The sequence below is a fragment of the Bos grunniens genome, chromosome 5 (assembly GCF_055505025.1).
Source record: "Bos grunniens cultivar Pamir isolate PY7600 chromosome 5, Bosgru_T2T1.0, whole genome shotgun sequence".
NCBI classification, from domain to species: domain Eukaryota; kingdom Metazoa; phylum Chordata; class Mammalia; order Artiodactyla; family Bovidae; genus Bos; species Bos grunniens.
This window is the reverse complement of record NC_141169.1, coordinates 58,939,104-59,011,192: the sequence shown is the minus strand read 5'-3', so window position 1 is coordinate 59,011,192 and position 72,089 is coordinate 58,939,104. Positions and strand designations below refer to the sequence as shown.

The 72,089-nt window shown below is 37.2% G+C and overlaps 2 pseudogenes; both read left to right on the top strand.

Annotated features, from left to right (window-relative positions):
• The first annotated feature begins 14,909 nt into the window (after positions 1–14,909).
• On the top strand, positions 14,910–17,257 carry LOC147372115 (olfactory receptor 6C2-like; annotated as a pseudogene).
• Positions 17,258–44,397: 27,140 nt separating this feature from the next.
• On the top strand, positions 44,398–65,298 carry LOC147372114 (olfactory receptor 6C76-like; annotated as a pseudogene).
• The last annotated feature ends 6,791 nt before the right edge of the window (positions 65,299–72,089 follow it).

The window sequence follows — 72,089 nt, the reverse complement described above, 5'->3', positions numbered from 1 at the left end:
GTAGGCTAGAAACTTAGCTCCCAAATATTTTGGACCTCGAAATATGCTAAAATGTACGTTTTATATTGTAGTTCAGTGTATGGACACACAAACAAAGCACACATATATATACAAACATATATCTACAACAAAAATTTCAATATCAATCTGAACATGCCTTGATCTCTGAGGTTTTCTATAAAATCTCTAAAAATATTGAATCTTTATGCTGTGTGTGTCAAACTAACATAATAGTGTAAATCAAATATACATCAACTTTAAAATAAACAAAAAATACCAATATCACAAAATTGATTTTATAGCATGCTAAATGGTAATAACCTGTACTTATAAAACACATTTCATTTTTTAGGGGCTTGTTAAATCATATTGTCTAAGTAAAACATATTTTAAAACATCTTTAAAAGTATGTCATGCTTTTACTTTCTATTTTGGAACTGATTTTTCTCATAACAAACTTGTTCCCTAGGATCAATAAAATCATGAACTTTAGAATATCCTGTTTTCTAAGAATTTTTCTTTTATCACTAATTGAAATTTTGCACAGGTTAATTATCTGGTTGAAGCTCCCTTTTTTGATACATTAAAAACATTTAAGTGTTTCTTTATCCATTTGCAAAAGCATTTGAGGACTCTGTTCCACTGCCATGACAAAACCTATACTTAATCTACAGAGGAGAGTTCCTGTAATGAAAATTCTTTCCTAGACCTTTACCGTGAATTTCTCCAAATGAACTTTCATCATTAGCTTTAGTATAACTGCATCCAATTTCCAATCTATTCCTCAACTACTTCCAATATGGTTTCTGAACACAGCACTCCACTGAAACTGTTATTTGTAGCAATTATTTCTTGCAGTTGTAGCTGTTATGTTTCAACGAAGTGTAGATCATATTCTTTGCAAGTTTTGTTGTAATTTGTCACTGTCAATCACTTCTTCTACTTAGATTGCTATAAACACATTGTCTGCACAATATCCATACTCCTGGTTTTTGTTCTGCCCTTTCGGTTTCTCCTTTATAACAACCTTTTCCACTACTCATCTTTATAACATTGATATTTCTCACACTTCACCCCTACATCATCTTCTGCTTATCTATGACTTTTTTGTGGAAATTGTGAAATATCTTGACTTCAATCTATCACTTAAAATTTGGTAATTTAAAAATGTTTCATATTTGATATGATCTGTTTCAATGCTTCCCTTGTAGCTCAGTGGATAAAGAATCTGCCTGCAGTGCAGGAGACCCAGGACTGATCCCTGGGTTGGGAAGATCCCCTGGAGAAGGAAATGGCAACCCACTCCAGTATCCTTGCCTGGAAAATCTCACGGACAGAGGAGCCTAGTGGGCTACAGTCCATGGGGTCACAAAGAATTGGGCATGACTGAGCAACTAACACACTTTAACACACACTTTCAATGCTAAACATCATCACCTGGCAATTTCACACTCATTCAAAGCACACATGTTTAAAATGGAATGCCATCTCCACTACCTCTGTTCACTCTCTGCCTTATTCCATGTTTGGTGTTCAGTTCAGTTCAGTTGCTCAGTCGTGCCCGACTCTTTGCAACCCCATAGACTGCAGCACGCCAGGCTTCCCTATCACCAACTTCTGGAGCTTGCTCAAACTCAAGTCCATCAAGTCGGTGATGCCATCCAACCATCTCATCCTCTGTCATCCCCTTCTCCTCCTGCTTTCAATATTGCCCAGCATCAGGGTCTTTTCCAATGAGTCAGTTCTTTGCATCAGGTGGCCAAAATATTGTAGTTTCACCTTCAGCATCAGTACTTCAGTGAATATTCAGGACTGATTTCCTTTATGATTGACTGGTTTGATCTCCATGCAAGGGACTCTCAAGAGTCTTCTCCAACACGACAGATCAAACACATCAATTCTTTAGTGCCCAGCTTTCTTTATAGTCCAACTCTCACATCCATACATGACTACTGGAAAAACCATAGCTTTGACTAGATGGACTTTTGTTGGCAAAGTATTGTCTCTGCTTTTGATATGCTGTCTAGGTTGATCATAGCTTTTCTTCCAAGGAGCAAGCATCTTTCAATTTCATGGCTGCAGTCACCACCTGCAGTGATTTTGAAGCCCCCCAAAATAAAATCTCTCACTGTTTCCACTGTTTCCCCATCTATTTGCCATGAAGTGATGGAACCAGATGCCCTCATCTTAGTTTTTTAAATGTTGAGTTTTAAATCAGTTTTTTCCACTCTCCTCTTTTACTTTCAAAGCAGCTATTTAGTTCCTTTTCACCTTCTGCCATAATGGTGGTCATATGCATACCTGAGGTTATTAATCCTTGTTTGCTGTACTAAAACCAAAATTTAGTGTTGACTGACCTATATTAACAACTGAGATCAAGCTAGAATTTTCTTAGTATAACCCTATCTTGAAAGTCTATCAACATTGCAAGTATTTTCATTTAATTATGTTTTTTCCCTGATTCATACAGAGGAAGCTCTATCTGGTCTTGGGGAAGTTTGCTGGTCTTGGAGTAATGGAGAGTGGCTCTAGAAGCACACCATCCTGAGAGTCAGGTATTGTAGTCATCTTAGGTGGGCTACTGTCCAGAAAGTAGTTTTCCCTAACCATTTGTTCCCTTCCACTCCTCATGATTCTACTTGTTTGCTGCTCCCAATCTATAACTGGCATTTAGTGACTTGTTCCTCTTTGTTCTGTTTAGACTCCTCTAAGCAGTCTCCTAAACTCTCAAGCCAGTTTAAGACCTATGGGTTTTGTCACACTTTATATCACATCCTATTCAAAAATCTCATTTTATGTAATAACCACAGAACTGACAGATTCTGAGATATAGAATTAATTCAAGATAATATTTACCCTTAGACATAGATCAGTTTATATTGTATAATATATGGAATCAATTTAATAACTACTCTGACACTTCTAACTTTTTACATATCTCTGACTCTAATTCCAAGGATTCTTGTTGGTTTTTACATTTGTTGATGAAATGTTCTAGGTGAGTTTTATTTTATTTATTTTGTTATCTGTTTATATACTTTATTATTTTTATTTTCATTTTTGACTGTGATTTGTCTTCCTTGTTTTGTGTATACTTCTATATGCAGTGAATGAGAGCTATACACTAGTTGCAATTTTGGGATTTTCTTCATGGTGGCTTCTCATTGCAGAGTGTGGGCTCTAGATCATGGACTCTGAAGTTTGGTGAATGGGCTTAGCTGACTGGTGGCATGTGGGATCTCCCCAGACCAGGGATGGAACATGTGTCCCTTCATCGCCAGAACTCATAACCAGTGGACCACCAGGGAAGTCCATTAGGTGGCTCTTAAATGGCACTATAACCTCTCCACTCAGCACATAAAAAACACTTGCATCAAGGCCGAAAGGCAAACACTGTTTGGCAAAGAAATAGCTTCCCTTTTATGCCTTCAATTCATGCTTCTTCAAAACACCTGACACTAAAATAACAATACCAGAGATTCAGGAATACAGTTGTGGATTTGGACCAACAACTGCTCTGTGGTTGTTCCTCAGCCAACACCAACTCAATACACTAACATCTACTGAAATGATTTTGCTCCCCAAATTTTGACCAAGGCCATCAGTAAATTTTTTAAAGATAAAAACATAATTTCTGCTAGAAGTTCCAATTACCTGGATTGTGACAGCATCACTTGATTGCTTTAATATATTCCTTTCCTGCAAAAGTGAGAGCTACTCATGTGCCCATTTCCCCTAGTAAACCTCCCAGAGTTTATAGATTCCATTAAAGAGGGGGAGGGCAGACTGTCTAAAAACATATTTTAGGATGAGCCAGGGTCTCTTCCAAATATGTGAGCATCACATATATAACAATAAACTAAACAAATATAAACAACAGATTAAATCATCAGGATAATTAAAGAGAATAACAGACTCAGATTACAAAAAAGGATTGCAGGTACAACCCACCTATCTCTTTTTTTCTTCAGTCTTGAGACATTTATTTGGTGACTTTCACAACTCTGGAAATTTCAGACTCTGTCCTTGCTCATAAATATCTTGAAAAATAAATTATCACTATTGTTTGATGGATGCCTCTTTACTTGTCTTGCCTTTTAGAGAACAGAATGTTTTAAAGAGTGCAAAGATCTTAATCATATCAGCAAATAATGTCCAATTCAAGACTGCTTCTAGAAGTCCTTCATTGCACCTATTTTTAAGTTGCCTGATATTTGTTAGTTCAAACCCCAGTCTCATCAGTATCCTCGATCAATTCAAAATTATGAAATCAGGTTTCTTTTAATCAAAATTTAATTAATTATTTATTTGTGTGATGTGTGTGTGTTAGTCACTCAGGCGTGTCCGACTCTTTGAGACGCAACGAACCAGGCTCCTCTGTCCATGGAATTCTCCAGTCAAGAATACTGGAGTGGGTTGCCATTCCCTTCCCCAGGGGGTCTTCTAAACCCTGGGATTGAACCCAGGTCTCTTGCATTGCTGGCAGATTCTTTGCCAGCTGAGCCACCAGGGAATGCCCTATTAACTATTTAATCTCTCTAATTGCTGAGACACAAAAGAAGACTCTATACATGGACATCATCAGATGGCCAACACTGAAATCAGATTGATTATATTCTTTGCAGCCAAAGATGGAGAAGTTCTATACAGTCAGCAAAAACAAGACCAGGAGCTGACTGTGGCTCAGATCATGAACTTATTGCCAAATTCAGACTTAAATTGAAGAAAGTAGGGAAAACCACTAGACCATTCAGGTATGACCTAAATCAAATCCCTTATGATTATACAGTGGAAGTAAGAAACAGATTTAAGAGCCTAGATCTGATAGATAGAGTGCCTGATGAACTATGGAATGAGGTTCAGGACATTGTACAGGGGACAGGGATCAAGACCATTCCCATAGAAAAGAAATGCAAAAAACCAAAATGGCTATCTGGAGAGGCCTTACAAATAGCTGCAAAAAGAAGAGAAATGAAAAACAAAGGAGAAAAGGAAAGATATAAACATCTGAATGCAGAGTTCCAAAGAATAGCAAGAAGAGATAAGAAAGCCTTCTTCAGCGATCAATGCAAAGAAATAGAGGAAAACAACAGAATGGGAAAGACTAGGGATCTCTTCAAGAAAATCAGAGATACCAAAGGAACATTTCATGCAAAGATGAGCTCGATAAAGGACAGAAATGGTATGGACGTAACAGAAGCAGAAGATATTAAGAAGAGATGGCAAGAATACACAGAAGAACTGTACAAAAAGATCTTCACGACCCAGATAATCACGATGGTGTGATCACTGACCTAGAGCCAGACATCCTGGAATGTGAAGTCAAGTGGGCCTTAGAAAGCATCACTAAGAACAAAGCTAGTGGAGGAGATGGAATTCCAGTTGAGCTATTCCAAATCCTGAAAGATGATGCTGTGAAAGTGCTACACTCAATATGCCAGCAAATTTGGAAAATTCAGCAGTGGCCACAGGACTGGAAAAGGTCAGTTTTCATTCCAATGCCAAAGAAAGGCAATGCCAAAGAATGCTCAAACTACTGCACAATTGCACTCATATCACATGCTAGTAAAGTAATGCTCAAAATTCTCCAAGCCAGGCTTCAGCAATATGTGAACCGTGAACTTCCTGATGTTCAAGCTGGTTTTAGAAAAGGCAGAGGAACCAGAGATCAAATGGCCAACATCCACTGGATCATAGAAAAAGCAAGAGAGTTCCAGAAAAACATCTATTTCTGCTTTATTGACTATGCCAAAGCCTTTGACTGTGTGGATCACAATAAACTGGAAAATTCTGAAAGAGATGGGAGTACCAGACCACCTGATCTGCCTCTTGAGAAATTTGTATGCAGGTCAGGAATCAACAGTTACAACTGGACATGGAACAACAGACTGGTTCAAAATAGGAAAAGGAGTTCATCAAGGCTGTATATTGTCACCCTGTTTATTTAACTTATATGCAGAGTACATCATGAGAAATGCTGGACTGGAAGAAACACAAGCTGGAATCAAGATTGCCAGGAGAAATATCAGTAACCTCAGATACACAGACGACACCACCCTTATGGCAGAAAGTGAAGAGGAACTCAAAAGCCTCTTGATGAAAGTGAAAATGGAGAGTGAAAAAGTTGGCTTAAAGCTCAACATTCAGAAAACAAAGATCTGGCATCTGGTCCCACCACTTCATGGGAAATAGATGGGGAAACAATGGAAATAGTGTCTGACTTTATTTTTCTGGGCTCCAAAATCACTACAGATGGTGACTGCAGCCATGAAATTAAAAGATGCTTACTCCTTGGAAGGAAAGCTATGACCAACCTAGACAGCATATTCAAAAGCAGAGACATTACTTTGCCAACAAAGGTTCCTCTAGTCAAGGCTATGGTTTGTCCTGTGGTCATATATGGATGTGAGAGTGGGACTGTGAAGAAGGCTGAGCACCGAAGAATTGATGCTTTTGAACTGTGGTGTTGGAGAAGACTCTTGAGAGTCCCTTGGACTGCAAGGAGATCCAAGCAGTCCATTCTGAAGGAGATCAGCCCTGGGATCTCTTTGGAAGGAATGATGCTGAAGCTGAAACTCCAGTACTTTGGCCACCTCATGCGAAGAGTTGACTCATTGGAAAAGACTCTGAGGCTGGGAGGGATTGGGGGCAGGAGGAGAAGGGGACGACAGAGGTTGAGATGGCTGGATGGCATCACTGACTCGATGGACGTGAGTCTGAGTGAACTCCGGGAGTTGGTGATGGACAGGGAGGCCTGGCGTACTGCGATTCATGGGGTTGCGAAGAGTCGGACACGACTGAGCGACTGATCTAATCTGATCTGATCTGATTAAACTGTTTATAAGAGATAATAATTTTCTGTCTCTCAAAGACCAGAAATGTTGTGGTTTCAGTTGGCTATTTATCCCTGGACATCCTGGGATAAAGAAAAACATTTTTTGTAAACTTTTACCTGGACATCTGGTCACTCTTACTCATGGACCCACACTTACCTCATAGGCAGTGAGATGACTCTAATTTATCCAATCCTATCATTTCTAACATGTTGCTAAGGCTTTCCTGCCATAGCATTTGTGTTTCTTTGAAAGGTATTTGCTACCCCAGCGTTGGGAGGAATATCAGGAACTCTCCAGTTTGGATAGATATGATATTCAAACTTCCTGGCAAACTTAGAATTTCTGACCATAACAAGATTCATATTTGTTTTATGTGCCAAACAGGAAACCAAGTAAACACACATGAGTCCTAGGTGAATTAGGTTTAAAGTTAATTATGAATCTCTAGTGTGATCTTCTGGGGAAAATTTTGAAATGTGCAACCTGGGGCCAGTGTCCTCAGAGAACTGAAGATTTCACAGTGATATTCAACACAGAACTCTTACATAAAATAAAAATAAAATGATAAAGTGCAAGCCTACCTTTTCTTCCTCTTGTCCAATAATAACATCTACAGCTGCTAATAGCTGCTCACAGAATACACTTACCCCTTGCTCCTTTTAACTTAAAATTACCCTAATTGTTATTTATTATAAACTAGATATGGATTTTGTTTTATTTCTTGCTATTCTCAGTATATTTCTCTTGGTTTTCTTTATACTTTCTCATGTTATTTTTCTTAATTTTGTAAATTACATATAACATAAAATTTACCATCTCAACTACCTAAAAGGTACAATTCAGTAGTATTAAGTACATTCCTATCATTGCAGAAGGGAGTGGAAAACCCACTCCAGTATCCTTGCCTGAAGAATTCAGTAGACAGAGGAGCTGATGGGGTTGCAAAGAGTCAGACAAGACTGAACAACTAACACTTTCTCTTTTCACTTTACCATTATGTATTATCCTTAACATTTTAACACATATATCTAACTCTGCTTATTTTTTATAATATATAGTAATATATTACTATTTATTAAAAATTATAAAGTTTTCACTAATTATTATCTAAAATTGATATTTAATATATAATAAATTAATAAAATAGAAAAGTTAAACTTCAATATGAAAACCAATCTTAATATCTCACATTACAACATTCCAGATATCTCCTATATACATATATTTTTATTAATTGGTTATTTCAAAATGTAAACTTTATTTACAAGTTGCTTTTCAAACTACTTAATAAAAAGTTTTAAATAAACTACTTGTTACCTTAATAATTATAAATTTACATTATCATTTGGGAAACTATGTAATATTCCTCTTGGGGCATTCCATCATAAATTGAAATCAGTTCTAACAATTGAATCTTTGTTATTTCTAAAAAAAAATTTTGCTATTACAAAAATGACCTCAAGTTGATATTGTTATATAATTCTACAATTTTTAATAAATGTATCTCATTTATTTCTAAATAAATTATCAACTGTGATGCAAAAATCATTTTGTGCAAATAACTTTCAGTTTTCTATATTCCCTAAAAGTCAGCATTATTGCTATTACTTCTGTGTATATTGACATATTGTCTGTTGTGTGGATTGTAACTATTTTCCCCAGCTTTTTACTGGTCTTCAACTTGTTTGTGGATTTTCCTGAAATAGAATCTCATGTTACATTTCAGAAAAAAATTCATATTTTTCTGATCATGACATTTTTCATGTCTATATTTATATGCTATACTTTTAAATAAGATTATATATCTTACTATTTATTTTTGCTTATTAATACAGTTAAATATTTTCATTTTCATAGTTTTCTTTCAAAATTGCTCATTCTTTTGACATCTTCTGAAAATAATTTACCTGTGTTTGTATTATGTGTGATTACACTCAATACAAATTTGTTTTCCTTATATTATTTTTTATAACTTTGACTAAATGCATATAAAATAAAATTTCCTATCTCAGCTTGTTTAAAGGAGTATTAAGTACATTTTTATTGCTGCGTATTACCCTTAATATGTTAACACACATATTCAGTGTTGTGTTTTTCTTTTAATGTCCACAAATAACTGATTTCTAGAGCATAGTTTCAAACAAGACTGTAACTTAGCCTGATTTTTGTCTTTTTCTTGTTTTGGACTAATTTGAAGGATACTATTGATCGTGTCTTATGCTGAATGCTGATGCCTTCTTTATATTATCAGCATTAGTTCAGATTTTTTTTTATTTTATTTTATTTTTAAACTTTACAATATTGTATTAGTTTTGCCAAATATCAAAATGAATCCATCACAGGTATACATGTGCTCCTCATCCTGAACCCTCCTCCCTCCTCCCTCCCCATACCATCCCTCTGGGTCGTCCCAGTGCTCTAGCCCCAAGCATCCAGTATTGTGCATCGAACCTGGACTGGCAACTCTTTTCATACATGATATTTTACATGTTTCAATGCCATTCTCCCAAGTCTTCCCACCCTCTCCCTCTCCCACATAGTCCATTTATTTATTTTTGTTTTATTGTAATTTTTATTATTTGAGGAGATGGGTCAAAAATGATCTTTTGTGATTTATGCCAAAGAGTGTTCTGCCTCTGATTACCTCTAAGAATTTTATAGTGCCTGGCCTTCCATCTAGGTCTTTGGTCCATTTTGATTACACAAGTCTCTTATCCTTATCCATCTGAGAGCAGACAGAATGGAAGCCACAATATATCAGTGTAATACAGAACAATGGAAATGTACTTAATGTTGCTGAAATGTACCCTTAATTGAATTGAATTGGTAAACTTTATGTTATATGTATTTTGTCAAAATTATAAAAAGAAAAATGAAAAAGCATAAACAAAACCAAAAAATATTTGCTGAGAGTAACCACAAATAAAATAAGCTTGTATCTAGTTTGTAATAAGTAACAATTACTTAAGATAAAATTAGGGCATCCCTGGTGGCTCAGTGGTAAATAATCCACTGGCCAATGCAGGGTTCAGTCCCTGGGTTGGGAAGATTTCCCTGAAGAAGTAAATGGCAACCCATTCCAATATTCTTGCCTGGGTAATCCCATGGACAGAGGAGCCTGATTGGCTACAGTCCATGAAGCCCCAAAAGTGTTGTACATGACTTATTGACTAAACAACAGCAACAATGGTAAAATTAAGTTAGAAGGATCAAGGGATAATTGTATTCTGAGAGCAGCACTTAAAAACTATAGATGTTATTAAACAAGATGAAGGAAAGATAGGCTTGAGCTTTATCACTTTATTTTTATTTTATGTGAAAGTTCTCTGTTAAATGTCATTGTAGATTCTTCACTTATCTGAGGAAACTGTCCCTACTGCTGTTTGTTTCAGGATCTTTGCCAGAAGAATACACAAAACATTCATAAGTGACTTTAAAACCTAATTCACCTAGGACTTGTGTTTATTCACTTGCTTCCTGTTTGGCACAGAAAAACAAATATCAGTCTAATACTGTCAGAAATTCTCACTTTGTCTAGAAAGATTTGAATATCATGACTATCCAAAATAGTGTAAGTACCTAGGTCTAGGGTAAATATTATCTAGAATTAATTCTCTTTCTCAGACCCTTTCTGTTCTGTGGTTATTACATTCAATGAGCTTTTTTTTTTTAATTTTATTTTATTTTTAAACTTTACAATATTGTATTAGTTTTGCCAAATATCAAAAAAAATCTGCCACAGGTATACCTGTGTTCCCCATCCTGAACCCTCCTCCCTCCTTCCCCCCCATACCCCCACTCTGCGTCGTCCCAGTGCACCAGCCCCAAGGATCCAGTATTGTGCATCAAACCTGGACTGGTGACTCATTTCATACATGATATTATACATGTTTCAATGCCATTCTCCCAAATCTCCCCACCCTCTCCCTTTCCCACAGAGTCCATAAGACTGATCTATACATCAGTGTCTCTTTTGCTGTCTCGTACACAGGGTTATTGTTACCATCTTTAAGTGTAAGCATAGCATGTGTCAAAACACCTAGGTCTTACTGTGGTTTGAGAAGTTAAGAGATTCCTTGAAAGAACCTGAACAGAAAACAGAGGAACAAGTCACTAAATGCCAGATATAGGTCAGAAGGAACAAACAGATGGAGTCGTGAGGAGGGGAAAACCATAAATGGTTAGATAAAACCACTTTCCAAACAGGTAGTCTACCTAAGATGACAACAATACCCGACTCTCACTATGGTGTGTTTCTAGAGCCACTCTCCATTACTGAAGGCTGCCAAACAAATAGAACTTCCTGTGTTTAAGTCAGGGAAACAGCATAATTAAGTGAAAATACCTGCAGAGTCAAAGAGTTTCAAGTTAGTGTTTTTCTGAGAAAACTCTAGCTTGATCTCAGTTACTAATATAGGGCAATCCATGTTGGATTTTTGTTTTAGTACAGGAAACAGGAAGTAAAGCAAGGAGTGAACAGAGATGCAGTTGAGGAGGTATTCCATTGTGAACCTGTGTGCTTTCAGGGAGTGTGAAATTATCAGGTGAAAATGTTTAAACTTGAAAGAGATCATATCAAATATGCAATTTTGGATAATTATCAAATTTTAAATGATAAATTGACATCATGGTTTCATCAATTTCCAAAGAAAAGGCAAAATAAGCAGAGAAGATGATGTACAGGTGAAGTGAGAAATAGATGAATAGGAGAAGAGGTTCTAATGAAGGAGAAACAAGAAAGGCAGACAAAAACCAGAAGTGTAGATATTGTACAAACAATGTGTCTAGAACAACATAAGAAGAGGGAGTGATTGACAGTGCCAGATACAATAAAAAGTGCAAGTAAAATAGGCCACATTTCATTGAAACTTACAGAAACAACAGCTAAAATTGCCAAGTGTCATTTCAGTAGAGTGGTATCTTCAGATACCATATCAGAAGTAGTTGAGAGAGGCGGTCCTAAGATGGCAGAGGAATAGGACGGGGAGAACACTTTCTCACCCACAACATCAAAAGAACATTTAAACTCTGAGTAAATTCCACAAAACAACTTCTGAATGCCGGCAGAGGACATCAGGCACCCAGAAAAGCAGCCCATTGTCTTCAAAAGGAGGTAGGAAAAAATATAAAAGACAAAAAGAGAGACAAAAGAGGTAGGGATGGAGCTCCATCCGGGGAAAGGGGTCTTAAAAAAAGAGAAGTTTCCAAACACCAGGAAACACTCTCACTTCCGAGTCTGTGGCAAGCCTTGGAACCACAAAGGGCAACATAACTGGGAGGAAAAATAAATAAATAATTAAAACCCACAAATTACATGTCCAGCGGTAACTCCCCCAGCGGAGAAGCAGCGCAGAGGCCTGCACCCGCCACTAGCAAGTGGGGGTTAGGCAGGGAGGCGCAGGCTGCATTGCTTAGAGTAAGGACTGGGCCTGAATGCCCCAAGCACAATCTGAGGGAACTAAGTTGGGCTAGCAAGCCAGACTGTGGGATAGTACCACGTGAAAAGCCCTAACCTAAGATACCGTCAGGCCCGCTCACAGAACAAAGGACTGAACAAAGCTATCCCGCTGCAGACCATCCCCCTCTAGTGACAGGCAGCCAGAGCCAGAACGGGGCAATCGCAGCCCCAGAGAGGCATTATCTACCTAACTGCAAGCAGGCTTCTTTGCTAACAAAGGCTTCTGAGGGTTCTGGACAGTCAACATCCACCTGAGAAGGCGTGCCAGTTGTACACCCAGAAAACCAAGCGGCAGGGATGAGGGAGGCGATAAGTTGCAGCAACTGCGCTCGCCAAACACCTCATCACCTGAGCTGCTCGGACCTGGGAGGGGCACAAAATGCAGGCCCAACAGAATCTGCACCTCTGAGGACTACCCAAGTGCCTGAACCTGAGTGGCTTAGACCTAGGAGGTGCATGCAGCCCAGGGCCGGCCTCGGATGGTTACCGGTGGAGCAACCTAGAGCCTGAGCAGTGTGGGCAGGGAGGGCACATGTGCCATGAGCGGGGACAGGCCCAGTGTGGCTGAGACACTGTGAGCACACGCCAGTGTTATTTGTTTGCAGCGTCCCTCCCTCCCCACAGCGCGACTGAACAAGTGAGGCTTAAAAAGCGACCACCACCACCCCCTTTGTGTCAGGGTGGAAATCAGACACTGAAGAGACCAGCAAACAGAAGAAGCTAAAACCGAGGGAACCGTCTTGGAAGTGACAGGTGCAATAGATTAAAACCCTGTAGTTAGTACTGACTACATGGCAAGGAGCCTATAGATCTTGAGAAATATAAGCCAGACCAAGGAACTATCCAAAAATGAACTGATCCCACACTGCCCACAACAACACCAGAGAAAGTCCTAGATATATTTTTACTATTTTTACTATCATTTTTTAATTTTTTTAAATTTTAAGTCCTCTATTACTCCTTTAATTTTTATCTTTATAACCTACTATTATTTTGCAAAAGAAATTTTTGCAAAATAAAAAGAGAAAGACCCTATTTTTAAATCAAACTTCATATATATATATTTTGTAATTTTTGTGACTTTGTTTTTTTTTTCTTTTTTCTCTTTTCTTTAATATTGTATTATTGAAAATCCAACCTCTACTCTAGATTTTTAATCTTTGATTTTTGGTATTTGTTATCAATTTTGTACCTTTAAGAACCCAATCTTCAGTACCCATTTTTACTTGGGAGCAAGATTACTGGCTTGACTTCTCTCTCCCCCTTTGGACTCTCATTTTTCTCCACCAGGTCACCTCTATCTCCTCCCTCCCCCATATCTTCTCTACCCAACGCTGTGACTCTCTTTGTGTGTTCCACATGGTGGAGAACACTTAGGGAACTGATTACTGGCTGGATCTGTCTCTCTCCTTTTGATTCCCCCCCTTTATCCTCCTGGCCACCTCTGTCTCCTTCCTCCCTCTTTTCTTCTCTGTATAACTCCGTGAACATCTCTGAGCGGTCCAGACTGTGGAGCGCACATAATGAAGTGATTACTGGCTAGCTTGCTCCCTCCTCTTTTGATTCCACCTCCTCTTTTTCGGGTCGCCTCTAACTCCCTCCTCCCTCTTCTCTTCTCCATGTAACTCTGTGAAACTCTCCGGGTGTCCCCCACTGTGGAGAAACTTTTCATCTTTAACCTAGATGTTTTATCAATGGTGCTGTATAGATGGAGTAGTCTTGAGACTACTGTAAAAATAAGACTGAAAACCAGAAGCAAAAGGCTTAAGTCCAAATCCTGAGAACACCAGAGAACTCCTGACTCCAGGGAATATTAATCAACAGGAGCTCATCAAATGCCTCCATACCAACACTGAAACCAAGCACCATCCAAGGGCCAACAAGTTCCAGAGCAAGACATACCACACAAATTCTCTAGCAACACAGGAACACAGCCCTGAGCTTCAATATACAGGCTGCCCAAAGTCACTCCAAACCCACTGACATCTTATAACTCATTACTGGACACTTCATTGCACTCCAGAGAGAAGAAATCCAGCTCCACCCACCAGAACACCGAGGCAAACTTCTCTAACCAAGAAACCTTGACAAACTACCCATACAATCCCACCCACAGCGAGGAAACTCCACAATAAAGAAAACTTCACAAACTGCCAGAATACAGAAAGGCCACCCAAAACACAGCAATATAAACAGGATGAAGAGACAGAGGAATATCCAGCAGGTAAAGGAACAGGATAAATACCCACCAAACCAAACAAAAGAGGGAGAGATAGGGAATCTACCTGATAAAGAATTCCGAATAATGATAGTGAAAATGATCAAAAATCTTGAAATCAAAATGGAATCACAGATAAATAGCCTGGAGACAAGGATTGAGAAGATGCAAGAAAGGTTTAACAAGGGCCTAGAAGAAATAAAAAAGAGTCAATATATAATGAATAATGCAATAAATGAGATCAACAACACTCTGGAGGGAACAAATAGTAGAATAATGGAGGCAGAAGATAGGATTAGTGAAGTAGAAGATACAATAGTAGAAACAAATGAATCAGAGAGGAAAAAAGAAAAATGAATTAAAAGAAATGAGGACAATCTCAGAGACCTCCAGGACAATGTTAAATGCCCCAGAAGTAGTTGTGGAGTATGTTGGAAGTCTGGAGCTAGAGACAATTATTAGAAGCTAAGGATAGAAGACAGACTGGAGAAAACATTTAATACTTATAGAGCTGACTATAACATCAATGACTTGCTAAAAAAATGTCAGAGTGTATCATACAAATACATATCAGATTGAAAGATAAACAAGACTTCCCAGGTGTCTTGGTGGTAAAGAATCTACCTGCCAATGCAGGGGACACAAGAGACACGGGTTTGACTCCTGGGTCAGGGATATAACCTGGAGTAGGAAATGGAAACCCACCCCAGTATTCTTGTCTGTAAAATTCCATGGACAGGGGAGCCTAGCGGACTACAGTCCAGGCAGTCACAGAGTCAGACACTATTTTGTGGCTGAGCACACAAGAATAATATCCTTCAGCTGTTATAAAACATTCTTTCACATAATGAATTCCATAAATGTCAAATGCTCTCTATGTTTTGCACCACAGTGGGAAATCAGTGACAGCCACGTAAAGGCATAAACAGTTGCAGAAAGTCATGGGAAAGACCTGGGAAAGGAATTTTTAATACAGGAACTGTCTTTTGTAGAGTAAGTCTAGATTCACTCATGGCAATGAAACAGCGTCCTCAACTTTTTTCAACTTATCCAGGAACAAAAACCTTCAAGCAGATAATTAAACTTTGTAAATTTTCAGTTATTGATATGGGAAAAATTCTTAGAAAAAGTGATATCCCAAAGTTCATGATATTAATGCTCCTAGGGTACAAGAGTGCTATGAAAAAAAAAATCTATTCCAAAGTATAAATTAACAGAATAGTGTATATTTTTAAAAGTTTTGAAAAGGGCATATTACTTGGACAATGTTATTTAAAGAATCCCTTAAAAAATGAAGTTGTTTTTTTTTTTTAATACAGTTTATGACCATTGGGCAGATTATAAAACTGAGGTGATTTTTTGTATTTATTTTAAAAATTGAAGTATACTTGATTTACAGCATTATGTTAGCTTTACATTTACAGCATTGTGGTTAATATTTTTATATACTATATAGAAAACATCAGAGAGCAGGGCACATAAGAGTTAGTTATTATTGAAATTCTTATAAATACATGGAAATATATATATTTGTGTATGCATGTGTGTGCATGTACAGTAAACTACAATATAAAATGTATATCTCACATGTTTTTTGATCAGAAATATTTGAAAGCCAAGTTTATAACCTATCAAGTGATATGTCAAAAGAGCTAACAGCATGAATTAGTTAAAAATGCTCATTACTGAGTAAAAGAAGGTACATATAAAATACATTGTTTTGCTTTTCTAAACAACAACTATTATAAAACATTTTATCATCTTCTCAGATCTTACTTCCCTCAGTATTATAGGCAGATTGTGCAGAAATAAGGACCCAGAAATTAGAAACCACACGCCAGTAGTCACATTCATCCTCCTAGGATTAACAGATGACCTACAAATACAAATGTTTATTTTTACATTTCTTCTCATCACCTACATGTTGAGTATAATTGGAAATCTGGTCATAATCATCCTCATATTACTGGGTTCTCATCTTAAAACTGCAATGTACTTTTTTCCCCAAAATTTTTCACTTATTCATCTTATTTTCATCTTATTCATCTTATTCACTTCTGCCTGCATTCCTAGATTCTTATACAGTATATCAACAGGAGACAGGACCATTACCTACAATGCTTGTCTATCCCAAATATTTTTTTACATATGTGTTTGCAGGAACAGAATTTTTTCTGCTGGCCACCATGTCCTATGATCACTATGTAGCCATCTGCAAACCCCTACATTACATGACCATCATGAACCACAGGTTCTGCAAAATGCTTGTCTTCTGCTGTTGGATGACCACTTTCTCCATCAATATTCCAACATTTCACTTGGGATTGGACCTGGAATTCTGTGACTCTGCCATTGACCATTTTTTCTATGTGATGGTAATCCACTTCTGAAGATATCATGGTCAGATCCATGTATCATCAAATAAATGACCATTGTTGGCTGTGTTTGATATTTATCATGTTTCTTACATGTGTTGTTTTGTCCTACATGTATATCATCACAACAATTCTAAGATTCCCCACTGCCCAGCAAAGTACAAAAGCCTTTCCCACCTGTTCTTCCCACTTTATTATGGTTTTGATCACCTATGACAGCTGCATCTTAGTCTATATCAAACCATCATTAAAAGATGAAATTACCATTAATAAAGGAGTATATATACTTAATAATTCCATTTCTCCCATGTTAAACCCCTTTATTTATACACTGAGGAACAAACAAATGAGTTCACTTCAGTTCAGTTGAGTCGCTCAGTCATGTCCGACTCTTTGCGACCCCATGAATCGCAGCACGACAGGCCTCCCTGTCCCTCACCAACTCCTGGAGTTCACTCAAACTCATGTCTATCGAGTCAGTGATGCCATCCAGCCATCTCATCCTCTGTTGTCCCCTTCTTCTCCTGCTCCCAATCCCTCCCAGCATCAGAGTCTTTTCCAATGAGTCAACTCTTCGCATGAGGTGGCCAAAGTACTGGAGTTTCAGCTTTAGCATCATTCCTTCCAAAGAAATCCCAGGGCTGATCTCCTTCAGAATGGACTGGTTGGGTCTCCTTGCAGTCCAAGGGACTCTCAAGAGTCTTCTCCAACACCACAGTTCAAAAGCATCAATTCTTCAGCGCTCAGCCTTCTTCAGAGTCCAACTCTTACATCCATATATGACCACTGGAAAAACCATAGCCTTGACTAGATGGACCTTTGTTGGCAAAGTAATGTCTCTGCTTTTGAATATGCTATCTAGGTTGGTCATAACTTTCCTTTCAAGGAGTAAGCGTCTTTTAATTTCATGGCTGCAGTCACCATCTACAGTGAATTTGGAGCCCAAAAAGGTAAAGTCTAACACTGTTTCCACTGTTTCCCCATCTATTTCCCATGAAGTGATGGGACTGGATGCCATGATCTTCGTTTTCTAAATGTTGAGCTTTAAGCTAACTTTTTCACTCTCCACTTTCACTTTCATCAAGAGGCTTTTTAGTTCCTCTTCACTTTCTGCCATAAGGGTGGTGTCATCAGCATATCTGAGGTCATTGATATTTCTCCCGGCAATCTTGACTCCAGCTTGTGTTTCTTCCAGTCCGCATTTCTCATGATGTACTCTGCATATAAGTTAAATAAGCAGGGTGACAATATACAGCCTTGACGTACTCCTTTTCCTATTTGGAACCAGTCTGTTGTTCCATGTCCAGTTCTAAATGGTGCTTCCTGACCTGCATATAGGTTTCTCAAGAGGCAGGTCAGGTGGTCTGGTATTCCCACCTCTTTCAGAATTTTCCATAGTTTATTGTGATCCACACAGTCAAAGGCTATGGCATAGTCAATAAAGCAGAAATAGATGTTTTTCTGGAAATCTCATCTTTTTCGATGATCCAGTGGATGTTGGCAATTCGATCTCTGGTTCCTCTGCCTTTTCAAAAACTGGCTTGAACATCAGGAAGTTCACGGTTCACATATTGCTAAAGCCTGGCTTGGAGAATTTTGAGCATTACTTTACTAGCATGTGAGATGAGTGCAATTGTGCAGTAGTTTGAGCTTTCTTTGGCATTGCCTTTCTTTGGGATTGGAATAAAAACTGACCTTTTCCAGTTCTGTGGCCACTGCTGAGTTTTCCAGATTTGCTGGCATATTGAGTGCAGCACTTTCACAGCATCATCTTTCAGGACTTGAAATAGCTCAACTGGAATTCTATCACCTCCACTAGTTTTGTTCGTAGTGATGCTTTCTAAGACCCACTTGACTTCACATTCCAGGATGTCTGGCTTCAGGTCAGTGATCACACCATCATGATTATCTGGGTTGTGAAGTTCCTTTTTGTGCAGTTCTTCTGTGTATTCTTGCCACCTCTTCTTAATATCTTCTGCTTCTGTTAGGTCTGTACCATTTCTGTCCTTTATCAAGCTCATCTTTGCATGAAATGTTCCCTTGGTATCTCTAATTTTCTTGAAGAGATCTCTAGTCTTTCTCATTCTGTTGTTTTCCTCTGTTTCTTTGCGTTGATTGCTGAGGAAGGCTTTCTTATCTCTTCTTGCTATTCTTTGGAACTCTGCATTCAGATGCTTATATCTTTCCTTTTCTCCTTTGCTTTTCACCTCTCTTCTTTTCACAGCTATTTGTAAGGCCTCCTAAGACAGCCATTTTGCTTTTTTGCATTTCTTTTCCATGGGGATGGTCTTGATCCCTGTCCTGTGCAATGTAATGAACTTCATTCCATAGTTCATCAGGCACTCTATCTATCAGATCTAGGCCCTTAAATCTGTTTCTTACTTCCACTGTATAATCATAAGGGATTTGATTTAGGTCATACCTGAATGGTCTAGTGGTTTTCCCTACTTTCTTCAGTTTCAGTCTGAATTTGGCAATAAGGAGTTCATGATCTGAGCCACAGTCAGCTCCTGGTCTTGTTTTTGCTGACTGTATAGAGCTTCTCCATCTTTGGCTGCAAAGAATATAATCAATCTGATGTCCGTGTTGACCATCTGGTGATGTCCATGTGTAGAGTCTTCTCTTGTGTTGTTGGAAGAGAGTGTTTGTTATGACCAGTGCATTTTTTTGGCAAAACTCTATTAGTCTTTGCCCTGCTTCATTCTGTATACCAAGGCCAAATTTGCCTGTTACTCCAGGTGTTTCTTGACTTCCTACTTTTGTATTCCAGTCCCTTATAATGAAAAGGACATCTTTTTTTGGATGTTAGTTCTAAAAGGTCTTGTAGGTCTTCATAGAACCATTCAATTTCAGCTTCTTCAGCATTACTGGTTGGGGCATAGACTTGGATTACTGTGATATTGAATGGTTTGCCTTGGAAACAAAGAGATCATTCTGTCATTTTTGTGATTGCATCCAAGTACTGCATTTCGACAAGCCTTTTATGACTTAGTCAAAAGAATTCTATTGGTCTCAAAGAATTAGGAGCATGTTGAAGTCAGGATTCATAAACAATTTTCTTATTTATAAACAATTTATAATTTTCTTATTTCTTATTCATAAATAATTTTATAAACTATTTTGTTTCTTCCAAATTTAGATTTGATCTTCCCTTCTGTACTGACTTAATCAAGCTACCTGTACAGTCTTCTTATAAAGAAAATTCCTTGAAAGTCACACAATATATTTTTAAAAAATAAAAGCTGTTTTTTCAGGAAATCTAAGCATTACTACATTATCAACCATTCTTTCCCAGTGCATAAAAGATTGTACATCATTTTTCCAAAAAATTTACTCAAATGAGGTATCTCCGAGCCCTCTGGGATAATATTAAACATTGTATTAATTGTATTATATAATATCTATAGCATATATTTTATATATAATTATATTAATGTTTTTACTGTTTGCAATGCTTTTATTGGTATAAATTGCTTATACTTTTTAAGTTTTCTATGTTTTGTTTTTCCTCAAAATCGAATTGCAGCATGTATTTCTTTTCTTTTATGCCACCTTATTTTTTATTTGAAGGATAATTGCTTTACAGAGTTTTGTTGTTTATTGTCAAACATCAACAAGAATCAGCCATAGGTACACCCATTTCCCCTCCCTCCCAAAATTCCCTCTCATCTCCTTCCACATCCCACCTTTCTAGATTGTCACACAGCCCCCGTTTGAGTTCCCTGAATCATACAGCAAATTCCCATTGGTCATCTATTTTACATATGGTATTGTAAGTTTCCATATTACTCTCTCCATACATCTCACCCTCTCCTTCGCCCCCTCCCTCTGGGTCCATAAGCCTATTATTCTCTATGTCTTTTTTGAATGCTGCCCTAAAAATAAATTTATCAGTAACATCATTATAGATTCCATATATATGTGTCAGTATATGCTATTTATATTTCTCTTTCTGACTAATTTCACTCTGTGTAATAGGCTCTAGGTTCAACCACCTCATTAGAACTAACTCAAATGTGTTCCTTTTGATGGCTGAGTAATATTCCATTGTATATATGTACCACTACTTCTTTATCCATGCATCTGTCAATGGGCATCTAGGTTGCTTCCATGTTCTAGCTATGGTAAATAGTGCTGCAGTGAACACTGGGGTATGTGTCTTTTTCAGTTTTGATTTCCTCAGGGTATATACCTAGGAGTGGGATTGCTGGGTCATGTGGTGGTTTTATTTCTAGTTCTTAAGGAATCTCCATACCATCTTCCATAGTGGATGTATCAACTTACATTCCCATCAACAGTGCAAGAACGTTCCCTTTTCTCCACACCCTCTCCAGCATTTATTGTTTGTAGCCTTTTTTGATGATGGCCATTCTGACTGGTAGGAGTTGGTATCACACTGTAGTTTTGATTTGCATTTCTGTAATAATGAGTGATGTTGAGCATCTTTTCATGTGTTTTTTAGGCATCATGTGTTTGTGGCTTCTTTGAAGAAATGTCTGTTTAGGTCTTTTTCCCACTTCCTGATTGGGTTATTTGTTTTTCTATTATTGCGTTGTATGAGCTACTAGTATATTTTGGAAATTAATTCTTTGTCAGTTGTTTCATTTGCTATTATTTTCTCCTATTCTGAGGGTTATCTTTTCACCCTGTTTGTAATTTCCTTTGCTGTGCAAAAGCTTTTAAGTTTAAATAGGTCCCACTTGTTTATTTTTGGTTTTATTTCCATTTCTCTAAGAACTGGGTGATAGAAGATCTTCTCTTGATTGATGTCATTAAGTGTTCTGCCTATGTTTTCCTCTTAAGAGTTTTATAGTTTCTGGTCTTACTAAACGCTGGACTGGAAGAAGCACAAGCTGGAATCAAGATTGCCGGGAGAAATATCAATAACCTCAGATATGCAAATGACACCACCCTTATGGCAGAAAGTGAGGAGGATGAAAGTGAAAGTGAGAGTGGACAGTGAAAAAGTTGGCTTAGAGCTCAACATTCAGAAAACGAAGATCATGGCATCCAGTCCCATCACTTCATGGGAAATAGATGGAGAAACAGTGGAAACAGTGTCAGACTTTATTTTTCTAGGCTCCAAAATCACTACAGATGGTGACTGCAGCCATGAAATTAAAAGACGCTTACTCCTTGGAAGGAAAGTTATGACCAACCTAGATAGCATATTCAAAAGCAGAGACATTACTTTGCCAACAAAGGTCCATCTAGTCAAGGCTATGGTTTTTCCTGTGGTCATGTATGGATGTGAGAGTTGGACTGTGATGAAGGCTGAGCACCGAAGAATTGATGCTTTTGAACTGTGGTGTTGGAGAAGACTCTTGAGAGTCCCTTGGACTGCAAGGAGACCCAACCAGTCCATTCTGAAGGAGATCAGCCCTGGGATTTCTTTGGAAGGAATAATGCTAAAGCTGAAACTCCAGTACTTTGGCCACCTCATGCGAAGAGTTGACTCGTTGGAAAAGACTCTGATGCTGGGAGGGATTGGGGGCAGGAGGAGAAGGGGACGACAGAGGATGAGATGGCTGGATGGCATCACTGACTCGATGGATGTGAGTCTGAGTGAACTCCAGGAGTTGGTGAGGGACAGGGAGGCCTGGCGTGCTGCGACTCATGGGGTCGCAAAGAGTCGGACTCGACTGAGCGACTGAACTGACTGGTCTTACTTTTAAGTCTTTAATCCATTTTGAACTTATCTTTGTGTATGGCATTAGGAAGTATTCTAATTTCATTCTTTTGCATATACCTGTCCAGTTTCCCAATACCACTTATTGAAGAGGTTATCTTTGCCCCATTGTATATTCTTACTTCCTTTGTCAAAAATAAGGTACCCATGGATGTATGGGTTTTTCTCTGGGCTCACTATCTTGTTCCATTGGTCTATATTTCTGTTTTTGTGCCAATACCATACTGTTTTGATGACTGTAACTTTGTAGTATAGTCTGAAGTCAGGCAGGTTGATTCCTCCAGCTCCATCTTTCTTTCTCAAGACTGCTTTGGCTATTCAGGGTCTTTTGTGTTTCCATATGAATTGTAAAATTTTTGTTCTAGTTCTGTGAAAAATGCCATTGGTAATTTGATAGGGATCACATTGAATCTAGACTTTTTGGTAGCATAGTCATTTTCACAATATTGATTCTTCCTTTCCATACACATGGAATTTCTGTCCATCTGTTCATGTTGTCTTTGATTTCTTTCATCAGTGTCATAATTTTTTGTATAGAGTTCTTTTGTCTCCTTAAGTAGGTTTATTCCTAGATGTTTTATTCTTTTTGTTGCAGTGGTGAATGGGATTAATTCCTTAATTTCTCTTTCAGACTTTTCATTGTTAGTATATAGAAATACAATTGATCTGTGTATACGTTGTATCCCATGACTTTGCTGAATTCACTGATTGCTGCTGCTGCTGCTGCTAAGTCACTTCAGTCATGTCCGACTCTGTGCAACCCCATAGATGACAGCCCACCAGGTCCCCCCATACCTGGGATTCTCCAGGCAAGAACACTGGAGTGGGTTGCCATTTCCTTTTCCAATGAATTCACTGATTAGCTCTAACAATTTTCTGATAGTTTCTTTTGGGTTTTCTATGTATAGTATCATTTCACCCGCAAACAGTTTTACTTCTTTTCTGATATGGATTCCTTTTATTTCTTTTTCTTCTCTAATTCCTTTTTCTTATCTAAACCACAGCCAGGACTTCCAAAACTACATTGAATAATTGTGGTGAGAGTAGACACCCTTGCCTTTTTCTTGATCTTAGAGGGAATGCTTTTAATTTTTCACCATTGAGAATAATGTTTGACATGGGCTTATATATGGCCTTTACTATGTTGATGTAGGTTATTTCTATGCTCATTTTTTAAAGCATTTTTAACATCAATGGGTGCTGAATTTTGTCAAAGGCTTTTTCTGCATTTACTGAGATACTCATGGTTTTCATCTTTCAATTTGTCAATATGGTGTATCACACTGATTGATTTACGCTTATTGAAGAATCCTTGCATCCCTGAAATAAATCCATCTTGATCATGGTGTATGAGCTTTTTAATGTGCTGTTGAATTCTTTTTGTCAGAATTTTGTTGGTTTTTTTGGCATCTATGTTCATAAGTGATATTGGCCTGTAATTTGTGTGTGTGTGTTGTCTTTGCCTGGTTTTGGTATGGGGTGGGGGTGGGGGATTGTGGTCTTGCATATGAGTTTGGAAGTGTTCCTTCTGCAATTTTTTGGAAGAGTTTAAGAAAAATAGGCATTAACCTCTTTTTTAAATGCTAGATAGAAATTCCATGTGAAACCATCTGGCCCTGTGACTTTGATTTTTGAGAGATTTTTTATCACAGTTTAGATTTTAGTGTTTGTAATTGTCATGTTCATAATTCCTACTTTTTCCTGGCTCAGTCTTGGGAAGATGAGCTTTTCTAACACTCTGTCCATTTCCTCTAGGTTGTCCATTTTATTAGCATACAATTACTCATAATATTCTTTTATGGTCCTTTGTATTTCTGTGTTGTCTATTGTAACCTCTCCTTTTTTATTTCTAATTTTGTTATTTTGATTTCTCTCCCTTTTTTCCTTGATGAGTCTGGCTAGTGCTTTGTCAATTTTATCTTCTCAAAGAACCAGCTTTTAGTTTTATTAATCTTTGTTATTGGTTCCTTTTTAAAAATTTTTTATTTTATTTTTAAACTTTACAAATTGTATTAGTTTTGCCAAATATCAAAATGAATCTGCCACAGGTATTTCTTTTTCATTTTTTCTGCTCTGATCTTTATAATTTCTTTCCTTCTCCTAACCAGGGTTTGTCTTTGTTGTTGTTCCTCTTCTTTTTCCAGCTGCTTCAGATGTAGAGTTAGGTTGTCTGTTTAATGCTTTTCTTGTTTCTTGAAGTAGCATTGTATTCCTATAAACTTACCTATTAGAACGGCTTTACTGAATCCCATAGGTTTGGGATCGTCATGATTTGTTGTCATTTGTTTCTTGGAATCTATTTTTTTTAATTTTATTTTATTTTAACTTTACATAATTGTATTATTTTTGCCAAATATCAAAATGAATCTGCCACAGGTATACATGTGTTCCCCATCCTGAACCCTCCTCCCTGCTCCTTCCCCATACCATCCCTCTGGGTCGTTTCAGTGCACTAGCCCCAAGCATCCAGTATCCTGCTTCGAACCTGGAATGGCAACTCGTTTCTTACATGATATTTTACATGTTTAAATGTCATTCTCCCAAATCTTCCCACCCTCTCCCTCTCCCACAGAGTCCATAAGACTGTTCTATACATCAGTGTCTCTTTTGCTGTCTCGTACACTGGGTTATTGTTACCATCTTTCTAAATTCCATATATATGCGTTAGTATACTGTATTGGTGTTTTTCTTTCTGGCTTACTTCACTCTGTATAATAGGCTCCAGTTTCATCCACCTCATTAGAACTGATTCAAATGTATTCTTTTTAATGGCTGAGTAATACTCCATTGTGTATATGTACCACAGCTTTCTTATCCATTCATCTGTGATGGACATCTAGGTTGCTTCCATGTCCTGGCTATTATAAACAGTGCTGCGATGAACATTGGGGTACACGTGTCTCTTTCCATTCTGGTTTCCTCAGTGTGTATGCCCAGCAGTGGGATTGCTGGATCATAAGGCAGTTCTATTTCCAGTTTTTTAAGGAATCTCCACACTGTTCTCCATAGTGGCTGTACTAGTTTGCATTCCCACCAACAGTGTAAGAGGGTTCCCTTTTCTCCACACCCTCTCCAGCATTTATTATTTGCAGATTTTTGGATAGCAGCCATTCTGACTGGTGTGAGATGGTTCCTCACTATGGTTTTGATTTGCATTTCTCTGATAATGAGTGATGTTGAGCATCTTTTCATGTGTTTGTTAGCCATCTGTATGTCTTCTTTGGAGAAATGTCTATTTAGTTCTTTGGCCCATTTTTTGATTGGGTCATTTATTTTTCTGGAGTTGAGTTGTAGGAGTTGCCTGTATATTTTTGAGATTAGTTGCTTGTCAGTTGCTTCATTTGCTATTATTTTCTCCCATTCTGAAGGCTGTCTTTTCACCTTGCTAATGGTTTCCTTTGATGTGCAGAAGCTTTTAAGGTTAATTAGGTCCCATTTGTTTATATTTGCTTTTATTTCCAATATTCTGGGGGGTGGGTCATAGAGGATCCTGCTGTGATGGATGTCAGATAGTGTTTTGCCTATGTTCTCCTCTAGGAGTTTTATGGTTTCTGGTCTTACTTTTAGATCTTTAATCCATTTTGAGTTTATTTTTGTGTATGGTGTTAGAAAGTGTTCTAGTTTCATTCTTTTACAAGTGGTTGACCAGATTTCCCAGCACCACTTGTTAAAGAGATTGTCTTTAATCCATTGTATATTCTTGCCTCCTTTGTCAAAGATAAGGTGTCCATATGTGCGTGGATTTATCTCTGGGCTTTCTATTTTGTTCCATTGATCTATATTTCTGTCTTTGTGCCAGTACCATACTGTCTTGATAACTGTGGCTTTGTAGTAGAGCCTGAAGTCAGGTAGGTTGATTCCTCCAGTTTCATTCTTCTTTCTCAAGATCACTTTGGCTATTCAAGGTTTTTTGTATTTCCATACAAATTGTGAAATTATTTGTTCAAGCTCTGTGAAGAATACTGTTGGTAGCTTGGTAGGGATTGCATTGAATCTATAAATTGCTTTGGGTAGTATACTCATTTTCACCATATTGATTCCTCCAATCCATGAACATGGTATATTTCTCCATCTATTAGTGTCCTCTTTGATTTCTTTCACCAGTGTTTTATAGTTTTCTATATATAGGTCTTTAGTTTCTTTAGGTAGATATATGCCTAAGTATTTTATTCTTTCCATTGCAATGGTGAATGGAATTGTTTCCTTAATTTCTCTTTCTGTTTTCTCATTATTACTGTATAGGAATGCAAGGGATTTCTGTGTGTTGATTTTATATCCTGCAACTTTACTATAGTCATTGATTAGTTCTAGTAATTTTCTGGTGGAGTCTTTAGGGTTTTCTATGTAGAGGATCATGTCATCTGCAAATAGTGAGAGTTTTACTTCTTCTTTTCCAATTTGGATTCCTTTTATTTCTTTTTCTGCTCTGATGGCTGTGGCGAAACCTTCTAAAACTATGTTGAATAGTAATGGTGAAAGTGGGCACCCTTGTCTTGTTCCTGACTTTAGAGGAAATGCTTTCAATTTTTCACCATTGAGGATAATGTTTGCTGTGGGTTTGTCATATATAGCTTTTATTATGTTGAGGTATGTTCCTTCCATTCCTGCTTTCTGGAGAGTTTTTATCATAAATGGATGTTGAATTTTGTCAAAGGCTTTCTCTGCATCTATTGAGATAATCATATGGTTTTTATTTTTCAATTTGTTAATGTGGTGTATTACATTGATTGATTTGCGGATATTGAAGAATCCTTGCATCCCTGGGATAAAGCCCACTTGGTCATGGTGTATGACCTTTTTAATGTATTGTTGGATTCTGATTGCTAGAATTTTGTTAAGGATTTTTGCATCTATGTTCATCAGTGATATTGGCCTGTAGTTTTCTTTTTTTGTGGGATCTTTGTCAGGTTTTGGTATTAGGGTGATGGTGGCCTCATAGAATGAGTTTGGAAGTTTACCTTCCTCTGCAATTTTCTGGAAGAGTTTGAGCAGGATAGGTGTTAGCTCTTCTCTAAATTTTTGGTAGAATTCAGCTGTGAAGCCGTCTGGACCTGGGCTTTTGTTTGCTGGAAGATTTTTGATTACAGTTTCAATTTCCGTGCTTGTGATGGGTCTGTTAAGATTTTCTATTTCTTCCTGGTCGAGTTTTGGAAAGTTGTACTTTTCTAAGAATTTGTCCATTTCTTCCACGTTGTCCATTTTATTGGCATAGAATTGTTGATAGTAGTCTCTTATGATCCTTTGTATTTCTGTGTTGTCTGTTGTGATCTCTCCATTTTCGTTTCTAATTTTACTGATTTGACTTTTCTCCCTTTGTTTCTTGATGAGTCTGGCTAATGGTTTATCAATTTTATTTATCCTTTCAAAGAACCAGCTTTTGGTTTTGTTGATTTTTGCTATGGTCTCTCTTGTTTCTTTTTCATTTATTTCTGCTCTAATTTTTAAGATTTCTTTCCTTCTACTAACCCTGGGGTTCTTCATTTCTTCCTTTTCTAGTTGCTTTAGGTGTAGAGTTAGGTTATTTATTTGACTTTTTTCTTGTTTCTTGAGGTGTGCCTGTATTGCTATGAAGTTTCTCCTTAGGACTGCTTTTACCATGTCCCACAGGTTTTGGCTTGTTGTGTTTTCATTTTCATTCGTTTCTATGCAAATTTTGATTTCTTTTTTTGATTTCTTCTGTGATTTGTTGGTTGTTCAGCAGCGTGTTGTTCAGCCTCCATATGTTGGAATTTTAATAGTTTTTCTCCTGTAATTGAGATCTAATCTTACTGCATTGTGGTCAGAAAAGATGCTTGGAATGATTTCTATTTTTTTGAATTTACCAAGGCTAGCCTTATGGCCCAGGATGTGATCTATCCTGGAGAAGGTTCCATGTGCGCTTGAGAAAAAGGTGAAATTCATTGTTTTGGGATGAAATGTCCTATAGATATCAATTAGGTCTAACTGGTCTATTGTATCGTTTAAAGTTTGTGTTTCCTTGTTAATTTTCTGTTAGTTGATCTATCCATAGGTGGGAGTGGGGTATTAAAGTCTCCCACTATTATTGTGTTATTGTTACTTTCTCCTTTCATACATGTTAGCATTTGTCTTACATACTGCAGTGCTCCCGTGTTGCGTGCATATATATTTAAAATTGTTTTATCTTCTTCTTGGATTGATCCTTTGATCATTATGTAGTGACCTTCTTTGTCTCTTTTCACAGCCTTTGTTTTAAAGTCTATTTTATCTGATATGAGTATTGCTACTCCTGCTTTCTTTTGGTCTCTATTTGCATGGAAAATCTTTTTCCAGCCCTTCACTTTCAGTCTGTATGTGTCCCCTGTTTTGAGGTGGGTCTCTTGTAGACAACATATGTAGGGGTCTTGTTTTTTTATCCATTCAGCCAGTCTTTGTCTTTCGGTTGGGGCATTCAACCCATTTACGTTTAAGGTAATTACTGATAAGTATGATCCCGTTGCCATTTACTTTATCATTTTGGGTTCGAATTTATACACCATTTTTGTGTTTCCTGTCTAGAGAATATCCTTTAGTATTTGTTGGAGAGCTGGTTTGGTGGTGCAGAATTCTCTCAGCTTTTGCTTGTCTGAAAAGCTTTTGATTCCTCCTTCATACTTGAATGAGGACCTTGCTGGGTACAATAATCTGGACTGTAGGTTATTTTCTTTCATCATTTTAAGTATGTCTTGCCATTCCCTCCTGGCCTGAAGAGTTTCTATTGAAAGATCAGCTGTTATCCTTATGGGAATTCCCTTGTGTGTTATTTGTTGTTTTTCCCTTGCTGCTTTTAATATTTGTTCTTTGTGTTTGATCTTTGTTAATTTGATTAATATGTGTCTTGGGGTGTTTCGCCTTGGGTTTATCCTGCTTGGGACTCTCTGGGTTTCTTGGACTTGGGTGATTATTTCTTTCCCCAGTTTAGGGAAGTTTTCAACTATTATCTCCTCAAGTATTTTCTCATGGTCTTTCTTTTTGTCTTCTTCTTCTGGAATCCCTATGATTCGAATGTTGTAGCGTTTAATATTGTCCTGGAGGTCTCTGAGATTGTCCTCATTTCTTTTAATTCGTTTTTCTTTTATCCTCTCTGATTCATTTATTTCTACCATTCTATCTTCTAATTCACTAATCCTGTCTTCTGCCTCTGTTATTCTACTATTTGTTGCCTCCAGAGTGTTTTTAATTTCATTTATTGCATTATTCATTATATATTGACTCTTTTTTATTTCTTCTAGGTCCTTGTTAAACCTTTCTTGCATCTTCTCAATCCTTGTCTCCAGGCTATTTATCTGTGATTCCATTTTGATTTCAAGATTTTGGATCAGCGAGAGCCTGTGCTAAGGGTTCTGTGAGGCACCATGTGCTGGTGTGTGTTGGTGTGCTGGTGAACATGAGCACTAGGAAGTGCTGAGGCCATCACAGCGGTGGATCCTGAGATACCAAAGCCCCATCCCGAACTCTGCTGTGGGCTCTTCTAAGCCCATTGTTTCTTTTAGATTTGCTGGGGCCTACGCAATCTCAGAGCCCAAAATTTGGCGTGGCCAGTACTGCGGCCTGAGCCTGTTGGCTTAACAGTAGCAACAGGAGTGGCAGCAGTTGCAGTCTTCATTCAGAATACAAGCCTGGGAGTGGGCACTTGTTTAACACTTGGAAATGAATTGTCTGAGTAGACACACGTGCTAACAAAGCAAAAGACTTGATTGGAAGGAGGTGCTGGAGCAGAGAGCAGCTGGAGTCTGTCCTCCACAGCCTTCATCATCTAGTTCCCCTTGATGGTTAACTTCCTCTTGGATTTGGCCAATGGGAGGCACCAGCAGGGATCTGAGGATGGTTCATATGATGCCCATCTTTGCATGAAATGTTCCCTTGGCCCCGGAGGAGCCAAGATGGCGGAGGAGTAGGACGGGGAGAACACTTTCTCCCCCACAAATTCATCAAAAGAGCGTTTAAACGTCGAGTAAATTCCACAAAACAACTTCTGAATGCCGGCAGAGGACATCAGGCACCCAGAAAAGCAATCCAACTCTTCGAAAGGAGCGCGACTGAACAAAGAGAAGAAATACAACTCCACCCATTAGAACACCGACACAAGCTTCCCTAAGCAGGAAACCTTGACAAGCCACCTGTACAAACCCACACACAGCGAGAAAAGCCACAATAAAGAGAACTCCACAAACTGCCAGAATACAGAAAGGACACCCCAAACTCAGCAATTTAAACAAGATGAAGAGACAGAGGAATAGCCAGCAGATAAAGGAACAGGATAAATGCCCACCAAACCAAACAAAAGAGGAAGAGATAGGGAATCTACCTGATAAAGAATTCCAAATAATGATAGTGAAATTGATCCAAAATCTTGAAATTAAAATGGAATCACAGATAAATAGCTTGGAGACAAGGATTGAGAAGATGCAAGAAAGGTTTAACAAGGACCTAGAAGAAATAAAAAAGAGTCAATATATAATGAATAATGCAATAAATGAAATTAAGAACACTCTGGAGGCAACAAATAGTAGAATAACAGAGGCAGAAAATAGGATTAGTGAATTAGAAGATAGAATGGTAGAAATAAATGAATCAGAGAGGATAAAAGAAAAACGAATTAAAAGAAATGAGGACAATCTCAGAGACCTCCAGGACAATATTAAACGCTACAACATTCGAATCATAGGGGTTCCAGAAGAAGAAGACAAAAAGAAAGACCATGAGAAAATACTTGAGGAGATAATAGTTGAAAACTTCCCTAAACTGGGGAAGGAAATAATCACCCAAGTCCAAAAAACCCAGAGAATCCCAAACAGGATAAACCCAAGGCGAAACACCCCAAGACACATATTAATCAAATTAACAAAGATCAAACACAAAGAACAAATATTAAAAGCAGCAAGGGAAAAACAACAAATAACACACAAGGGAATTCCCATAAGGATAACAGCTGATCTTTCAATAGAAACTCTTCAAGCCAGGAGGGAATGGCAAGACATACTTAAAATGATGAAAGAAAATAACCTACAGCCCAGATTATTGTACCCAGCAAGGATTTCATTCAAGTATGAAGGAGGAATCAAAAGCTTTTCAGACAAGCAAAAGCTGAGAGAATTCTGCACCACCAAACCAGCTCTCCAACAAATACTAAAGGATATTCTCTAGACAGGAAACACAAAAATGGTGTATAAATTCGAACCCCAAACGATAAAGTAAATGGCAACGGGATCATACTTATCAGTAATTACCTTAAACGTAAATGGGTTGAATGCCCCAACCAGAAGACAAAGACTGGCTGAATGGATACAAAAAAAGACCCCTACATATGTTGTCTACAGGAGACCCACCTCAAAACAGGGGACACATACAGACTGAAAGTGAAGGGCTGGAAAAAGATTTTCCATGCAAATAGGGACCAAAAGAAAGCAGGAGTAGCAATACTCATATCAGATAAAATAGACTTTAAAACAAAGGCTGTGAAAAGAGACAAAGAAGGTCACTACATAATGATCAAAGGATCAATCCAAGAAGAAGATAAAACAATTATAAATATATATGCACCCAACACGGGAGCACCGCAGTATGTAAGACAAATGCTAACATGTATGAAAGGAGAAATTAACAATAACACAATAATAGTGGGAGACTTTAATACCCCACTCACACCTATGAATAGATCAACTAAACAGAAAATTAACAAGGAAACACAAACTTTAAACGATACAATAGACCAGTTAGACCTAATTGACATCTATAGGACATTTCATCCCAAAACAATGAATTACACCTTTTTCTCAAGCGCACATGGAACCTTCTCCAGGATAGATCACATCCTGGGCCATAAAGCTAGCCTTGGTAAATTCAAAAAAATAGAAATCATTCCAAGCATCTTTTCTGACCACAATGCAGTAAGATTAGATCTCAATTACAGGAGAAAAACTATTAAAAATTCCAACATATGGAGGCTGAACAACACGCTGCTGAATAACCAACAAATCACAGAAGAAATCAAAAAAGAAATCAAAATTTGCATAGAAATGAATGAAAATGAAAACACAACAACCCAAAACCTGTGGGACACAGTAAAAGCAGTCCTAAGGGGAAAGTTCATAGCAATACAGGCACACCTTAAGAAACAAGAAAAAAGTCAAATAAATAACCTAACTCTACACCTAAAGCAACTAGAAAAGGAAGAAATGAAGAACCCCAGGGTTAGTAGAAGGAAAGAAATCTTAAAAATTAGAGCAGAAATAAATGAAAAAGAAACAAAAGAGACCATAGCAAAAATCAACAAAGCCAAAAGCTGGTTCTTTGAAAGGATAAATAAAATTGACAAACCATTAGCCAGACTCATCAAGAAACAAAGGGAGAAAAATCAAATCAATAAAATTAGAAACAAAAATGGAGAGATCACAACAGACAACACAGAAATACAAAGGATCATAAGAGACTACTATCAACAATTCTATGCCAATAAAATGGACAACGTGGAAGAAATGGACAAATTCTTAGAAAAGTACAACTTTCCAAAACTCGACCAGGAAGAAATAGAAAACCTTAACAGACCCATCACAAGCATGGAAATTGAAACTGTAATCAAAAATCTTCCAGCAAACAAAAGCCCAGGTCCAGACGGCTTCACAGCTGAATTCTACCAAAAATTTAGAGAAGAGCTAACACCTATCCTGCTCAAACTCTTCCAGAAAATTGCAGAGGAAGGTAAACTTCCAAACTCATTCTATGAGGCCACCATCACCCTAATACCAAAACCTGACAAAGATCCCACAAAAAAAGAAAACTACAGGCCAATATCACTGATGAACATAGATGCAAAAATCCTAAACAAAATTCTAGCAATCAGAATCCAACAACACATTAAAAAGATCATACACCATGACCAAGTGGGCTTTATCCCAGGGATGCAAGGATTCTTCAATATCTGCAAATCAATCAATGTAATACACCACATTAACAAATTGAAAAACAAAAACCATATGATTATCTCAATAGATGCAGAGAAAGCCTTTGACAAAATTCAACATCCATTTATGATAAAAACTCTCCAGAAAGCAGGAATAGAAGGAACATACCTCAACATAATAAAAGCTATATATGACAAACCCACAGCAAACATTATCCTCAATGGTGAAAAATTGAAAGCATTTCCTCTAAAGTCAGGAACAAGACAAGGGTGCCCACTCTCACCACTACTATTCAACATAGTTTTGGAAGTTTTGGCCACAGCAATCAGAGCAGAAAAAGAAATAAAAGGAATCCAAATTGGAAAAGAAGAAGTAAAACTCTCACTATTTGCAGATGACATGGTCCTCTACATAGAAAACCCTAAAGACTCCACCAGAAAATTACTAGAACTAATCAATGATTATAGTAAAGTTGCAGGATATAAAATCAACACACAGAAATCCCTTGCATTCCTATACACTAATAATGAGAAAACAGAAAGAGAAATTAAGGAACAATTCCATTCACCATTGCAACGAAAAGAATAAAATACTTAGGAATATATCTACCTAAAGAAACTAAAGACCTATATATAGAAAACTATAAAACACTGGTGAAAGAAATCAAAGAGGACACTAATAGATGGAGAAATATACCATGTTCATGGATTGGAAGAATCAATATAGTGAAAATGAGTATACTACCCAAAGCAATTTATAGATTCAATGCAATCCCTATCAAGCTACCAACAGTATTCTTCACAGAGCTAGAACAAATAATTTCACAATTTGTATGGAAATACAAAAAACCTCGAATAGCCAAAGCGATCCTGAGAAAGAAAAATGGAACTGGAGGAATCAACCTACCTGACTTCAGGCTCTACTACAAAGCCACAGTTATCAAAACAGTATGGTACTGGCACAAAGACAGAAATATAGATCAATGGAACAAAATAGAAAGCCCAGAGATAAATCCACACACATATGGACACCTTATCTTTGACAAAGGAGGCAAGAATATACAATGGATTAAAGACAATCTCTTTAACAAATGGTGCTGGGAAATCTGGTCAACCGCTTGTGAAAGAATGAAACTAGAACACTTTCTAACACCATATACAAAAATAAACTCAAAATGGATTAAAGATCTAAAAGTAAGACCAGAAACCATAAAACTCCTAGAGGAGAACATAGGCAAAACACTCTCTGACATACATCACAGCAGGATCCTCTATGACCCACCTCCCAGAATATTGGAAATAAAAGCAAATATAAACAAATGGGACCTAATTAAACTTAAAAGCTTCTGCACATCAAAGGAAACTATTAGCAAGGTGAAAAGACAGCCTTCAGAATGGGAGAAAATAATAGCAAATGAAGCAACGGACAAACAACTAATCTCAAAAATATACAAGCAACTCCTACAGCTCAACTCCAGAAAAATAAATGACCCAATCAAAAAATGGGCCAAAGATCTAAATAGACATTTCTCCAAAGAAGACATACAGATGGCTAACAAACACATGGAAAGATGCTCAACATCACTCATTATCAGAGAAATGCAAATCAAAACCACTAGGAGGTACCATTTCACACCAGTCAGAATGGCTGTGATCCAAAAGTCTACAAATAATAAATGCTGGAGAGGGTGTGGAGAAAAGGGAACCCTCTTACACTGTTGGTGGGAATGCAAACTAGTACAGCCACTATGGAGAACAGTGTGGAGATTCCTTAAAAAACTGGAAATAGAACTGCCTTATGATCCAGCAATCCCACTGCTGGGCATACACACTGAGGAAACCAGAAGGGAAAGAGACACGTGTACCCCAATGTTCATCGCAGCACTGTTTATAATAGCCAGGACATGGAACCAACCTAGATGTCTATCAGCAGATGAATGGATAAGAAAGCTGTGGTACATATACACAATGGAGTATTACTCAGCCATTAAAAAGAATACATTTGAATCAGTTCTAATGAGGTGGATGAAACTGGAGCCTATTATACAGAGTGAAGTAAGCCAGAAGGAAAAACACCAATACAGTATACTAACGCATATATATGGAATTTAGAAAGATGGTAACGATAACCCTGTATACGAGACAGCAAAAGAGACACTGATGTATAGAACAGTCTTATGGACTCTGTGGGAGAGGGAGAGGGTGGGAAGATTTGGGAGAATGGCATTTAAACATGTGAAATGTCATGTATGAAACGAGATGCCAGTCCAGGTTCAATGCACAATGCTGGATGCTTGGGGCTGGTGCACTGGGACGACCCAGAGGGATGGTATGGGGAGGGAGGAGGGAGGAGGGTTCAGGATGGGGAACACATGTATACCTGTGGTGGATTCATTTTGATATTTGGCAAAACTAATACAATTATGTAAGGTTTAAAAATAAAATAAAATTAATTAAAAAAAAAAAGATTTTGGATCAATTTCACTATCATTATTTGGAATTCTTTATCAGGTAGATTCCCTATCTCTTCCTCTTTTGTTTGGTTTGGTGGGCGTTTATCCTGTTCCTTTATCTGCTGGCTATTCCTCTGTCTCTTCATCTTGTTTAAATTGCTGAGTTTGGCGTGTCCTTTCTGTATTCTGGCAGTTTGTGGAGTTCTCTTTATTGTGGCGTTTCCTCACTGTGTGTGGGTTTGTACAGGTAGCTTGTCAAGGTTTCCTGGTTAGGGAAGCTTGTGTCGGTGTTCTGGTGCGTGGAGCTGTATTTCTTCTCTCTGGAGTGCAATGAAATGTCCAGTAATGAGTTATGAGATGTCTATGGTTTTGGGGTGACTTTGGGCAGCCTGTATCTTGAAGCTCAGGGCTGTGTTCCTTTGTTGCTGGAGAATTTGCTTGGTATGTCTTGCCCTGGAACTTGTTGGCCCTTGTGTGGTGCTTGGTTTCAGTGTCGGTATGGAGGCATTTGATGACCTCCTGTCAATTAATGTTCCTAGGAGTCAGGAGTTCCCTGGAGTCAGGGTTTGGACTTAAGTCTCCTGCTTCCAGTTATCGGTCTTATTTTTACAGTAGTTTCAAAACTTCTCCTTCTATACAGCACCATTGATAAAACATCTACATTAAAGATGAAAAGTTTCTCTACTGTGAGGGTCACCCAGAGACGTTCACAGGGTTACATGGAGAAGAGAAGAGGGAGGAGGGAGTTAGAGGCGACCCAAATGAGATGAGGTGGAATCAACAGTGCAGAGAGTGGGCTAGCCAGTAGTCACTTCCTTATGTGCACGCCACAACTGGACCCCTCAGAGATGTTCACGGAGTTATACAGAAAAGAGAAGAAGGAGGAAGGTGACAGAGGTGGCCAGAAGGATAAAAGGGTTGAATGAAAAGGAGGGAGACAGATCCAGACAGTAATCAGTTCCCTAAGTGTTCTCCACCGTCTGGAACACACAGAAATTCACAGAGTTGGGTAGAGTAGAGAGGGGTTAGGGAGGAGACACAGGCGACCTGGTGGAGAAAAAGTAGAGTCCAAAGGGAGAGAGAGCAGTCAAGCCAGTAATCTCGCTCCCTAGGGGAAAATGGGTCCTGAAGATTGGGTTCTTAAAGGTACAAAATTGGTAACAAATACATAAAAGCAAAAATTAAAAATCTAGAGTAGAGTTTGGAATTTCAAAAATACGATGTTAAAGAAAAGAAGAAGGAAAAGAAAGAGAGAAAAAACGAACAAGCAAAAACAAACAAGGTCGCGAAAATTATAAAGAAAATACAGGTACAAAATTGATAACTTATACCAAAAAGCAAAAATTAAAAATCTAGAGTAGAGTTTGGAATTTCAAAAATACAATGTTAAAAAAAAGAAGAAGAAGAAAAATAAAGAGAGAAAACAAACAAACAAAAACAATGTCCAAAAATTATAAAGAAAATACAGGTACAAAATTGATATCAAATACCAAAAAGCATAAATTAAAAATCTAGAGTAGAGTTTGGAATTTCAGATATACAATGTTATATAAAAGAAGAAGAGAAAGAAACAGAGAAAAAAAAAGGTCACAGAAATTATAAAAAAAACTATAGGTACAAAATTGATAACATATACCAAAAAGCTAAAATTAAAAATCTAGAGTAGAGTTTGGAATTTCAAAAATACAATGTTAAAGAAAAGAAGAAAAAAAAAAAAACAAGATCAAAAAATTATAAAATATATATATGTAAAGTTTGCTGAAGAAGAAAAAATAGGGTCTTTTTTTTTGCCAAGTAATAGGTTATAAAAGTGAAAATTAAAGGAACAATAGAGGACTTAAAAAAAATTTTTTTTTAATTAAAAAAAAAGAAAAGAAAAGAAAGAATGATCATAAAAATAGTAAAAATATATCTAGGACTTTCTTTGGTTTTGTTGTGAGTATTGTGGGTAAGGTTCATTTTTGGCTAGTTCCTTGGTCCGACTTATATTTCTCAAGATCTATAGGCCCCTTCCTATGTCGTCCATAGTAACCAAAGGGTTTTAATCTGTTGCCTGTAGCTTCCAAGGCGTTTCCTTCTGTTATAACTTCTTCTGTTTGCTGGTCTCTTTAGTGTCTGGTTTCCGCCCTGACACAAAGGGGACGGTGGAGGACACTTTTTTTTTTTTTTTTTTTTAGGCTCACTTGTTCAGTCGCGCTGTGGGGAGGGAGGGAGGGATGCTGCAAACAAATAACACTGGCGTGCGCTTGCAGTGCCTCAGCCACACTGGGTCTGCCCCCACTCACGGCACGTGTAGCCTTCCTGCCCACACTGCTCGGGCTCTAGGTTGTTCCGCTGGGAACAATCTGAGGCCGGCCCTGGGCTGCCTGAACCTCCCAGGTCCAAGCCGCTCAGGTTCAGGCACTCGGGTAGTCCCCAGAGGTGCAGACTCAGTTGGGCCTGCGTTTTGTGCTCTTCCCAGGTCCGAGCAGCTCAGGTGATGAGGTGTTTGGCGAGCGCCAATGCTGCGACTTATTGCCTCCCCGCCACTCGGTTATCTGGGTGTAAAACCGGCGCACCTTCTCAGGCAGATGTTGACCGTCCAGACCCCCGATAAGTTTTAGTTAGCAAAGAAGCCTGCTTACAGTTTTATAGATAATGTCTCTCTGGGGCTGCGATTGCCCCCTTCCGGCTCTGGCTGCCTGTCACCCAAGGGGGAAGGTCTGCAGCCGGCTGTCTCTGGTCAGTCCTTTGTTCTGTGCGCAGGCCTGGCGGTGTCTTAGGTTAGGGCTGGCTTTTCGCGTGGTAGATATCCCACAGTCTGGTTTGCTAGCCCAAATTCTTTTGCTCAGATAGCGCTCAGGGTATTCAGGCCAGATTCTTACTCTCAGCGATGCAGCCCACGCTGCGTCTCCCTGCCCGGCCCCCGCTTGCTAATGGAGGATGCAGGCGTCTGCGCTGCTTCTCCGCTGGGGGAGTTACCGTAGGGCTCGCAATCTGCGAGTTTTAATTGTTTATTTATTTTTTCTCCCTGTTATGTTGCCCTCTGTGCTTCCAAAGCTCGGCACAGATTCGGCAGTGAGAAGGTTTCCTGGTGTTTGGAAACTTCTCTCTTTTTAAGACTCCCTTCCCAGGACAGAACTCCGTCCCTCCCCCTTTTGTCTCTCTTTTTGTCTTTTATATTTTTTCCTACCTCCTTTCGAAGAGTTGGGTTGCTTTTCTGGGTGCCTGATGTCCTCTGCCGGCATTCAGAAGTTGTTTTGTGGAATTTACTTAACGTTTAAATGCTCTTTTGATGAATTTGTGGGGGAGAAAGTGTTCTCCCCGTCCTACTCCTCTGCCATCTTGGCTCCTCCTCCTCTAGGAATCTACTGATTTCCCTTTTATTTCTTCAGTAACCTCTTCATTATTTAGTGAGGTATTATTTAATCTCCGTGAGTTTGTGCTTTTTGTAGTTTTTTTTTTTTTTTTTCCTGTAGTTTATATCTAGTCTTATAGCGTGTGGTCCAAGAAAGTATGAGTCAATTCCTAGGCAGGTTGATAAGAAATCTGGGGTCCCCAAGGAAGAAAAAGGCGTCTGGGGCTCTCAAGGAGGAGATAAGGGTCTGGAATTCTTAAGGAGGAGAAAAGAGCAAATTATTTTCTCTACATTCCTTAGTCTAAGTCACATAAAACGTTTTTGTTTTTTTTTTCTTTAAGCCCAGAGCTGATTATTACATAATACAACACAACTCAGCTTAAACTCTGTCCTAAGGGTTATATGACAACAATGTATCCTGCTTGAGGACAGTTTCTCCTTCTTGAAAACCTTCTGACTAACCCTGTTATCTTAAAATGTAAATTGTGGGAGTGGGTCTAGTAAGAGCTTTACAACCTTGAGACATTCTTTTGATTTATTGTAATAACCAATTGAAAAAGTATATAACTCCCTTTTCTAAGACTAGCGGTGGGTAGACACTCTCTGTCCCCCTTATGATGTCTATGTCAGAAGTTTTTTTCTGTACCTTTTTCATTTTAATAAAACTCTGCTACACAAAAGCTCTTGAGTGATCAAGCCTGCTCCCTAGTCCCAAAGCTAAATCTTATTCTTCAGAGATCACAAATCTGATCACAGTAAGCTATCAGATACCTGATATGATTTCAGTTTTCTTAAATTTACTGAGGCTTGGTTTGTGAACCAAGATGTGGGCCTACAATAATGTTCCTGTGCACTTGAGAAGAAAGTTTATTCTTCTGCATTTGGATAGAAAGTTCTGAAGATATCAGTTAGGTCCATTTGGTCTAATGTTTCATTTAAGGTTTGTGTTTCCTTATTGATTCTCTATTTTGATTATTTGTCCATTGGTGTAAGTGGGGTGTTAATGTCCCCTACTATTATTGTGTTACTGTCAATTTCCCTTATTATGCCTCATAGTGTTTGCCTTATGTATTGAGATCATTCTATGTTGGGTACATAAATATTTACAATTGCTATGTCTTCTTGGATTGATCCTTTGATCATTTTGTAGTATCATTCTTTGTCTCTTATAATATTTTTCAAGTCTGTTCTGTCTGAAATAAGGATTGCCACTCCAGCTTTCTTTTGGTTTCCATTAGCATGGAATATCTTTTCTCATCCTTTTACTTTCACCTGTATGTGTCTCTAGGTCTGAAATGGGTCTCTCAAAGGCAGCATGTATATGGGTCTTGTTTTTGTATCCATTAAGTCAGTCTGTTTATCTTTTGTTTGGGGCACTTAATCCATTTACATTTAAGGTGACTGTTGATATATATAGATATAGATATAGATATATATAGATATATATATATTGATATATATACAGGAACATATATATGTTCCTATTTGTATTTTCTTAATTGTTGTGGGTTTGTTTTTGTAGGTCTTTCCTTTCTCTTGTGTTATTGGCTATGTAAGTCTTCTTAGGCTTGGTTGGTGGTGCTAAAGTTTCTTAGCTTTTGCTTGTCTGTAAAGCTTTTGATTTCTCTGTTAATTTTGAATGAGATCTTTGCTGGGTATAGTAATCTTGGTTGTAATTTTTTTCTTTCAGTACTTTAAATATACCCTGCCATTCCCTTCTGGCTTGCAGAGTTTCTGCTTAAAGATCTGCTGTTAATCATATGGGTTTTTCCTTGTATGTTACTTATTGCTTTTCCCTTGATGCTTTTAATATTCTTTCTTTGTGCTTAATCTCTGTTAGCTTGATTAATATGTGTCTCGATGTGTTTCTCCTTGGGTTTATACTATAAGGGATTCTCTTCTTGGATTTGTCTGGCAATTTCTTTTCCCATGTTTGGGAAGTTTTCAACTATAGTTTCTTCAAAAATTTTCTCAGTGTCTTTCTTTTTTCTTCTTCCTCTGGGACCCAATAACTTGAATGTTGGTACATTTAATATGTCCCAAAGGTCTCTGAGGCTATCCTCAACTCTTTTCGTTCTTTTTACTTTATTCTCTTCTTCATCTGGTGTTCCTACCATTCTATCTCCCAGTTCACTTATCTGTTTTTCTGCCTCAGTCATTCTGCTGTTGGTTCCTTGAGAGTATTTTTAATTTCGGTAACTGTGTTATTCATCTCTGTTTGTTTATTCTTTATTTCTTCTATGTCCTTGGTGATTGTATTAACTGTGTTATTTCTTGAATTTTCTCCATTCTATTTTCAACTCTTCAGATCATCTTTAATATCATTATTCCAAATTCTTTTTCAGGCAGATTGCTTATTTCCTCTCCGTTCATCTAGTCTTCTGAGTTTCTACCTTGTTCTTTCATTTGTACTGTATTTCTCTGTATTTTTTTTTTTTTCTAACTTGCTCCACTTGAGGTCTCCTTTTCTTTTAGGGTTGTATTCCTTCTTCTTTTTGGTTTTTCCCTTTGAGGGAAAGGTTGGTTGAGTGGTTTGTGTTGACTTCTTGTTAGGGGTGATTTGTGCCTGTGTTCTAGTGGGAGATCAAGCAGGCAGTTACAGAAATAATGGGACATATATGCACACTTCAACACATAGTTATAACCAAAGTATTCTAAACAAAAGAGTACAGGAGATTGGCTTGGTGAACAAAGAAAATAAAAGTGATATCAACCAATTAAAAGCAGAGCTAACTAACGTTCAATCTAGAAAACTGAACCTGCACAGAGTGTCAACTGTGGAAGATAGTGAAGAGAGCTCAACGATTTAACTTACTTGGTGAAAAAAGAAACAGTGAAGGAAAACAGGGACAATAAAAAAGAGGAAAAATACAGGAGAGGGGAGAGAAAAGGAAAGGTGGAAAAGAGGGTAAAACAGAAAGGCAAAATAAAAAATAGAAAAGCAAAGATAAATAGATGTATGTGAAAAAGATATGATATATTTAGGAATAGCTACAGCTGGTAAAGAACTATAAGAAAAGCAGTCAAATATATCAAAAGCAAAATCAGAAAAAATACCCAAAAAAGGGTGAAAAATAAAAAATATCTCAAAATGAATAGTTTTCTTAACAAGAAAAACAAAGAGGAAAATGCCACAGCATTGCAAAAGGCTAACATGAAGATAGAAATATGTAGGGGGAATAAGCAGTGTGATTTATAAGGGAAAAAGTTCCCAAGGTCTTAGTTCTCAAGGAAGCCCAGAGAGTCCTATACAGGATAAACCCAAAAAGAAATACACCAAGACACATATTAATCAAACTAACAAAAATTAAACACAAGGGAAAATATTACAAGCAGCAAGGGAAAAACAAAAACAACATACAAAGGAATCCTTAAAAGGCTAACCACTGATTTTTCAACAGAAACACTGCAGGCTAGAAGGGAGTAGCAGGATATATTTAAAATGATGAAAGAGAAAAACGTACAACCAAGATTACTCTACCAGCAAGGATTTCATTCAGATTTGAAAGTGAAATCAAAAGCTTTATAAACAAACAAAAGCTAAGAGAATTCAGCACCACCAAACAGCCTTACAATAAATGCTAAAGAAGCTTCTCTAGCTGAAAGCTAGTCCTTCTGATGAAGGACACATACAGACTGAAAATCAGAGGGTGGAAAAAGATATTCCATGCAAATGTGAATCAAAAGAAAGATGAAGTAGCAATACCCAAATCAGAAAAAAGAGACTTTAAAATTAAAACTGTTATAAGAAGAAAAAAAAAAAAACTTTTATAAGAGATAGGAAGGATACTACATAATGATGGAGAAATCAATTCAACAGATCATCCAGACAGAAAATTAATAAGGAAACACAAGCCTTGAATCTCACACCAGATGAACCTAATTATATTTTCAGGACATTCTTTCTATCTAAAAAAACCAGAATGCACTTTTTTCTCAAGGGCACATTGAACATTCTCCAGGATAGATCACATCTTGGGTCACAAATCAAGCCTCAGTAAATGCAAGAAAACTGAAATCTTATAAAGCATATTTTCTGACCACAACACTTTGAGACTAGATATCAACTATGGGGGAAAAAAATTGTAAAAAGCACAAAAACATGGAGGCTAAATAACCAACAAGTCAACGAAGAGATCAGAAAGGAAATAAAAGAAATACCTAGAAACAAATGACACTGAAAACAACCATGTCCAAAATCTATGGGATACAGCAAAAGCAGTTCTAAGATGGAAATTTATAGCAATATAAGCCTACCTCAAGAAACAAGAGAGACATCAAATAAACAACCTAACCTTACACTTTAAAACAACTAGAAAAAGAAGAGGGGCGGGGGAGACCCAAAGTTAGTAGAAAGAAAGAAATCCTAAAGATCATAGCAGAAATAAATGAAAAGGAAATAAAGGAGACAATAACAAAGGTCAAAAAAACTAAAAGTTGGTTCTTTGAGAAGATAACAAAGATACCACACACACAAAAGAAAGTTATAGGCCAATATCACTGATGAACATAGATGCAAAAATCTTCAACAGAATTCTAGCAACTAGAATCCAGCAACACATTAAAATGATCATATGTCACGATCAAGTGGTATTTATCCCGGGATTCAAGAATTCTTCAATATATGCAAATCAATCAATGTGATATACCATATCAACAAAATGAAAGATAAAAACCATATAATCATCTCAATAGATGCAGAAAAAGCTTTTAACATAATTCAATAACCATGTATGATAAAAATTCTCCAGAAAATAGGCACAGAAAGAACCTGTCTAAACGTAATAAAGACCGTATACAAAAAACCCACAGCAAACTTTATTCTTAATGGTGAAAAACTGAAAGCATTTCCTCTAAGATAAGGAACAAGACAAGGGTGCACACTCTCACCACTAAATTCAACATAGTTTTGGAAGTCCTAGCCACAGCAATCAGAGGAGAAAAAGAAATGAAAGTAATCCAAGTTAGAAAAGAAGAAGCAAAACTCTCACTATTTGCAGATAACATGATACTAAACATACAAAACGCTAAAGATTCCATCAAAAATTGCAAGAGCTAATCAATGAATATAATAAAGTAACAAGATATAAAATTAGCACAGAGAAAGCCTTTGCATTTCTATACACTAACAATGAAATATCATAAAGACAAGGTAAGGAAACAATTCCACTCACCATTGCAACAAAAATAATAAAATACCTAGGGATAAACATACCTAAAGAGACAATGGACCTGTATGCAGAAACCTATAAGACACTGATGAATAAAATCAAAGATGACACAAGCAGATAGAGAGCTATACCATGTTCTTGCACTTGAAGAATCAATATTGTGAAAATGATTATACTACCTAAAGTAATCTTTGAATTACTTTGAATGACTTTGAGTCATTGAAATTCCTATAAAATTGCTAATGGCATTTTTCACAGAACTAGAACAAAAATTTCACAATTAGTATGGAAACACAAAAGACTGCAAATAGCCAAAGCAATCTTGAGAAGCAAAAATGGAACTGGAAGAATCAAGCTTCTTGATTTCAGACTATACTACAAAGCTACAGTCATTAAAATACTATGTGTTGGCATGAAAACAGAAATAGAGACAAATGGAACAAGAGAGAAAGCCTGGAGATAAATATATGCACTGCCAGAGTCCATCTCCAGCAGCCAGGGAATCAGCCTGGAGGGATGAGCGGTGTCGGCAGACAATGATGTAGCCTCTGTCTCGAAGTACGGGACTACATGTTTATTTCAAGCTTCAAGTTTTCTTTTATACTTTGACCAAAGCATTAGGTCAGAGGTTTGACATTTTTAGTTTCCCCCACCCAGAGTTACTGTCTCCAGAAATCATTGTTGCCCTACAAACAGAGTTCCTGCTTCAGCAATTCTCTCAGAATCAGCTTTACTATCTATTATCTACTTCCTCTTATGTGTCTTATACTTAACTTGTGATTACATTGTAACTCATGCTACATTCCTCAGTTTATTTTTTATCTTTCTAAATCCTATTTGCCCCTAGCGTCTTAAGATCACTATCTCCTAAAAAGGTTTCTAGCTATTCTTAATTATTCCTAAACCCTAAGCTCAGCAAACTTCTTTTGCCATAAACATTCCCCTCACAAACAGGTCTCAGATAACAGTCCTTCCCATGGCCTCAAGCTGCGGCCTACATGCTCATCCTGGAACATTCTTTGTAAAGATCCTTGAACAAATGCCAATAGTTACTTTATAGATTATTTTCTGGGCACAACAGCAGAAGGCTTTGTGCTTTCTCATGCTTCTCTCAAGAACAATAAGCACCTTAATATTCTTTCCAGCCAACTCAACCGAAGAAAGGAAAGAACAAGTCAGAATCACAAGACCTAACTCCTTCATCCCAGGGCCGTGCCTGCAGAATGAGGAGAGGGCATTGGGGCTATGCCTCCATTTTGTCAGTAATACCTAACGCAGCTCCTGACAATGCACCTATAGGCACATATTTTTGACAAAGGAGGCAAGAATATACAATGGAGAAAAGACAGCTTCTTCAGTACGTGGTACTGGGAAAACTAGACAGCAACATGTAAAAGAATGAAACAAGAACATTTTCTAACAAAATACACAAAAATAAACTCAAAATGGAGTAAAGATTTAAATGTAAAGCCAGGAACTATAAAACTCTTAGAGGAAAATATAGGCAGTACCTCTTTGACATAAGTCACAGCAAGATGATTAGTAACAAGAAGAGTGCCTGGAGGCAGGCTTTTCTCAATGAGATTGAAGATCTATTGCTTGTACTTCTTTTTAAATTTTTGCTTCCTCTTTATTTCATATATCAGTACACTAATTTTATATTTAATTTCATATTTTTAGTATTTTATCAAATTACAATTGATATCATTTATCAATACCACCCACTCCAGTGTTCTTGCATGGAGAATCACAGGGACGGGTGGGCTGTCATCTCTGGGGTCGCACAGAGTCGGACACGACTGAAGCGACTTGGCAGTAGCAGCAGTAGCATAATGAATTATATTTTGCTTTTAACTTTGTACTTTGTATATGACATATATCTTGCTCAATTTTAATGCTGGGTAGTATTCCTTGGGTTATTCCTTGAAATACTATTGGTGCCTCTGCAGACACACTTACTTAGACAAAGAGTTCCATTTTGAATCAATAAAAATAGTTTAGAATCCTATTTATGCCACTTGATAGCAATAGTATACTTACTTTGACTTTCATTTCTCCACATTTTTCCAACTAGCAATATTTACATATTTTAACTTTTATTTCTCCACAGTTTTCCACAGTTATACTTTTGTAATTTTTGACTTTAATAACTATAGGGCCATATAATAATCATCTCTCGTGCTCATCTCCTGTGAGAACTTCAAAATTACAACTTGCTGCTGAACAACCTTCGACAGGAGAGTGTAGGATCCTACCAAAAATAGATACCCCACATCCAAGGGCAAAGGAAAAGCCCCAGCAAGGGGCAAAATTGCATTTAGAATCAAATGCCATACCCGCCAGAGATGCTCAGAGGGCTCAAACAAACCTTGTACACACCAAGACCCAGAGCCCTCACAGAGACTGAGCCAGCACTGTGTTTGAATGTCTCCTGTGGAGGTAGGGGTCAGCAGTGGCCTGCCTCAGGGCATGAGCTCTGGGTGCAGAAGACCTGGATATGGCATAAGCCCTCTTGGAGGAGGTCGCCATTAACCCCGCCATAGAGCTGCCAAAACTTAACACAGAACTGGGGAGACTCTTGGAGAGCTCAAACAAAAACTTTTGTGAGCCAGGACCCAGAAGAAAGGAGCAGAGACCAAAAGAGACTGACCCAGACTTGCCCGTGAGTGTCCAGGAGTCTCCAGCAGAGGCATGCGTCAGTGGAGGCCTGCTGCAGGGTTAGGGGCATTGAGTGCAGGAGTGCACGCATGGGATATTTTGAAGGAGATCACCATTATCTTCATTACCTCCACCATAGTTTGATCTCAGGTCAAACAACAGGGAGGGAACACAGCCCTGCCTATCAACAGAAAATTGGATTCAAGATTTCTTGAGCATGGCCCGCCCATCAAAACAAGACCCAGTTTCCCCCTCAGTCAGTCTCTCCCATCAGGAAGATTCCATAAGCCTCTTATCCTTCTCCATCAGAGGCCAGACAGAATGAAAACCACAGTCACAGAAAACTAACCAACCTGATCACACGGACCACAGCCTTGTCTAATTCAATGAAACTATGAGCCATGCAGTGTAGGGCCACCCAGGATGGACGGGTCATAGTGGAGAGTTCTGACAAAACGTGGCCCACGGGAAAAGGGAATGGCAAACCACTTCAGTATTCTTGCCATGAGAACCCCAAGAACATTATGAAAAGGCAAAAAGATAGGACACTGAAAGATGAACTCCCCAAGTCAGTAGGTACCCAAAAGGCTATGGGAGATTAGTGGAGAAAACAAATCGAGAAAAAATGAAGAAGGAATGGGTAGGCCTATCCCTTCTCCAGGGGATCTTCCCGACCCAAGAATTCAAACCGTGAATTCCTGCATTGCAGGCTGATTTTTACCAGCTGAGCTACGAGGGAAGCCCTCCTTATAGTTCTGTTCAGTCAGTTCAGTTTCTCAGTCATGTCTTACTAGGCCTCCCTGTCCATCACCAACTCCCAGAGCTTACTCAAACTCATGTCCATTGAGTCGGTAAAGCCATCCAACCATCTCATCCTCTGTCATCCCCTTCTTCTCCCATCTTCAATCTTTCCAGCATCAGAGTCTCTTCAAGTGAGTCAGTTCTTCGCATCAGGTGGCCAAAGTATTGGAGCCTCCGCTTCAACCTCAGTCCTTCCGATGAATATTTAGGACTGATTTACTTTAGGATTAACTGGTTGGATTTCCTTGCAATCCAAGGGACTCTCAAGAGTTTTCTCCAACACCACAGTTCTAAAGCATCAATTTTTTAGCATTCAGCTTTCTTTATAGTCCAACTCTCACATCCATATATGACTACTGGAAAAACTATAGCTTTGACTAGATGGACGTTTGTTGGTAAAGTAATATCTCTGTTTTTTAACATGCTAAGATATTAGATTGATCCAGGTATTAGATTGACCAACTGATCTAGATTGGTCACAGCTTTTCTTCCAAGGAGTAGGTGTCTTAATTTCATGGCTGCAATTACCATCTGCAGTAATTTTGGAGCCCAAAAAGATAAAGTTTCTCACTGTTTCCATTTTGTCCCCATCTATTTGCCATTAAGTGATGAGATGGGATGCCATGATCTTAGTTTTCTGAATGTTGAGTTTTAAGCCAGTTTTTTCACACTCCTCTTTCACTTTCATCAAGAGGCTCTTTAGTTCTTTGCTGTCTACCATAAGGTTGATATAGTCTGCATACCTGAGGTTACTGATAGTTCTCCCAGCAATCTTGTGCTTCATCCAGCCCGGCATTTCACATGATGTACACTAAATATAAGTTAAGTAAGCAGGGTAACAATATACAGCCTTGACATACTCCTTTCCTGATTTGGAACCAGTCTGTTATTCCATGTCCAGTTCTAACTGTTGCTTCTTGACCTGCATACAGATTTCTCAGGAGGCAGGTCAGGTGGTCTGGTATTCCCATCTTTCTCAGAATTTTCCACAGTTTGCTGTGATCCACACACTCAATAAAACAGAAATAGATGTTTTTCTGGAACTCTCTTGCCTTTTTGATGATCCAACGGATGCTGGCAACTTGATCTCCGGTTCCTCTGCCTTTTCTAAATCCAGCTGGAACATCTGGAAGTTCATGGTTCACATACTGTTGAAGCCTGGCTTGGAGAATTTTGAACATTACTTTACTAGCACTTGAGATGAGTGCAATTGTGTCGTAGTTTGAGCATTCTTTGACATTGCCTTTCTATGCGATTGGAATGAAAACTGACCTTTTCCAGTCCTGTGGCCACTGCTGAGTTTTTCAAATTTGCTGGCATATTGAGTGTAGCACTTTCACAGCATCATCTTCAGGATTTGAAAGAGCTCAACTGGAATTCTGTCACTTCCACTAGCTTTGTTCATAGTGATTCTTCCTAAGCCCCACTTGACTTCACATTCTAGGATGTCTGGCTCTAGGTGAGTGATCACACCATTGTCGTTTTCTGGGTCATGAAGATCTTTTTGTATAGTTCTTCTGTGTATTCTTGCCACCTCTTCTTAATATCTTCTGCTTCTGTTAGGTCTGTACCATTTCTGTCCTTTATTGTGCCCATCTTTGTATGAAATGTTCCCTTGGTATTTCTAATTTTCTTGAAGAGATCTCTAGTCTTTCCCATTCTAATGTTTTCCTCTATTTCTTTGCAATGATCACTGAGGAAGGCTTTCTTATCTCTCCATGCTATTCTTTGGAACTCTCCATTCAAATAGGTATATCTTTCCTTTTCGCCTTTGACTTTTGCTTCTCTTCTTTTCTCAGCTATTTGTAAGGCCTCCTCAGGTAACCATTTTGCCTTTTTGCATTTCTTTTTCTTGGGAATGGTCTTGATCTCTGCCTCCTGTACGATGTCATATACCTCCATCCATAGTTATTTAGGCACTCTATCAGATCTAATCCCTTGAATCTATTTGTCCCTTCTACTGTATAAATGTATGCGATTTGATTTAGGTCATACCTGAATGGTATTTGTTTTCCCTACTATCTTCGACTTAATTCTGAATTTGGCAATAAGGAACTTATGATCTGAGCCACAGTCAGCTCCCAGTTTTGTTTTTGCTGACTGAATAGAGCTTCTCCATCGATAGCTGCAAAGAATGTAATCAATCTGATTTCATAATTGACCATCTGGTGATGACCACATGTACAGTCTTCTCTTCTGTTCTTGAAAGAGGGTGTTTGCTTTGATGAGTGTGTTCTCTTGGCAAAGCTCTGTCAGCCTTTACCCTGCTTCATTTTGTACTCCAAGGCCAAATTCGCCTGTTACTCCAGGTATCTCTTGGCTTCCTACTTTTGCATTCCAGTCCCCTATAATGAAAAGGACATCTTTTTTGTGTTTTAGTTCTATAAAGTCTCGTAGGTCTTCATAGAACCATTCAACTTCAGCTTTTTCAGCATTACTTGTGGGGGCATAGATTTGGATTACTGTGATATTGAACAGGTTGCCTTGAAAACGAACAGAGATCATTCTGTCGTTTTTGAGATTGCATCCAAGTACTGCATTTCAGACTCTTTTGTTGGGTATGATGGCTACTCCATTTCTTCTAAGGAATTCTTGCCCACAGTAGTAGATATAATGGTCATCTGAGTTAAATTCACACATTCCAGTCCATTTTAGTTCACTGATTACTAAAACGTTGATGTTCACTCTTGCCATCTCCTGTTTGACCACCTCCAATTTGAGAAGGAAATGGCAACCCACTCCAATATTCTTGCCTGGAGAATCCCAGGGACGGGGGAGCCTGTTGGGGTGCCGTCTATGGGGTCGCACAGAGTCGGACACGACTGAAGCAACTTAGCAGCAGCAGTAGCAGCAATTTGCCTTGATTCATGGACCTAACATTCCAGGTGCCTATGCAATATTGCTCTATACAGCACCAGACCTACGAACATTATTGCCATACATCAACATGAATCAGCCACAGGTCCACACATATCCCTCCATCATGAACCACCATCCCTTCTCCCTCCCCACTCCATCCCTCTGGATTGTCCCAGAGCACCAACTTTGTGTGCCCTGCTTCATGCATCAAACTTGCACCATTCATCTATTTTTCATATGGTAATATACATGTTTCAATGCTATTCTCTCAAATCGTTCCATCCTCACCTTCTCCCATGGAGTCCAAGTGTCTGTTCTTTACATCTGTGTCTCTTTTGCTGCCTTGCACATAGGATCATCATTACCATCTTTCTAAATCCCATATATACACGTTAATATACCATATTGGTGTTTCTTTCTGACTCTGTGTAATAGGTTCCAATTTCACCCACCCCATTAGAACTGACTCAAATGTGTTATTTTTTATAGCTGAGTAATATTCCACTGGGTATAACTTCTTATTTGAGCTCTCATTGGCCTGACTATAAACTAGACCTTGGCTATAAACTAGACCTGGCTATAAACTAGATCTTTACCAATATCTTCAATCCTTCTATCATATAGATTTTATAACTCATTACCTTCTAATCTTTGACCTATTTCCCTCCGGAACTACAAATCCTCACTGTGCCTCCTATCCATTGTTTATTCCAACCTTTGTAAGTCCTCCCCTTTCTCCCATCTCCTGCTGCTGCTGCTAAGTCACTTCAGTTGTGTCCGACTCTTGTGCGACCCCATAGATGGCAGCCCACCAGGCTTCCCCATCCTTGGGCCTTGTTAACTCCTAGCAATACAAGCCTACCTCAAAAAATAAGAGAAACATCAAATAAACCACCTAACTTATTACCTAAAGCAACTAGAAGAAGAGCAGAAGAACCCCAAAGTTAGTAGAAGGAAAGAAATCATAAAAATCAGAGCAGAAATAAATGAAAAAGAAACAAGGGCGACTATAGAAAAGGTCAACAAAACTAAAATCTTGTTGAGAAGATAAATGGATAAACTGTTAGCCAGACTCATCAAGAAAAAAAAAGGAAGAATCAAATCAATCAAATTAGAAATGAAAATGGAGAAATCACAACAGACAACACGGAAATACAAAAGAGACTATGAGCAATTATATGTCAATAAAATGGAAAACTTGGAAGAAATGCACAAATTCTTAGAAAAATATAACCTTCCAAAACTGAACCCAGAAGAAATAGAAAGTCTTAACAGACTCATCACAAGCATGGAAATTGAGATCATAATTTTAAAAATCTTCCAATAAACAAAAGTCCAGGATCAGATGGCTTCACAGTAAATTCTACCAAAAATTTAGAGAACTAACAGCTATCCTGCTCAAACTTTTCAGGAAAATTGCAGAGGAAAGTAAATACCCAAACTCATTCTATGAGGCCACCATCACCCTGATACCAGACAAAGATGCCACAAAAAAGTGAGCATTACTGTTATTACTTCTGTGTATATTGACATATTGACTGTTATGTGGGTTGTGACTATTTTCCCCAGTTTTTTTTACTGGTCTTCAACTTGTTTGTGGATTTTCCTGAAATAGAATCTCAAGTTACATTTCAGAAAGAATTCATATTTTTCTGATTATGACATTTTTCATACTTTATACTTTTAAATGAGATAATATTATATTTTACAATCTATTTTTGTTTAGTAGTACAATTAAATGGTGATCTTCCCTGGTGGCTAAGATGGTAAAGCGTCTGTCTATAATGCAGGTAGACCTGGCGTCAATCCCTGTGTTGGGAAGATCCTCTGGAGAAGGAAATGGAAACCCACTCCAGTAATCTTGCCTGCAAAATCCCATGGATGGAGGAGCCTGGCAGGCAAAGAGTCAGAACAACTTCACTTTTACAGTTAAATATTTTATTTTTAATTTTCATAGTTTTCAAAATTGCTCATTCTTTTCAACATCTTGTGAAGAGAATTGACCTGTGTTTCTTTTTATTCTGTGATTATCCTCAATATATATTTGTTTTTGTTGATACTTTCTCATTTTATTTTTTTACAATTTTGACTAAATACATATAAAATAAAATTTACTATCTCAGCTTCTTTAAAGGAGTATTAAGTACATTTTTATTACTGCATATTATAGGTTAACACACATATTCAATATTGGTTTTTCTTTTAATGTCCACAAATAATTGACATCCAGAGAATAGTTCCAAACAAAGCTGTAACTCAGCCTGATTTTTTACTTTCTTTTTCTTGTTTTGGACTAACTTGAAGGATACTATTGACAGTGTCTTATGCTGAATGGTAATGCTTTCTTTTTGTTATCAATATTAGTTCATATTTAAGAATAAGTGTTACTCATCTTTTAATACCCTACTCCAGTTATTGAATACAGTTTTCCTGTGCTATACACTAGATATCATCTATATCTAGTCATCTATATTAGTCATCTATATTATAGATGTCATCTATATTATATATAATGTGTGTATATGTAGATTCCAATATCTTAATTCACTCATCATCCCTTCCCCCACCCCATAGTAGGACTATACATTTGTGTTCTACATCTGTGTCTCTATTTTTGCTTTGAGAATAAGTTCATCTGTAACATTTTCTAGATTCCACATGTAAGTGATATTAAATGATATTTGTTTTTCTCTTTCTGACGTACTTCACTTTATATAACAGTCTCTAGGTCCATCTATGTCTTTGCAAATGACACTGTTTCATTCCTTTTCGGGCTGATATTCCATTGTATATATATACCAAATCTTCTTTTTCCATTCCTCTCTGGATGGACATTTGGGTTACTTCGATGCCCTGGTTATTGTAAATAGTGCTGCAATGAACATTCAAGTGCACATATCTTCTTTAATTATTATTTTCTCCAAGTATATGCCCAGGAGTGGGATTGCTGGGCCATATGTTTGTTTAATTTTTAATTTTTTGAGGAATCTCCATATTGTTCTCCATAGTGACTGTATCAATTTACATTCCCACCAATAGTGTAGGAGCATTCTGTCTTCTCCACACTCTCTCCAGCATATATTGTTTGTAGAATTTTTTATTGTGGGCATTCTGACTGGAATGAGATCATACCTCACTGTAGTTTTGTTTTCATTTCTCTAATACAACAGATTGGTTCCAAATAGAAAAGGGAACATGTCAAGGCTTTTTATTGTCACCCTGCTTATTTAAGCTTATATGCAGAGTACATCATGAGAAATGCTGGGCTGGAGGAAGCACAAGCTGGAATCAATTGCCAGGAGAAATATCAAAAACCTCAGATATGCAGATGACACCACCCTTATGGCAGAAAATGAAGAACTAAAGAGCCTCTTGATGAAAGTGAAAGAGAAGAGTGAAAAAGTTGGCTTAGAGCTCAACATTCAGAAAACTAAGATCATGGCATCCAATCCCATCACTTCATGAGAAATATGTGGGGAAACAGTGGAAACAGTATCAGAGTTTATTTTTCTGGGCTCCAAAATCACTGCATATGGTGACTCCAGCCATGAAATTAAAAGACGCTTACTCCTTGGAAGGAAAGTTGTGACCAACCTAGACAGCATATTAAAAGCAGAGACATTACTTTGTCAACAAAGGTCCATTTAGTGAAGGCTATGGTTTTTCCAGTGGTCATGTATGGATGTGAGAGTTGAAATATAAAGAAAGCTGAGAGCCAAAGAGTTGATACTTTTGAACTGTGGTGTTGGAGAAGACTCTTTAGAGTCCCTTGGACTGCAAGGAGATCCAACCAGTCCATTCTGAAGGAGATCAGCCCTGGGATTTCTTTGGAGGAAATGATGCTGAAGCAGAAACTCCAATACTTTGGCCACCTGATGCAAAGAGCTGACTTATTTGAAAAGGCCCTGATGCTGGGAAAGATTGAGGGTAGGAGGAGAAGGGGACGACAGAGGATGAGATGGTTGGATGGCATCACCAACTCAATGAACATGGGTTTCGGTGAACTCTGGGAGTTGGTGATGGACAGAGAGGCCTGGCCTGCTGTGGTTCATGGGGTAGCAAAGAGTCGGACATGACTGAGTGAATGAACTGAACTGAATACTTAAGTGATGGTGAACATATTTTCATGTGTTTGTTGGCCTTCTGTATCTGTTAATTGAATAAATGTCTACTTAATTCTTTTGGCCATTTTTTGACTAGGATGTTTGTTCTTGTTTTTTGTTTGCTTGTTTTGTTTTGTTTTTTTTCTGGTAAGGTGCTGCACGCACTAATTGTATATTTGGGGATTAATTCCTTTTCAGTTGCTTTGTTTGCAAATATTTTCTCTATTTCTGAGTGTTGTCTTTTTGTTTTGTTTATGGTTTCCATTGTTGTGTAAAGGATTTTAAGTTTCATTAGATCCCATTTATTTATTTTTGCTTTATTGTAACTTGTACTATTCAAGGAGATGGGTCAAAAAAGATCTTGCTGTGATTTATATCAAAGAGTGTTCTGCTTCTGATTTTCTCTAAGAGTTTTATAGTGTCTAACCTTACATCTAGGTCTTCAGTCCATTTTGATCATGGTATGGTGTTAGGGAGGGTTCTAATTTCATTCTTTTATATGTATATGTCCAGTTTTCCCAGAACAACTTATTGAAGAGACTGTCTTTTCTCCATTATATGTTCTTGCAAAGATAAGCAGACGTTGGGTCAAAGAGTACAAACTTTTAGTAATAAAACAAATAAATTCTGAGGATGTAATGTACAGCATGGTGATTATAGTTAATAATACTGTATTAGAGGAACTAAAAAGCCTCTTGATGAAGGTGAAAGTGGAGAGTGAAAAAGTTGGCTGAAAGCTCAACATTCAGAAAACGAAGATCATGGCATCCGGTCCCATCACTTCATGGGAAATAGATGGGGAAACAGTGGAAACAGTGTCAGACTTTATTTTTCTGGGCTCCAAAATCACTGCAGATAGTGACTGCAGCCATGAAATTAAAAGACGCTTACTCCTTGGAAGGAAAGTTATGACCAACCTAGATAGCATATTCAAAAGCAGAGACATTACTTTGCCAACAAAGCTTCGTCTAGTCAAGGCTATGGTTTTTCCTGTGGTCATGTATGGATGTGAGAGTTGAACTGTGAAGAAGGCTGAGTGCCGAACAATTGATGCTTTTGAACTGTGGTGTTGGACAAGACTCTTGAGAGTCCCTTGGAGTGCAAGGAGATCCAACCAGTCCATTCTTAAGGAGATCAGCCCTGGGATTTCTTTGGAAGGAATGATGCTAAAGCTGAAACTCCAATACTTTGGCCATCTCATGCGAAGAGTTGACTCATTGGAAAAGCCTGATGCTGGGAGGGATTGGGGGCAAGAGGAGAAGGGGACGACAGAGGATGAGATGGCTGGATGGCATCACTGACTCGATGGACTCAGTGAACTCCGGGAGTTGGTGATGGACAGGGAGGCCTGGCGTGCTGTGATTCATGGGGTCACAAAGAGTCGGACACAACTGAGCTACTGATCTGATCTGATCTGATATACAAGAAAGTTGCTAAGAAAGTAGATCTTATATGATTTCACCTCAAAAAAGGAGACGGTAACTATGTAATGTGATGGAGTTGTTAGTTCATTCTATGGTGGTAATCATTTTGCAACATACAAGTGTGAAATCAACATATTGTACAACTTAATTTACAAAATTGTATATGTCAGTCATATCTCAATAAAGCTGGAGAAAATAAAACCTAAACAAGAATAGTGTAACTCATTACCACCTCCTGCCACCCCCATCCCTTCCTCTTGGACATCAAAATTTGTTCAGAGAAAAGGGATTATAATATCTTTTTTTCATTTTCTAAATTGTATATAAATGCTAGTATTTCAAAAGTAACATCTCTTTATTTTATGGCTAAATACTAGTCTATTGTATGCATATATATACAGCACCTTCTTTATCTTTTCATCTGTTGATAAACACTTAGGTTGCATCTATATCTTGGCAGTTGTAAACAATGTTCCGTAAATATTGGCATGCAAGTATCTTTTCAAATTAGTGTTTTCATTTGCTTCAGATAAATACCCAGGAGTGGAACTGATTGATCATATGACAGTTCTATTTTTAGTCTTTTGAGGAACCACAAAACCATTTTCCAGAATGGTTGCACCAATTCACATTCTCAGCAGCGGTGTACTAGGGTTCCCTTTTGTCTTAATTCCCCCAACGTTTTTTTATGGTCTTTTTGATGATAGCCATTCTGACACAGGTGTGAGGTAATATCTCACGGTGGATGGACTGGGATGGTATCACGCTAAGTGAAATAAGTCAGCCACAGAAAGAGAAACACTGTATGCTATCACTTTCTTAAGGAATCTATAAAATGAAAGAAACGAATATAACAAAACAGAAACAGGCTTACACAATTAAAGAACAAACTAGTGGTTACCAGGGGGAAGAGAGGAGAGAGGGGGCAAGATAGGGGTATACAACCCTTGCCATTCTCTTTGAGTGTATGTGAGTGGGATAATGCTGGGTTTTTTTCACTTCATGGGGTTTCTCTTTCTCTCATACATGGTAAGTCAAGGGTAGGAATACCGTTACCTTTAACGTTTTTATTTTAACACACCTGGAAGAAATACCATAAAGTTACTAATGTCTGAATGTGATTCTTCCTTAATTTCTTGAGTCACTAAAAGTGTCATATAGTTTTTACATTCCTTGGATACAATTCTTACATCACCATTTAACCTCATATCTCCTTTCACTCAGTCATGTTTCTTAGAGTCTTAAATACTGCTCTACTTAAGTTGAGTCTTACATACTAAGGTCATTGATACCCAAATTAATCAGCTTGGAGCATGCCACAATTCATGATAAAATTAGTAACTTTTCAGTCATCTCAACAAGGATTGACTGAATGAAAAATTTTGTGAATGTGGTAAAACTAACAAAATTTGTATACCTTTAACCTTAAATACTAAAGCTAATCACTGAATAATGACTATGATCCTGACCCACCAGTTGTTCTTGTTTGCTGTCTTAGAGATGTTTAATAACCTCAGTTCTCTATAGGTGATACGCCCTTCACACTGTATGATAATATGCTATACAAGTCAGTTTTATTGCATATAATTAGTGTGTTCTGTTCATTAGTCCCAAGGGTAACTTTTCTTTGTGTAGTTTTGCATCTTTTACCTTCTCAGTGAATCCCTTGAATGTGTAAGTAAGTAAATAAATTATAAAAGAAAGCCTCTTCAATTAGTGTGTGAAATTAACTATAAAACATCTCCCTATTTGGAGGATATGCCAACACTTTTGTCAAAAGTGCCTGGATTTTTTCTAATTCTATTTCAACATGTAAGGAATATAAGAATGTATTATACTAATAATATATATGATATCATTTGGACTTATTCACGTAAATTCTAGAGAATTTATCTTATTTTGGCTAAAATCAAATAAAGTAGCTTCTACTACCCAAGTCCAGAATGTTGGCCTCAGTTTACATTTTCATACAAGAGTGAGGTGGGAGCAGAAATTTTACAGAAGCATAGAATACATTCCACATTTTGGCATTGAGTTATAACTTAAAAGCTATTTTTCTTTCAATTTCTTGATGAAATAATATTGTTTAGACTTTGAGTAGATTGATAATCCATTTTCTCTCCCTTTTCACGTCTTAGGCAAAAATACAGGACAATGCAGGAAATAAGGTAAGTGCTTTAGAGGTTGGATCTTTTGTTTTAATTGTGAATTAAGGTAATTTTCTGGAAATCAAAGGCAGATATTTATAAGCAGTTTGATTTTTTTCTTTCTGGATAATTGTTTTTCATCTTTTTTGTATAGAAATATATCATATATAAATGGTGTCTATTCATAAAATGATTTAAATCTGTCCATTGGGGTTTTTATTAACTGCATAAACTTAACAATGAAAAAGTTGAGAAAAGAAGACTAATAAAATGATCTCAAAAAAGAGACATCCTCACTTCTAATCAAAATTTGGCCACATTTTAGTTATCAATTTCTTCTGCACGATTATATCCTCTTAAAAAAATACATCCATTCATTAATTAAAAATAGAAGTTATTAAGATACTTATTAAATGAGAATATATGTGAAGAAGAACAGATTATTTTCATTTAGCAGACAATAATATTAAGCAGCATTTGACACAGAAGATATCATTAATTACTCTAAATCTTTCCTCATTTAATTCTGGAAATTATTGTGATATTCACACAAACCCTCTGGATTAGATCAAATTTTAACTTTTGCTTCTGCTGCTGTGAATTCGCTTCAGTCATGTCCGACTCTGTGCGACCCCATAGACGGCAGCCCACCAGACTCCTCCGTCCCTGGGATTCTCTAGGCAAGAACACTGGAGTGGGTTGCCATTTCCTTCTCCAATGCTTGAAAGTGAAAAGTGAAAGTGAAGTCGCTCAGTCATGTCTGACCCCTTCTCGACCCCACGGACTGCAGCCTACCAGACAATTCCATCCATGGGATTTTCCAGGCAAGAGTACTGGAGTGAGTTGCCATTGCCTTCTCCATTTATCTTTTTTTTTTTTAATATAAATTTATTTATTTTAATTGGAGGCTAATTACTTTACAATATTGTATTGGTTTTGCCATACATCAACATGAATCTGCCACAGGGGTACACGTGTTCCCCATCCTAAACTCCCCTCCCACCTCCCTCTCCATCCTATCCCTCTGGGTCATCCCAGTGCACCAGCCCCGAGCATCCTGTATCATGCATCAAACCTAGACTGGCAATTCATTTCACATATATTATACATGTTTCAATGCCATTCTCCCAAATCATCCCACCCTTTCCCTCTCCCACAGAGTCCAGAAGACTGTTCTATACATCGGTGTCTCTTTTGCTGTCTCGCATACAGAGTTATCATTACCATCTTTCTAAATTCCACATATATGCATTAGTATACTGTATTGGTGTTTTTCTTTCTGGCTTACTTCACTCTGTATAATAGGCTCTAGTTTCATCCACTTCATTAGAACTGATTCAAATGTATTCTTTTTAATGGCTGAGTAATACTCCATTGTGTAGATGTACCACTGCTTACTTTTTTGTTTGTTTATTTCTTTTTAAATATAAATTTATTAAATTGGAGGTTAATTACTTTAAAATATTGTATTGGGTTTGCCATACATCAACATGAATCCACCACGGGTATACACATGTTCCCCATCCTGAACCCCCCTCCCTCCTCCCTCACCATACCATCCCTCTGGGTGGTCCCAGTGCACCAGCCCAGAGCATCCAGTATCGTGCATTGAACCTGGACTGGCGACTCGTTCCATATATGATATTATACATGTTTCAATGCCATTCTCCCAAATCATCCCACCCTCTCCCTCTCCCACAGAGTCCAGAAGACTGTTCTATACATCGGTGTCTCTTTTGCTGTCTCGCATACAGAGTTATCATTACCATCTTTCTAAATTCCACATATATGCATTAGTATACTGTATTGGTGTTTTTCTTTCTGGCTTACTTCACTCTGTATAATAGGCTCTAGTTTCATCCACTTCATTAGAACTGATTCAAATGTATTCTTTTTAATGGCTGAGTAATACTCCATCGTGTAGATGTACCACTGCTTACTTTTCTGTTTGTTTATTTCTTTTTAAATATAAATTTATTAAATTGGAGGTTAATTACTTTAAAATATTGTATTGGGTTTGCCATACATCAACATGAATCCACCACGGGTATACACATGTTCCCCATCCTGAACCCCCCTCCCTCCTCCCTCACCATACCATCCCTCTGGGTGGTCCCAGTGCACCAGCCCAGAGCATCCAGTATCGTGCATTGAACCTGGACTGGCGACTCGTTCCATATATGATATTATACATGTTTCAATGCCATTCTCCCAAATCATCCCACCCTCTCCCTCTCCCACAGAGTCCAAAAGACTGTTTTATACATCTGTGTCTCTTTTGCTGTCTCACATACAGGGTTATCATTACCATCTTTATAAATTCCATATATATGCGTTAGTATACTGTATTGGTGTTTTTCTTTCTGGCTTCTTTCACTCTGTATAATAGGCTCCAGTTTCATCCACCTCATTAAAACTGATTCAAATGTATTCTTTTTAATGGCTGAGTAATACTCCATTGTGTAGATGTACCACTGCTTTCTTATCCACTCATCTGCTGATGGACTTCTAGGTTGCTTCCATGTCCTGGCTATAATAAACAGTGCTGCGATGAGCACTGGGGTGCAGGTGTCTCTTTCAATTCTGGTTTTCTTGGTGTGTATGCCCAGCAGTGCAATTGCTGGATCATAAGGGAGTTTTATTTCCAGTTTTTTAAGGAATCTCCACACTGTTCTCCATAGTGGCTGTACTCGTTTGCATTCCCACCAACAGTGTAAGAGGGTTCCCTTTTCTCCACACCATCTCCAGCATTTATTGCTTGTAGACTTTTGGATCACAGCCATTCTGACTGGCATGAAATGGTACCTCATAGATTTGCATTTCTCTGATAATGAGTGATGTTGAGCATCTTTTCATGTGTTTGTTAGCCATCTGTATGTCTTCTTTGGAGAAATGTCTATTTAGTTCTTTGGCCCATGTTTTGATTGGGTCATTTATTTTTCTGGAGTTGAGCTGTAGGAGTTGCTTGTATATTTTTGAGATTAGTTGTTTGTCACTTGCTTCATTTACTATTATTTTCTCCCATTCTGAAGGCTGTCTTTTCACCTTGCTTAGAGTTTCCTTTGTGGTGCAGAAGCTTTTAAGTTTAATTAGATCCCATTTGTTTATTTTTTCTTTTATTTCCAATATTCTGGGAGGTGGGTCATAGAGGATCCTGCTGCGATTTATGTCGGAGAGTGTTTTGCCTATGTTCTCCTCTAGGAGTTTTATGGTTTCTGGTCTTAGGCTTAGATCTTTAATCCATTTTGAGTTTATTTTTGTGTATGGTGTTAGAAAGTGTCCTAGTTTCATTCTTTTACAAGTGGTTGACCAGTTTTCCCAGCACCACTTGTTAAAGAGATTGTCTTTTTTCCATTGTATATCCTTGCCTCCTTTGTCAAAGATAAGGTGTCCATAGGTGCGTGGATTTATCTCTGGGCTTTCTATTTTGCTCCATTGATCTATATTTCTGTCTTTCTGCCAGTAACAAACTGTTTTGATGACTGTGGCTTTGTAGTAGAGCCTGAAGTCAGGCAGGTTGATTCCTCCAGTTCCATTCTTCTTTCTCAAGATTGCTTTAACTATTTGAGGTTTTTTGTATTTCCATACAAATTGTGGAATTATTTGTCCTAGCTTGTGAAAAATACCGTTGGTAGCTTGACAGGGATTGCATTGAATCTATAGATTGCTTTGGATAACATACTCATTTTCACTATATTGATTCTTCCAATCCATGAACATGGTATATTTCTCCATCTATTAGTGTCCTCTTTGATTTCTTTCACCAGTGTTTTATAATTTTCTATATATAGGTCTTTTGTTTCTTTAAGTAGGTATATTCCTAAGTATTTTATTCTTTTCATTGCAATGGTGAATGGAATTGTTTCCTTAATTTCTCTTTCTATTTTCTCATTATTAGTGTATAGGAATGCAAGGGATTTCTGTGTGTTGATCTTATATCCTGCAACTTTACTATATTCATTAATTAGCTCTAGTAATTTTCTGGTGGAGTCCTTAGGGTTTTCTATGTAAAGGATCATGTCATGTGCAAAAAGTGAGAGTTTTACTTCTTTTCCTGTTTGGATTCCTTTTATTTCTTTTTCTGCACTGAAAGATGTGGCCAAAGCTTCCAAAACTATGTTGAATAGTAGTGGTGAAAGTGGGCACCCTTGCCTTGTTCCTGACTTTAGGGGAAATGCTTTCAACTTTTCACCATTGAGGATAATGTTTGCTGTGGGTTTGTCATATATAGCTTTTATTATGATAAGGTATGTTCCTTCTATTCCTGCTTTCTGGAGAGTTTTTATCATAAATGGATGTTGAATTTTGTCAAAGGCTTTCTCTGCATCTATTGAGATAATCATATGGCTTTTATTTTTCAGTTTGTTAATGTAGTGTATTACATTGATTTGCAGATATTGAAGAATCCTCGCATCCCTGGGATAAAGCCCACTTGGTCATGGTGTATGATCTTTCTAATGTGTTGTTGGATTCTGATTGCTAGAATTTTGTTAAGGATTTTTGCATCTATGTTCATCAGTGATGTTGGCCTGTAGTTTTCTTTTCTTGTGGCATCTTTGTCAGGTTTTGGTATTAGGGTGATGGTGGCCTCATAGAATGAGTTTGGAAGTTTACCTTCCTCTGCTATTTTCTGGAAGTGATTGAGTAGAATTGGTGTCAGCTCTTCTCTAAATTTTTGGTATAATTCAGAAGCCATCTGGACCTGGGCTTTTGTTTGCTGGAAGATTTCTGATTACAGTTTCAATTTCCGTGCTTGTGATGGTCTGTTAAGATTTTCTATTTCTTCGTAGTTCAGTTTTGGAAGCTGTATTTTTCTAAGAATTTGTCCATGTCTTCTAAGGTGTCCATTTTATTGGCATATAATTGCTGGTAGTAGTCGCTTATGATCCTTTGTTGTCTGTTGTGATCTCTCCATTTTAATTTCTATTTTTATTGATTTTTCTCCCTTTGTTTCTTGTTGAGTCTGGATAATGGTTTGTCAATTTTATTTATCCTCTCAAAGAACCAGAGTTTATCTTTTTAAATCACCCTAAGAGACAGCTATTAAGGAAGCAACACATAATTGTACTATACAGGCTTAAATTCTGACATAGAAACTAAAGAAAGGAAAGGAAACATAGAATGGTAAGAAATTTTAGATACAATATATGATAGATTTTAAAAGAAAGCTGACTATTTGGACATGTTGAGAAAAAGCATTATTACCATCAATTGAAAGTTTTACAGTAATTTTATCTGTTAGGAATCATGTAAATGGTAAACTTCGTATGGAAGTACTACATCTTATCTACAAGGAGGCTAAGAAGACATGCAGAAGATTAAAAAAAAAAAAACTATATATGCCCTCTTCATATATAATTTCCATAGATTTTAAGTGAATTCACAAACACTCTAAATTTATTCATGCATTTAAGACTAAGACCTTGTAGTGGATATTCATTATGATAAAGTTGAAAGTAGCAAAGGTGTTGAATGTAAAAGGCTTTGGGTTCAACATCCCACTGAATTACCAACACAGTACATCTTCATTGCCTATGAACTTTAAACTTTGTAGAAATATAAATGCTTAGATCTCACCCAAGGGATTCAGAAGGATTTTATCTGTTGTGTCTTTATAATATTTATCTTCACTAAAGATTCAACATATTTCTATTAAAAAGCTGAGATATAGATATGTACCTCAGAAAAAAATTTTAAGCCTCAATTTCTTTCTCTAAAAAGTGGGGATAGTAATACTCTACTCATAGAGGGGTTTGCAGATATTAACAAGAAAATTTATGTACATTCCCAAACACGGTGCTTAGCATATTGTTGGCATAAATTTCATGTTAGCTTCTCTCTCATCTTTTTTTTTTTCTTATTGACTCTCACATCCAATCCTATTAATTTTTTTAAGCTCTTTTTCTCTAGGTTTGATAAAACCCCTATGAGAAAAATGGGGAACCACTCAATGCAGAGTTCATTCTTTTGGGTCTGACAGATGACCCTGTATTCCAGATTGTAGTTTTTCTCTTTCTATTTTTTCAAATATGTGTTCAGTGTGACAGGAAACTTAACCATTATCCTTCTCACTCTGCTAGATTCCCACCTTAAGACACCGATGTATTTCTTTCTACACAATTTCTCCTCTTTAGAAATTTCATTCACAACTGTTTGCATTCCAAGGTTCTTGGTGAGCCTTGTCACAAGGACAGAACTATTTCCTATATGAGTTGTATGACTCAGTTTTTTTTTTTTTTTTCTGGGAATCACTGAATTTCACATTCTACCTGCTATGTCTTAATGACCATTATGTGGCCATATGTAAACCCCTCCATTACACCACTCTCATGAGCAATAGAGTTTGCCACCAACTTGTACTCAGCTCTTGGGCAACTGGATTCCAGATGATCTTTCCTCCATTGATCTTAGGACTCAAGTTGGAATTCTGTGATTCCAATGTCATTGATCATTTTATTTGTGATTCTTCTCCCATCCTACAGATCTCTTGTTCAGATACACATTTCCTAGAGCTCATGTCTTTTCTCTTGACTATGGTGACACTGATGGCCGCACTGATGTTAGTGATTCTCTCCTATGCTTATATCACCAAGAAAATTCTCAAATTCCTTTCTGTCCAACAAAGGACCAAAGCCTTTTCTACCTGTTATTCCCACATGATTGTAGTTTCCATTTCTTATGGAAGCTGCATCTTCATGTACATAAAAGCACCAGCCAATGACAGAGTGACCTTAAACAAAGGAGTAGCTGTGCTCAATACCTCAGTTGCCCCTTTGCTGAATCCCTTTATTTATACCCTAAGAAACCAGCTAGTGAAACATGCCTTTAAAAATATGGCCCAGATGGTTTGGTTTACTTCAAACAAATGAGAAAATTCTAAAATGTATAAAGGAAAAAAATGTTTTCCTTTTAATCTTGGTCTAGTTTGTCTTATTCTGTCTATATTTTTAGGTTATATAGCAATTTCAGCCAACTTAGGGCCTCCTTCCAAGCTATCATTTCCTGCTAGAATTTCTGCTCTACAAATCTGTTCGTTTATCAATTTCAGGAATGCAGTATTTTAAATGTGGTATTTTTCACAGATCACATTGTAAGAAACAAATGTTTTCAATAAGGCTTTCTATGAGCTATGTGTGAGATAAATTTTCAGGACTTGGCATGTTAATAAAATGTATGGAGCTGTAGTTATAGTTTTTGAACAAAACTGACTACTTGAAAGAAATGATGAAATCAATTATTTAGTTAAAAAATAGTTCAATTATAATAGATATAGTATTATGCTCCTGAGAATATAGTTTCATAAGTGTCATAATTTTTAATGTGTGAACAGATTGTATAAATTATAAAGTAAAATATGTTTTCACAGAGTAAGATAATACATTTTGATTATTCTTTATGTGATGAATAAGAAAATAGTCGTATTTTATATGACCCCAAATGAAAATATTTTTAATTACACTGCTAAATTTTGAGTTTCTGAGAGATATTGTCTACCTATACCTATGAGTTGAATTATAATGTAAGAATTTGCTGCATTGTCTTACTTCAAAACCGAAGTACAGTCTATGTCTTCCATAGAATTTTCCTGCTTGAATAAAGCTGCTTTCACTATCTAAAACATTCCTTATTTGAGTTCAATAATTATTATTCTATACAATGGCAAATTGCAGTTTACTATTCTATTCTAGTTTCTATTTCCAACTGAGCCTTTGGTACTGTTACTGGTCATGCTACTGATACAAACTAAATCTCAGAAAGGTCAGTGGAGTCACTAGTCTTTTCTTTCTGCTAATCAAGTTGATTCTATGTACAGTATTGCTATACTTTGAACAAAAGAAATGTGGGAAAGAAAATATAGTATAAATTCCCTAAGATAAAAAGTGATGTGTACACCCATGGCAGATGCATATTGATGTATGGCAAAACCAATACAAAATTGTAAAGTAAAAAAAATAATAATTAAATTAAATTAAATTAAATTTTAAAAAATAAAATAAAGTGGTATAGCAATGAAAAAAAAAGTGATGTTTGTAACTTATTGAAGCAAAAATCAAATGAATTCTAGAGATCAAATTTACAGAGTCTGCAAGAGATAAGTTATTGAATTTTCTCTAAAAGCCAGGAGAAGATTGGCTCCATATAGTATACATATAATTACATGCCTTTTGAGTTCTCTTGCTTTCTTTTACAGTGCAATTACCTAGATTTTTCTTTGGAATTTGAATTGGTTTAGAGGAGTATCTGAGAATACGGAAAAATATTTCTCAGCATTCCAAGATGGTGGAGAAATGGATGGACATGGAGTGCATCTCTCTCCATGGATGCATCAGGAGTACATCCACAGATGGAACAGTTCTCTCACAACACTGGCTGAACACTACCAGAAGACCTTGGTCATTGGAAAGGACTGTATGGATCCAAGAATAACTAAGTAGAATAAAATAACAGAAGGTAGAAGGAAAAGGAGGGAAAGAAGGACTGCGCCTGCACCCCGGGGTGGGGGAGCTGAACCAGGAGAGAGATTCCCACATCTGAGGAAGGCCCCTCACTGTTGAAGAATTTGGTTGAGACAGAAAGGAAGCATTTGAGGCTGTCAGAGGAGGGTTAAGCAGCAGATCTGTGTCAGACTGGATAGAGTGAGAACCACACAGACATTGGTGCCACAACCCTATATACCCCAGACTAGAATCAATGTTCACCAGCTCTCACAGAGGCTGGGAGCTGGAACTGGAGCATTGCACCTGAATGTTCTTTGCCGCACAATTTACAGCACCTTGGACATGGAAGGAATATAAATATCCTTCAACATAAGAATGGATAATTAAGATGTGCTATATATATACAATGGACTATGATTCACCTATCTAAAGGAAAAAAATAGTGCCATTAGTAGAATTATGTATAGATATAGAGACTGTCATACAGAGTGAAGTTAAGTCATAAAAAGAAAAACAAATATCATATAATATCACTTACATGTGGAATCTAGAAATATCACACAGATGAACTTATTTACAAAGCAGAAATAGAGACACAGATGTAGAGAGCAACTGTATGGATACTATGGGGGGAAAGAGTATTAGGATGAATTGGGAGATTGGGATTAACATATATACATATAATGCATAAAACAGATAACTAATGAGAATCCACTATATAGCACAGAAACCTCTACTTAATACACTGTGGTGAGCTGAATGGGAAGGAAGTTCAAAAAAGGGAGGGGTTATATGTATAGGTAAACCAAATTCATTTTGCTGTATAGTAGAAACTAACAGCATTGTAAAGCTACTACACTCCAATAAGACTTAATTTAGAAAAGAATAGTATAAAACTCCAAGCAGTGCTTAAGAATGATAGCCTATCAATGTACTGTATTGTATTAATATCAACATATTGCTGGAATTCTTCATATAAGAAGATGAAGTTGGTCTCAGAAAACTATTTCTTTTTTAATTAATTTATCTTTTATTAAAGGATCATTGCTTTACAGAATTTTTCTGTTTTCTGTCAAACCCCAACATGAATCAGCCATAGGTACCCATATATCCCCTCCCTTTTGAACCTCCCACCTCCCTCCCCATCCTCCCCCTCTAGGTTAGAAATTATGTATATGAGATAGGAACCATTTAAGTATGAGACTAAATCAATGCAATTTAGGAAATAAAAGGACTCAAAATTTTAGCTTTTACTATAACTAATAGAAATCCTAAATGGTATAACCTAGCAAGAAAGAAAAATGCATTAACCTAGAGAGGAAAATACTTGCAGAGTAACAGTAATGGGGTGTAATAAATGAGTAACAGTACTTGAATCTGATCTAATGTTGATAATAAAAGATAAGTATTGCCATTCAGCATAAGATACTAGTCAAGAGTATCCTGGGAACTAGTACAAAACAAGAAAAAGAAAGACAAAAATCAGGCTGAGTTACTAGCATTGTTAGGAAGTATGGTCTATATATCAACTATTCCTGGGTATTACAAGATAAACACAACACCGATTGTGAATGTTAGAATATTAAGGGAAAGCACAGAAAATAAATGTTCTTAATACTGCCGAAAAGTGAGTGTTAGTCACTCAGTTGTGTCCAACTCTTTGTGACCACATGGACTATAGCACACCAGGCTCCTCTGTCCATGGGATTCTCCAGGCAAGAATACTGGAATGGGTTGCCATTCCCTTCTCCAGGGGATCTTCCGTAGAGACCCAGGGATTCCTGCGTTGCAGGCAGATTCTTTACCACCAGATTATTTACCATTTTTTTTACCAGGTTTACCAGGGAAGTTTACAAGGAAAGCTGAACTGTACCCTTAAAGGAGCTGAGATGGTAAATTTTATATATTTTTATCAAAGTTTTAAAAAATAAAATGAGATAGTATAAACAAAATATATATTCAGAGTAACCACACATAACACAAAACCATAGGTAAATCCTCCTCAGAAGATATCGAACAGAACAAGCAAGTTTAAAAGAAAACTATGAGAGTCAAAACTAAAATATTTAACTTTATTATTAAACAAAAATAATTTGAAAAATATAAGAGCATCTCATTTCAAAACTACAAAGTGTGAGGAATATATAGAAAAAATGAATTAATCAGAAACATATAAATTTTTCTGACCTCTAACATGAGATTCTATTTCCAAAAAAAAATTCATTAAATTAAAGATGAATAAAATAGTGGGGAAAATATTTGCAACACATAAGAGTAAGTTGTGAGTATATGCAAAAGGAATAACAATAATGCTTATTTCTAGGGAATATAGTAAATAGACAAAGATATTTGTAAAAACTGCATTTTGCATCACAGCTTATAGTTTGCTTTGAAAGAAACTATATAAATGCATTTTCTAAATTTTGCAAAATTATATAATACCATATCAGCATGAGGTAGTCACTTTTTAATGGAAGAAAATTTTTTAGGAGTCATGAAGTTTCAATTGTTAGACTTGATTTCAAACTATAATGGAATGCTCTAAAGGAAACATTACATAATTCCCCAAATGATTATTTTAATTTATGACTATTGAGATCAAAAGATTATTTTAAATTTTTAAATATAGAATATTTCAGTAAACAACTCATAAAGACAGTTTCACATTTTGAAATATACCAATTAATATGAATATATTTATATAGAAAATTTCTGGAAAATTATAGCCTAACTATTATGATTGGTTGTTATACTTGGGCCTAACTTTTCTACTTTTGCTAATTTAATTTTAGAATAAATGGAAATTTTAGATAACAACTAGAAAGTACTTTATAATTTAAAATAAATAGTAATTACTGTATTTTATAATATCAGGCCTAGATACATGTGTTATTGTATTAAGAGAAATACACAATGAAAGGAATGTACTTAATACCACTGAACTGTACCTTCTAAGTAGTTGAGATGGTAAATTTTACATATATTTATTAAAAATCATAAAAAAGAACATGGCAAAGCATAAACAAAACCAAAAAATTTACTGAGGGTAATCACAAATAAAATAAAATTTGTGTATAGTTTATAAAAACTAGCAATTACTTAAGGAAAGCAATTTCTTTCCTTCTACCAGCTTTGGGTTTTGTTTTTTCTTTTTTCTCTAGTTACTTTTGACATAAGGTTAGGTTTTTTTATTTGAGATTTTTCTTGTTTTTTGAGGTGAGATTATATTGCTATAAACTTTCCTCTTAGAACTGCTTTGGTTGCATCACATAGGTTTTAGACTACTGCATTCATTGTCATTTATCTAGGTATTTTTAATTTCCTCTTTGATGTCTTCAGTGATTCGTTGGTTATTTAGTATCCTGTTGTTTCAGTTCAGTTCAGTTCAGTCACTCAGTTGTGTCTGACTCTTTGCGACCCTATGAATCGCAGCATGCCAGGCCTCCCAGTCCATCACCAGCTCCTGGAGTTTACCCAAACTCATGTCCATCGAGTCAGTGATGCCATCCAACCATCTTATCCTCTGTTGTCCCATTCTCCTGCCTTCAATCTCTCCCAGCATCAGGGTTTTTTCAGATGAGTCAGCTCTTCACATCATGTGGCCAAAGTATTAGAGTTTCAGCTTCAACATCAGTTCTTCCAATGAATACCCAGGACTGATACTCCTTTAGGATGGACTGGTTGGATCTCCTTGCAGTCCAGGGGACTCTCAAGAGTCTTCTTCAACACCACAGTTCAAAAGTATCAATTCTTCGGTGCTCAGCTTTCATTATAGTCCAACTCTCACATCCAGATAGCCTCCATGTGTTTGTGTTTTTTATAATTTTTTGTCATAATTTATTTCTAATCTCATAGCATTGTGGTCAGAAAAGATGCTCGATGTGATTTCAATTTTCTTAAATTTACCAAAGCTTGATTTGTGACTCAAGATGTGGTCTATCCTGGAGAATATTCCATGTGCACTTAAGAAGAAAGTGTAATCTGCTACCTTTGGATAGAATGTTCTATAAATATCAATTAATTCTCTCTGGTTTAATATGTCATTAAGGCTTGTGTTTCCTTATTAATTTTCTGTCTGGATGATCTCTCTATTGGTATAAGTGGGGTGTTAAAGTTCCCCACTATTATTGTGCTACTGTTGATTTCCCCTTTTATGGCTGTTAGCATTTTGCCTTATGTATTGAATTGTTCCTATGTTGGGTGCATAAATATTTATAATTGTTATGTTTTCTTCTTGCACTGATCCCTTGATCACTGTGTAGTGTTCTTTCTTGTCCCTTATAACAGTCTTTATTTTAAAGTCTATTTTTTTATGTTATGAGTATTGCTACTCCAACTTTCTTTTGATTTCCATTTGCAAGGAACATCTTTTTCTACCATTCACTTCAGTCTGCACGTGTCACTATGTCTTCACTGGGTCTCTTGTAGACAGCATATATACAGTCCTTGCTTTTGTACCCATTCAGCCAGTCTAAGTCTTTGGTTGCAGTATTTAATTCATTTACATTTAAGGTAATTATCTACATGTATCTTCCTCTTGCCATCGTCTTAATTATTTGGGTTTGGCTTTGTAGGCCTTTTTTCTTCCCTTCCTCTTTTGTTCTCTTCTCTTGTGTTTCTTGCCTAGGAAAGTTCCTTTATCAATTTGCGTAAAATAGCTTTGGTGGTTCTGACTTCTCTTAACTTATGCTTGTCTGTAAAGCTTTTGATTTCTCTGTCAGATTTGAATGAGAGCCTTGCTAGGCAGAATATTCTTGGTTGTGGTTTTTCTTCTTTTTCATCTCTTTAAATATATCTTGAACCTTATTTCTGACTTGCAGAGTTTCTGCTGAAAAATAAACTGACAACCTTATGGGGATTCCCTTGTATGTTATTTGTTTCTTTTCCCTTGTTGGTTTTAATTTTTTTTCTTTGTATTTAATCTTTGTTAGTTTCATTAATATGTGTCTTGGTATGTTTCTCCTTGGGATTATCCTGTATGGACTTCCCTGGTGACTCAGACGGTAAAGCGTCTGTCTATAATGCGGAAGACCCAGGTTCGATCCCTGGGTTGGGAAGATCCCTTGGAGAAGGAAATGGCAAACAACTCCAGTACTATTGCCTGGAAAATCCCATAGGCAGAGGAGCCTGGTAGTCTACAGTCCATGGGGTCGTAAAGAGTTGGACACGACTGAGCGACTTCACGTTCACATTCACGTTCACGTTCACGTTCACGTTATCCT